This window comes from Archocentrus centrarchus, chromosome 16 (genome assembly GCF_007364275.1).
Source record: "Archocentrus centrarchus isolate MPI-CPG fArcCen1 chromosome 16, fArcCen1, whole genome shotgun sequence".
Classification (NCBI taxonomy): domain Eukaryota; kingdom Metazoa; phylum Chordata; class Actinopteri; order Cichliformes; family Cichlidae; genus Archocentrus; species Archocentrus centrarchus.
Window position 1 is genome coordinate 13,785,431 of NC_044361.1, and position 70,251 is coordinate 13,855,681.

At 42.1% G+C, this 70,251-nt stretch overlaps 5 protein-coding genes across 5 annotated transcripts; 1 reads left to right on the forward strand and 4 right to left on the reverse strand.

The window, feature by feature from the left end:
• Positions 1-6,822: 6,822 nt before the first annotated feature.
• Positions 6,823-17,317, reverse strand: LOC115794741 (sialoadhesin). The gene is made up of 9 exons (XM_030750381.1): positions 17,153-17,317; positions 13,330-14,053; positions 13,057-13,181; positions 12,724-12,806; positions 12,342-12,547; positions 10,415-10,675; positions 9,773-10,072; positions 8,329-8,428; positions 6,823-7,974 (listed from the first exon to the last, which is right to left on the reverse strand). The coding sequence occupies exons 2-9, from the start codon at positions 13,382-13,384 to the stop codon at positions 7,914-7,916; spliced, it is 1,191 nt and encodes a 396-aa protein (XP_030606241.1). The 5' UTR covers positions 13,385-14,053; positions 17,153-17,317; the 3' UTR covers positions 6,823-7,913.
• hpn (hepsin) lies at positions 13,818-36,956 on the forward strand. Its single transcript, XM_030750379.1, has 13 exons — positions 13,818-14,247; positions 16,078-16,217; positions 22,498-22,605; positions 22,785-22,826; positions 23,068-23,197; positions 23,282-23,401; positions 23,589-23,629; positions 23,924-24,089; positions 24,581-24,771; positions 27,032-27,127; positions 27,435-27,577; positions 27,735-27,899; positions 35,434-36,956. The coding sequence occupies exons 2-13, from the start codon at positions 16,181-16,183 to the stop codon at positions 35,476-35,478; spliced, it is 1,284 nt and encodes a 427-aa protein (XP_030606239.1). The 5' UTR covers positions 13,818-14,247; positions 16,078-16,180; the 3' UTR covers positions 35,479-36,956.
• On the reverse strand, positions 29,585-31,828 carry LOC115794742 (uncharacterized protein C14orf93). The gene is made up of 7 exons (XM_030750382.1): positions 31,431-31,828; positions 31,151-31,212; positions 30,939-31,036; positions 30,743-30,861; positions 30,299-30,616; positions 30,091-30,149; positions 29,585-29,995 (listed from the first exon to the last, which is right to left on the reverse strand). The coding sequence occupies exons 1-7, from the start codon at positions 31,722-31,724 to the stop codon at positions 29,887-29,889; spliced, it is 1,059 nt and encodes a 352-aa protein (XP_030606242.1). The 5' UTR covers positions 31,725-31,828; the 3' UTR covers positions 29,585-29,886.
• A 97-nt stretch (positions 36,957-37,053) lies between the features above and the next one.
• LOC115794740 (B-cell receptor CD22-like) lies at positions 37,054-44,474 on the reverse strand. Its single transcript, XM_030750380.1, has 9 exons — positions 44,287-44,474; positions 43,987-44,211; positions 42,336-42,614; positions 40,235-40,525; positions 39,992-40,070; positions 39,373-39,403; positions 38,976-39,128; positions 38,777-38,886; positions 37,054-38,348 (listed from the first exon to the last, which is right to left on the reverse strand). Exons 1-9 carry the CDS (start codon positions 44,303-44,305, stop codon positions 38,288-38,290), a joined length of 1,248 nt encoding a protein of 415 aa, XP_030606240.1. The 5' UTR covers positions 44,306-44,474; the 3' UTR covers positions 37,054-38,287.
• A 3,066-nt stretch (positions 44,475-47,540) lies between these two features.
• LOC115795008 (sialoadhesin) lies at positions 47,541-55,617 on the reverse strand. Its single transcript, XM_030750760.1, has 19 exons — positions 55,490-55,617; positions 55,319-55,384; positions 54,504-54,602; positions 54,299-54,410; positions 54,048-54,193; positions 53,858-53,978; positions 53,611-53,747; positions 52,267-52,389; positions 51,879-52,025; positions 51,312-51,417; positions 50,946-51,109; positions 50,601-50,750; positions 50,165-50,296; positions 49,202-49,283; positions 49,006-49,054; positions 48,793-48,879; positions 48,485-48,618; positions 48,189-48,311; positions 47,541-48,028 (listed from the first exon to the last, which is right to left on the reverse strand). Exons 2-18 carry the CDS (start codon positions 55,365-55,367, stop codon positions 48,209-48,211), a joined length of 1,941 nt encoding a protein of 646 aa, XP_030606620.1. The 5' UTR covers positions 55,368-55,384; positions 55,490-55,617; the 3' UTR covers positions 47,541-48,028; positions 48,189-48,208.
• Positions 55,618-70,251: the final 14,634 nt, after the last annotated feature.

A 70,251-nucleotide genomic window follows, 5' to 3' on the forward strand; every position in this document is an offset into this window, starting at 1 on the left:
GTCAGCCTTTTGCTATTTTCGCTCTGTATCTTTTATGTTTTCATTTTAATAGCACAGCTGTGAGTCTTTTGTTATGGAGAAAAAAAAGCATTAATTTATTTGAGGAGTATTATTATTTAAATATGCCAGAAGTTTATTTTTGAGCAATTTCTCATGTACATTTACAGCTGAATGTTAATAAAAGTGTCTGTGTGACATTTGGGACATGTAGCTTTGACTCAGAGGTGCCTTTTTGTTTATACGTTTGGGAAGAAAAAAATATCGATATATTTCGTATATCACCATTCAGGTAAAAAATATTGAGATATTATTTTGGTCCATATTCCCCAGCCCTAGTAGTTCTAAACATATTTTTTCTTCACTTTTTGTCTCTCCAAAGATGTTACTCCTCTCTCCTACAGCCTCGATTGCAACTACATGCAAATAACCAATTATGCAAATTAGGTGATGATGTCATATAGCGACTTTTAGGACATCCAATAGCTACTTTCCTTTCTGAGAAGTTGGTGGGAGGCCAGACAGCAGTTTCTGATGAAAACATGTCGCATTCACAAGAGAAGAGACATAAGATGGACAGCGAAAATAGAAAATTTAACGATAACTGGACCGATAAGTATGCACAATAGTAAGTGTCCCACTGGCAAATAGCCTCATGACAATTTGGCCCATAGAAAAATGTAGTTGAATACCCCTGAGCTAGATGCTGAAGTACAACCACAACTTATGAACATCTGCACTCGGGCAAACTTCAACCCCTGAGTACAGTGCTATAAATGATACATAAATTATATGGTTTTGCCTCTGTCATCATTTCATGTATGCGATAAGCCCCGGGGATGGAGGCTACTCCAGTAGGATTGGCTTTTGTGTGTTATTGTTCCTTCATTTAGGCTCAGATCGGTTTGATGTTTGAAGGCCCAGAAATAAAATCTTCCCTCAGATTAGTTAAACCTAAAGTAACAAAGCTGTTTTGAAACTGTAAGTAGAAAGTACAGGTATTTTGTGCAATAAGGGAGAGAGTAAAAGTAAAAAGTTGTCAGAAAAATAAATAGTCAAGTAAAATCTACTTAAGTACAGCAATGGATGATTTGTACTTGGTTACTTCCCACCTCTAGATAATAGTGGTTATAAACACTGTTTGTATGTGGACATATTCACCTTCATTGGTTACAATAGTATCTGCTGCCCCCTTGAGTTAATAGGCAAGTACATCTGTGCTGTGTGCTAACAAGTCACATTACAATTTTAGTCTCAGTGACAGCCTTTTCTGTGGCTGGGGTTGTTAAGGATAATACTTTATATTATTCATTGTTGTTAATTGTAACAGAAACAACATTTTAAGCTTGGATAAATGTTGGCTGCTATATAACTGTATGAAGACTTTTTTGCAAGGCATGTTGCCTTTTGATCTGCAATAAACTGTATTTCCAAGCCAGGTCAGAAGCTTGAGTTTTGTAAGTCTTGGTATCACTGCACTTTGCTGAATTCCTCTCAGAATAAATATCAGCTCACGAGTTTTCGTGAAATTATGAGTTGGTGCCAGCATTACAATGCAAGCACCACAGATTACCTGCTTTTGTTGAGAACATCAGAAAAATGTATAATTGTCACGGCCGGGGAGGAAACAGGCGAGGAATGGCTGACACGAAGGACTCCAGAAGTCAGCGTAACTTAAAAGGGATTTATTTAAGCAGGGGAAAAACAAATACAAAAATCTTGGAAGGGAGACGACGGGCAAACACAGGGAACACACGGGCACACAACATCAACGACGCGACAAGGAACACATGGAAACTGAGGGCTTAAATACACACTGGGTAATCAGGGCAAGAGGAAACAGCAGGGAACAACAGGTGAGGCAAATGAAACTAATTACACAGGGGAAGCAAAGCTGAACACAAAGCACAGGAAAACCAGACTGTCAAAATAAACAGGAAGTGACAAACCAAGGAACATACTGACTAAACACGGGGAACAGGCACAGACTCAGGACAGAGACGCAGACATATCACAACACTAGGAAACACAAGACAAACATACTGGGAGGAGAAGCTCAGGAAATAAACTAAACACAAAACGCTGGGCAAACGGCCCAGGACGTGACAGTACCCCCCCCTTAAAGGCCGGCTCCCGACGGCCAAAACCAGAAAACAAAACCAGACAAGGGCGGGAGGCGGGGGACCAGGAGGGAGGGCCCGAAACAAAAACAAAGACAGGGAGCAAAACAGAAATCACAGGGCGTGAACAAAACAAATCAAACCCGTACAGGAAGAAAACAAAAACACAGGACCAGAACAAAAGGCGACGGCACAAGGCCGGAGACAGTCCCACAGGGGGCATCAAAATGAGGCAGAGCAGAGGCAACACAGTCCAAACAAGAACAAAACACGGGGACGAGAAGCAAAAAAACAACCGGATGAAACAAAAAGCGACGGCACAAGGCCGGAGAGCTCCAATGTCCAAAACAGGGGGTCGAAACAAGGAACAGTCCAGGAGCTATGACAAAACAAAAAACAGCAGGGGAAACAAGTCCACAGTTCAGGGGAGTCCGTGGGAAATCCAAAAACAAAAAACACACAGTTCAGGAGGCCGCAGAGGCCAAGGGGCCACAAAGCAAAATCCCACCGAGGGAGGCCGACCGCGCTCCCAGCGGCGGCGGCGACGAGGACGAGAAGGAATCACTGGAGGCCGACCGCGCTCCCAGCGGCGGCGGCGACGAGGACGAGAAGGAATCACCGGAGGCCGACCGCGCTCCCAGCGGCGGCGGCGACGACGAGGGGGAGTCACTGGAGGCCGACCGCGCTCCCAGCGGCGGCGGCGACGACGAGGGGGAGTCACTGGAGGCCGACCGCGCTCCCGGCGGCGGCGACGACGACGAGGGGGAGTCACTGGAGGCCGACCGCGCTCCCAGCGGCGGCGGCGACGACGAGGAGGAGACACTGGAGGCCGACCGCGCTCCCAGCGGTGGCGGCGACGAGGAGGGGTCACTGGAGGCCGACCGCGGGGCGTGCGGCGGCGGCGAAGGGCGACCCCGGGCTCTGGTGGGGAACCCTCGGGTGATGTGGAGCGCTCGGACTGAGCAGAGACCCCCACCGGCTCGGACTGAGCGGGACCCCCTGGCTCGGAGCGCTCGGACTGAGCGGAGACCCCCATCGGCTCGGACTGAGCGGGACCCTCGTGCGCGGAGCGCTCGGACTGAGCGGAGACCCCCATCGGCTCGGACTGAGCGGGACCCTCTGGCGCGGAGCGCTCGGACTGAGCGGGACCCCCTGGCTCGGACTGAGCGGAGACCCCCATCGGCTCGGACTGAGCGGGACCCTCTGGCGCGGAGCGCTCGGACTGAGCGGAGACCCCCATCGGCTCGGACTGAGCGGGACCCTCGTGCGCGGAGCGCTCGGACTGAGCGGAGACCCCCATCGGCTCGGACTGAGCGGGACCCTCTGGCGCGGAGCGCTCGGACTGAGCGGGACCCCCTGGCTCGGACTGAGCGGAGACCCCCATCGGCTCGGACTGAGCGGGACCCCCTGGCGCGGAGCGCTCGGACTGAGCGGAGACCCCCATCGGCTCGGACTGAGCGGGACCCCCTGGCGCGGAGCGCTCGGACTGAGCGGGACCCTCTGGCGCGGAGCGCTCGGACTGAGCGGGACCCTCTGGCGCGGAGCGCTCGGACTGAGCGGAGCCCCCCATCGGCTCGGAGTGAGCTGAGCCCATGGGCTGAACGGGGCCTACATAGTGAGGCACCGGATGCGTAGGCTGGGACCGCGGAACAGGGCACACTGCTGCTTTATTGAGCAGCAGGGGCTGCTCGGGGAATAGCCGAGGTGCAGGGGACGGCGTGGAAGCAGGCCGGGAGACGACTGGCTGCGTGGAAGCAGGCCGGGAGACGACTGGCTGCGTGGAAGCAGGCCGGGAGACGACTGGCTGCGTGGAAGCAGGCCGGGAGACGACTGGCTGCGTGGAAGCAGGCCGGGAGACGACTGGCTGCGTGGAAGCAGGCCGGGAGACGACTGGCTGCGTGGAAGCAGGCCGGGAGACGACTGGCTGCGTGGAAGCAGGCCGGGAGACGACTGGCTGCGTGGAAGCAGGCCGGGAGACGACTGGCTGCGTGGAAGCAGGCCGGGAGACGACTGGCTGCGTGGAAGCAGGCCGGGAGACGACTGGCTGCGTGGAAGCAGGCCGGGAGACGACTGGCTGCGTGGAAGCAGGCCGGGAGCCAGAGAGAGCGGGCTGTGAGCTAGGGAGATCTGGCTGCGTGGAAACAGACCGCGAGCGAGAGAGAGCAGACTGCGTGGAAGCAGACCGAGAGCTAGGGAGATCTGGCTGCGTGGAAACAGACCGAGAGCTAGGGAGATCTGGCTGCGTGGAAACAGACCGAGAGCTAGGGAGATCTGGCTGCGTGGAAACAGACCGAGAGCTAGGGAGATCTGGCTGCGTGGAAACAGACCGAGAGCTAGGGAGATCTGGCTGCGTGGAAACAGACCGAGAGCTAGCTGACACTGGGGCCTGAGAGGGAGCTGACACTACTGGAGCTACAGAAGGAGCAGGAGCTGAGGGAACTGGGACCAAAACCGAAGGAACTAAGACAGGGGCTGAGGGAACTGACTGAGAGGGCACTGAAACAGCTGACACTGGGGACCGAGGAAGAGTTACTGGAGCTGACTGAAGGCGAGGGAGAGCGACTGGAGCTAGAGCTGACTGAGACCCTGCTGCTGCAGCTAACACAGAAAACCGATGCGAAGGCTTGGACCTGGCTGCCCCCACCCGCGGAACAGGTGCGAGTGCCGAGGTCAGCCCGTCCGTGGCTGCCCCCACCCGCGGAACAGGTGCGAGTGCCGAGGTCAGCCCGTCCGTGGCTGCCCCCACCCGCGGAACAGGTGCGAGTGCCGAGGTCAGCCCGTCCGCGGCTGCCCCCACCCGCCGAACAGGTACAGGTGCAGGGGAAGCTGGAGCTAAGGGAGCTGGAGCAGGGTGAACAGAGGGAGCTGGAGCTAACTGAGGGGTCTGGGACTGCGACTGAGAGGGAGCTGGAGCTAACTGAGAAGTCTGGGACTGTGACTGAGGAGGAGCTGGAGCTACAGCTGACATGGAACACTGCGACTGAGGGGGAGCTGGAGCTACAGCTGACATGGAACACTGCGACTGAGGGGGAGCTGGAGCTACAGCTGACATGGAACACTGCGACTGAGGGGGAGCTGGAGCTACAGCTGACATGGAACACTGCGACTGAGGGGGAGCTGGAGCTACAGCTGACATGGAACACTGCGACTGAGGGGGAGCTGGAGCTACAGCTGACATGGAACACTGCGACTGAGGGGGAGCTGGAGCTACAGCTGACTGGGAAGACTGCGACTGAGCAGGCGCTACAGCTGACTGAGGCGAGAGTGGCTGGGGAGGAGCACGGCGACGCCGGGAGCGCTGCTTCCTTCGCGTTCTGTTGGAGTGGGAAGCACGATTCTCAGCATCCAGGATGTCCACCAGCAGAGGTGAATCAATAATCTCCACATCATCTGGCAGCCAAGAGAGGTCTGGGGAGGCGGTGGGCTGTGGGTGAAAGGATGAAAATGACGAGGTGGGAGAGGTGAGTTGAAGGGATGACGGCGGATCCGGAAAGCGAGGCAGCGCCTGTGGTGCTGAGCTGCAGTGGTGCGGAGGAGACGACGGAGGTGAGATGACCGGCTGCAGGAGAGGTGAATTAGTGATGGCTTGGAGGAAAAAGGTTGTGTCCTTGCCCTGGACAGGGCGACCAATATTATACAGTTTAGCTTGTAAGTTTTTCCGGAGCATGATTATGGAATGGGCAAGGGAGGCAGTGTCAGGATGGGTGAGGAGCCAAGTGGAGGAAGAAAAAAGTCTGCAGCAGAAAATTGCCTGAATAATCTGACGGGGTTCATCAGTGGCATGAATGATGTTCCTGGAGAGATCTATGAGCTCCAAAATCACTTCCTCTTGCTCGGAGGGGCTCCTGGTATCCGCGGGGTCCATAGTCTGGTCGCGTCGTTCTGTCACGGCCGGGGAGGAAACAGGCGAGGAATGGCTGACCCGAAGGACTCCAGAAGTCAGCGTAACTTAAAAGGGATTTATTTAAGCAGGGGAAAAACAAATACAAAAATCTTGGAAGGGAGACGACGGTCAAACACAGGGAACACACGGGCACACAACATCAACGACGCGACAAGGAACACATGGAAACTGAGGGCTTAAATACACACTGGGTAATCAGGGCAAGAGGAAACAGCAGGGAACAACAGGTGAGGCAAATGAAACTAATTACACAGGGGAAGCAAAGCTGAACACAAAGCACAGGAAAACCAGACTGTCAAAATAAACAGGAAGTGACAAACCAAGGAACATACTGACTAAACACGGGGAACAGGCACAGACTCAGGACAGAGACGCAGACATATCACAACACTAGGAAACACAAGACAAACATACTGGGAGGAGAAGCTCAGGAAATAAACTAAACACAAAACGCTGGGCAAACGGCCCAGGACGTGACAATAATAAATGCAAGTCTAAGGTGCACATGTGCAAAACTGTCAGTGGTGCTGTCAGTGCATTTTTTAGGTTATTTAATAGAAAAAAAGTTTAATTTATTCATAAATATAATGTGTAATTATGTCTTCCAACATATTGATGCATTCCCATAAACTTAATTAATCCATTAAAACTAAAAAAATAAAACATGCTTGTCCTGTAGCAGTTACCATAGCTAGGATTACACTGAGGGGTAAGTAAACAGAACTCACCTGACTGCACTCTGCAATCTACTGACATTTAGTGGTGAAACCTTTACACACTGTACCTTTAATGAAGAACTTTATTGTTTACTTAACCAGCATTTAAAATAGAGGAGTTGTGCTTGACTTTACACGTCTGAGCTCACTTTAATATTGCAAATCAAACAAAAGCAAAATTCTAAAAATAGACCAATGACATGAAGAGTTGATATCCAAGTCCATTTTGTAGATGAATGGCATCAGAGTCACTGTCCTCTTGGTTTTTATCCTCCCCGACTTCTCCTCATGCTCTGCTCAGTATCTGTTAGAGCCTTATCGCACTGACGGGTTTACTCAAAGCCACATAAACAGGATCCAGTCGGACCTGCCAGCAGCACTTAATTGGGTCATCATGCTGTCATCATCACTAGCAGGCTTTCAGTAATAATGTATTCAGTGGTTTCTCTTTCTGGTCATTGCTTGTACCGTACTTAGTGTACTGTGTACTATGCGGTCACAATCCTGTGTCAGGAAGTATCACTATCAGCGCTCCTCTGAAGTTGTCATATGTAAGGAACCATGGAGAAAAACTTGCATCTGTTAAAGCAACACACCAACAAACTAAAGCAAATAATAAAATTAAAATAAAATAAAAAATAGTAATAAATAAAGTTGAGGTAACAGGAAGGGCAACAGTTTTTTCTATCTTCTTACTTCGTATTACTGCATTCTTGAGTGCAGTATTTGGCTTTTTGCAAAGAGGAAATGCATTTAAACTAATGGAACAGCCACAAAACAAGCGAATGAAATCCATTCTGACGGTGCTCCGTTTGTTCAGTTCTTTTTGAAAATGAAACCGTTGCTCTCGTAACAAGAACTCAGCTCAGTGCTTTGAAATCTGTCACATTCTGCTTAACTGAATGAACACTGATGTTTATCGCATGGCCTACACACTCTCACAACTGCCGGGAACTGGTGCCACCATCATCGGTCCTAGCACCTTTGATTTCAGTTATATTGTAATACTAATTTAAAAGCTTGAGTGATGTGGGTTTAATTTGGAACAAGTGGTGTAAGTAAGCATGCAGAAGTGACTGAGGATTCTGAAGAAAACATTAGCATTGTGTGTGTGAAATGTAAAAAGATCTTTTTTTTTGGAGTCCACGAGGAATGAGTCCTGATGTCACTGATTCCTTAAGGTTTAGCTGCAGTTTCAGTGAGCACGTATGACTGACGTCTGGCTGACTTCCGTCTCCTGAAAAGAACAAAAAGAAAAATAAACCCACTGTCACTGCAATGATAAATCACTTCTCTTTTTATAAAATTAATGGAATTACTTTATTTATCCTCACATGTAAGCCAAACATAGTAGAGGTTTTGGTCATATTTAAAGCTGAACTTTAAGTAACTAATTTCGTTGCTTGAATGATCCAACCAATAACCAATGAATCTGCCTCAGAGACTCTCGATGACTGAATCAATAACCACTGTCATTTAATTTAATAAATTATTTTACATATATTGTGCACCAGCCCACCTGGACTCTGAAGTGTAAATGCTGAAAGCAAATAAAGAATTATGATGAAAGAGAGATAAGCAAAAGGCCCACCTTATGAAACAGGCAGCGATGGCTATAACAGCGAGAAGGATTCCAATGATAACTCCAGCAAGCACCGCTTTGCTTTTTGCAGAGAGAGGTGGGATCACAGCTGCAGTAGACAACAAAGTAGACTTTAGCATCTCTTTATGTTTGAACAAATTGGATATAATGACATTTTGGTGGTAAGGTTTAGCTTTAGTGGACGTTTGACACTGTATACAGACAGTTAATGTGGGGGCTGGCAGAAAAAGGGCCCTACCAAGTGCTGGTGTTATGTAGTATGTCCAATATTAAAAGCTGCCCCTTCATATTCTAGGGCTGGGCGATATGGACCAAAAGTAATATCTCTATATTTTTTTAGCTTAATAGCGATATACGATATATATATCTTGATATTTTTTCTTCCCAAAAGGTATAAACAAAAAGGCACTTCTGAGTCAAAGCTATGTGTCCCAAATGTCACACAGACATTTTTATTAACATTCAGCTGTTGTTATACATGAGAAACTGATCAAAAATCAACTATTGGCATATTTAAATAATAATACTCCTCAAATAAATTAATTACTACATTAAATTTTTTTCCTCTATAAAAAGACTCACAGCTGTGCTATTAAAATGTAAATAGAAAAGATACAGAGCAATAATAGCAAAAGGCTGACTTATTCTTTAAAAAGCCAGTCTGGTGAAGTCTACTTCACTGGAAAGTGTTTCCTCCTGTGTGCACTCCTGTACTGGATGTACAGGAGTGCACACAGGAGGAAGCACTTTCCAGTGTGTGCACTCCTGTACATCGAGTACTGTGACTGACTGAATTAACAAAATTCCATCTGCAGGATTTTAGCCAGCTCAGTAAATCCATAGACATGCCCTGACGTATCACAGCAACGGGTCCACCAGCTCAATGCAGCGTCTGCAAACACACGAAAAAGATCCATTTCCGATATTATGGTCACGTGACTTACGGTACCAACCAACTTGCCTATGGTGGCGCCCTCTTACCTGCAGCCTCTTGGGGGTCCGCATCGTACAAATGGAGGCAGTATGAAGGCTGTATGTACACACAACACGGCGACAGCGAAGGATGTCAGGTTTTCAAAACTCTCAGACCTCACTGTAAAAAGTTGCTAAATTTGTGCTAGTAGCTTTTTGGGGAAAAAAAAGTCGCCAGCGGGTCTGAAAAGCCGCTAAATCTAGCAACGAACTCACTAAGTTGGTAACACTGCCATGTGGTCCCTTCCTGTATGATTAACGGGTGAAGCGGAGAGAGGCGGGGCAGTGTGAAGTGTGCAGAGACAAACTGGGAGAAGAGAAAGGTGAACTGGTGGATCTACAAGTATGCTTGTAATGCGACCTAGACTATATCGATATAAACAATATTGTCTTATATTGCATATGAAAATATATCGATATTCTTTAAAAACCAAATCGCCCAGCCCTAGCATATACTTACCTCTGGAATCCCTGAGTGTTATACTGGAAGTCTGAGATCCGTGTCTGTTGCGTGCCACACAGCAGTGCTGCCCATATTCCTCAGTGGTGATGTTGGCACTGCTGGATGTCTGACTGTTTCCTGTGGGCGTAGCTTTGGTTTGTCTTCCTTTGTCTGCTGCACTGGGACATGCTGCACCCTGGTACCAGATGTATGTCTGCACCGGTGGGTTAGCATCACTGCTGCAGGTCAGAGTCATGGGGAGCTCGTAATCTAACTGTCCAGCAGGTGAGACTGAGACAGCTGTGTTTCGAGGAGGGTCTAGAGATGAGGCATGTTAAAGTACATCACAGGTTAGTTAAACCTGGCTTCAAGTCATGCAATATTCTGTTAAAGCACTAGTTGTAGCTCCATTACAAAAGGTTAACCCAAACTTAACGCGGAAGTTTCTTTCTCCAAGAATTTCTCAAGAAAGTCTGAGTTAAAAATGCTTTGTCAGCAGCACCTATTTTAATCTTGAAGACTTTCCTTCTGCTCTTTGGAGTTATGTGTGTCAAAACAAACTGACTGAGATGAGTTAATAAAGAAACGAGTGAATGACTTTGTAGATAAATATTGATCTGATTTTGAAGACTGTGCATTTACATCAAAAGCTTGACTTACATTGCACACTGACCGGCAGCATGGTCGAGGTCTGCACTTTATCTCCAGTTTGTATCTGGCAGTAATAGCTTCCAGAGACATCTGATGTAACTTCAGTAATATTCCACACCTGTCCAGTGTGTTTTACGCTGATACTTGCGTTCTTGTACCAACTGAAACGGGCCTGTGGCTGCACAGGGCTGCAGCAGGCCAGACGTAAGGTTGTACCCTCAGTGATGTCCCTGGGTGGACTCACCAATGCTGTGACTGCACTGGAGGAGTCTAAAGAAAACAGGGAAATGGAGAAAGCACATATTAGGTTAGATTGGTACTCCACACAAATAATCAAAAATGCATAATATACGAAAAAGTTCGAATTCAACAACTGTTTATCTTTCTGCAGAGCAAAAGAATATTCTAATAGCTTACATAGAAGTACTGACATCCAATGTACTTATAATAATCTTACTATTAAAATGGCATCCAAGGAACAAGCTCTGAAAATGAAGCCAAAACTAAAGTTACAAAAACAGTTCCTCTAACAGTAACTTGAGGCTGACTAAAAAAGCAAGTCAGTCCCCATAGATGCAGACATAAAAAAGCCCAACTGTAGAGCAGAAGGAAGTGTTTAGCAATTTTTATCTTTCATAACTAGGGGATAGGCCACTGTGCTGGCATACATATGGTTAATTGTTCTAATAAACTGTGCAAAAGGTCTGTTTTAAGTGAAATTTTACTATGTCAACATAGTAGTAATTTGCAGGTATCTGCTTGTGTGACCCTTACAATCTATGTAGCATTAGTATCAACTGATAACTACCATATCCTACCCCCAACCCCACCCACCCACAAACAACCCAATGATGTAACAATGTAACAACCAAAATACCAAATCAGAGTCTAAAAAAAACAATAGATGACAAGCCAATGAATGAGCCAGTGATATGTCCATCTTTTATATACAGTTTATGCATTTTTATTTTCTATTTAAAATGAATTTGAATTTTCTACAATGGTTTGGAGTGAGCTAAAGCTATCACTTTTGCTTTTTTGGCAGGGGATCAAAGTAATTATTTCCCCCGTGTATCTTTTTTTCAGCTATATCAGTGTTCAAAATGTGTACAAGCTCTAACACGGATGTTTTCAGTAATACCCTAATAACATCTTTCTCACACCAGTCCTACTCTAGAAAGACAAAATGAGTCAACTTGACTGCTTTTCGGGAGGTTTCAGGGTCTTAAAATGGTGTAAATCTTTAATTTGTAGCTATGAGAGTAATTTAACTACAACCACAGAGGGCTATGTCAAGCTTATTTGTACACAACCAGACATCAGTTTCACTTCAGCTTCTCATAAATAGCACAAAATGTCACAAAAAGGGTTGCACAAAGGAAGCAGCTGCTAAATATTGCAATGGTGCTACAACTTTTGCTAAGCGCCCATTTAAGAGATACAGGTGAGAAAAGTCTAAACATTCCTAGCTTTAGGTTTGGTTATTGGACAGTAATGCTCATCAGTGGCTACTCTTTACTGTACTGTGTTTTTGCAACAGAGAATCACACTCAGAGCCACTTGTCAAGAAAAAACAACACATAACAGACCAAACAGAAACACAGACTTAGAAGGAAGTTGGCTTGCTTACAGAGAAGTTGACCGATATATAGCAAAAGACAGAGAAATGCTAACTTGTAAGACACTGTGACTGACTGAAACTGAAACACAGACAAAACCACAACAGAGAGGAAGGATAAGAGGGTATAGTGGTTTGCCACAGATGAATCTGTTAGGCAATAGTGATGTGACTTAGCCGCGCAATAAAATTACTATGAAAAACAGGAGAAAATTCATAAAAACTGACAGAAATTGATATCTGTTTTCTTGTTTACTTTGTAACTCTATAAAAGCTTTTGAATGATGAGAATCACGGGGAGTCTTTTAAGGCTCACACCTGCCACCAGGAGCTGCACGCCGGCCTGCTCTGGCATCTTCTCCGTGGAGTGGTTGGTGATGAGGTAAAACACGTAGGTCCCACTGTCTGACTGTGTCAGATCAGTAATCCTCAGAGAACAGTTCTTGCTTCCTGGTTGTCCCAGGTACTGCACTCTGTTCTTGTAGGATGGATCTGGGAAGATATGATCACTGTGGTACACGTATCTGACACGGACAGAGGGACAAACATACAGACTTAGACACCTGTGCTCTTTTCTTAGACCCTTGTGTGTGTTTCTGTGTGACTTAAACACATCACTATTAGATGTTAGATGTTAGATTCAACTCATTGTCATTGTGTGCACAAGGCACACAACGAAATGTTTGTTCCTTGGAGTTACCTTGGAGTAATACACCGACTGTCTTCAAGACACCACATCTCAGACAAGACCTTGTACTCTCGTCCTCTGTCACCTCCCCCATCCTAACAGATACACAGAGCTTTTTCTCAGTGAATACAATAAAGTGGCAAATTCTATATTAACTTGACCATAGATGTTCAAACCACACCCGAAACATTGTCTGTAAGCTTGAAATAATAACGAATTCTGGTTAGTGTTCATCAGCAATCAAAAACTACTGATACACATTCATTCTGACTGCACTTTTTAGCTCGCCAGAAAAAGTCTTCAGCTATAGTGCAACAACTAACAATGCCTCCTTTATTGAAATACCTGAGCAGAGAGCCGACTCTCTTCCTGCGGGTAGTCATAGGAACACGGGATAACTACGGAAGAACCAGTCACAGTACAGATGGGACCAGAGGGTAGATGAACTGACCAATCACCAGCAAGAATACCTGGACGGGAGCGAATGTGTGCGTTGTAACAAAAATTTTTTAAAAAGTCCTAAATTCTGACTTAATTTTGTAGACTTGGAATTACTGTGATGTTTCTGTCTTTGCATCAAGCTCATGGATGGTGTGGTGCTTTCGTGCATGTACTCACCTTTCAAAAAGAGTGTGAGCAAGAGCCAGCAGCTCTGAGCCGTACCTCCATCCATCTTCTGCCTTCCTTGCTGTCTGTTTTGCTGTGGTACTCTGATCCTCCCAACTTCAGTGACCTATTAACCTGCTCTGGCTTTCCTTTCACTCTGTCTAACAGGGTGTCCTCCTGTCCTGTAATCTTTGGTTAGCTCAGACTGATAGGTCAAACGCTCCAAGTTCCTCTTTATTTTCTCTGCCAAAGAGGAACTAGGATCGTGACTAGGCTTTCATGTCCGTAAAGGGAACTTAACATACGTGTGTGTCGCCACTGATGTATGTGTGAGGGTGGAGGCTGGTGGATACTGTATGCGTCTGCTGGCTCAGTGATACTGCGGGTGCTGACAGACTGTTCTTCTCAGTGTGGTCGTGCGTTATGTTTATATAGCTGACAGTGCGTTGAGCTGCAGCAGGTCTGCAGGGTCCCGAGCGAGCGCTCGTGCAAACGTGTGCTGACGTCACTGGTGCCCCTCTCTTGTGCGCAGTGACCGCTCGCAGGACGACCAGGGCGCACACCGAGCGAAGAAGCCCAAATTAAAGTTTCACGAAGTTTGTTTTAATTCGTCCAAATGTTTCTCTCTCTTCTGCTAAAAGCGGGCGCCAGTGGTTTTGGTTGACAGGAAGAGCTGACGTAGAAAACGGCTATATTTTTAATTTTTTTTTTCTTCTTCTTTGTTGGGGTCAGTAACCTGTGGAGAGAGAGAGAGGGAGAGGGAGAGGGGGAGATCAAAAAACGGGGAAAAGCTTGTAAAGCTTGTGATTTATCCGTGTTGCCGTTTACACTTAATTATCCTGTGTCTTCCACTTAGAAGTTTTGTTGGCCTTCTTTTAATTTTTGCGTCTGTTTAAAGCGAAAGGCTCCACCTGCAGCAAAGACAGACAGGTGAGTCATTTTCTGGAAGGCGACATGAATAGTGCGTTCAAACCCTGTTGTTTAAAAAGACATTATGAGCAATCAGGCTATTTTCTTTTCCCCCTTAAGGGATTAACCTTGCTTAAGTTATGTGAAATAGTCTGAAGTAAAGTTGCCCAACTGTATTATTTTAATTATTTTAAGTATTTTTATGGCGAACATTTTTAATGCCCTTTGGTTTGTTGAACCTGTTTAATCAGTGGACCCCTGCAGTCTAAATTAGCCTTAAAACAAATACATTTATAGGCTTTTCTAATATCACAGCACAGGTTTTACATTATAATGTAGATCATAGCAATTTAATGGACTAGGAAATTAAATAGCCATGTTAAATTACTTTAAATAAGATCTTAGTGATCTCATTTGACTTTATACTGTGCATATACAGCAGCAAATACTGTTTATTTATTTATTTAAATAACCACCATCCAGTTATCTGTTACTACGGACATGTAATTATACTCATCGGTAGCTTTATTAGATACATGGGTTAATTCAAATGATCTAATCAGCAAATCAAATGGAAGCAACTCAGTGCATTTAGGAATATAGACATGGTCAAGAAGACCTGCTGAAGTTCAGTTAAGAAAGGAGGGTAATTTAAGTAAGTTTGAAGGTGGCATGGTTGTTGGTTCTAGACAGGCTGGTCTGAGTATTTCAGAAGCTGCTGATCTACTGGGATTTTCCCAAACAACCATCTATAGGGTTTACAGAGAACGGACCGAAAAAAGAAAGCATCCAGTAAGTGGCAGTTCTCTGGGTGAAAATGCCTTGTTGATGTCAGAGGTCAGAGAAGAATGGCCAGACTGTTTCAAGCTGACAGGAAGGCAACAGTAACTCAAATAACCAATCGTTTACAACCAAGGTATGCAGAAGAGCATCTCTGAACACACAACTTGTCAAGCAGATGGGCTACAGCAGCAGAAGACCACACCAGGTGCCACTCCTGTAGCTAAGAACAGGAAGCTGAGGCTACAATTTACACGGGTTCACCAAAATTGCATAAAAGAATATTGGAAAAACTTTGACTGATCTGATGAGTGTTGATTTATGCTTCAACATTGGCCTGGTGTGGTCCGAATTTTGTATAGTATGGATCCATTGTGCCTTGTAACACTGGTTCATGCTGATGGTGGTGATGTAATGATGTGGGGATTAGTACCAATGGAGCAGCATTTAACCACCATTGTTGCTGACCATATCCATCCCTTTACGCCCACATTGTACCCATCTTCTGATGCCTGCTTCCAGCAGGATAACATGCAATGCCACAAATGTCAGATCATCTCAAACTGTTTTTTTTTTTTTTTAATATGACAATGAGTTCACTGTACTCAAATGGCCTCCAGAGTAACCAGAGCTCAATTAAATAGAAAGAGAGATTTGCATCATGGATATCCAGCCAGCAAATCAGCAGCAACTATGTGATGCTATCACATCAATATGGACCAGAATCTCAGAGGAATGTCTCCAGCACCTTGTTGAATCCATGCCCTGAAGAATTAAAACAGTTCTAAAGGCAAAAGAAGATCTAATCTGGTACCAGCAAGGTGTACCTAATAAAGTGGTAGGCGAGGGTATGACTCATACACAGACTCGAGCAACAACAGAATAAGAACTTGGATTACAAATATAAGCAACATCACGTGTAAAAGTGTAACGTAAGATGCATCATGCATGTGAAAAGATGCTGTCATTATTTACCTGTTCAAGATAGAGTGTAGTACAATATTATGCTATGTCCTGTATCAATGTTTTTTGGGATTTTTTTGCACAATACTCTCAATGTTATATTGATAGATAAAAGGGAGAGACGAGTGCTCAGACCACCTGCCCCGAGGAGTCAAGGAGAGAGGAAAGGAAGGAAGAAATTGCCATTGCCATTGCTTCCTATTGTGCACAAATGTATGCTGAAAAAGTTGTAACAGAAGGAAAGATGGGTGAGTGTGATTGTGAAAACACGTTTTTGCTCTCTTTCTCCCCAGCCCCTCTCTTGTAAAGTCTTTCTCTCTCTCTCTCTCTCTCTCTCTCTCTCTCTCTCTCTCTCTCTCTCTCTCTCTCACATGCACACACACACACACACACACACACACACACACACACACACACACACACACACACACACACACACACACACACACACACACACACACACACACACACACACACATATCTGAAGATTAAAATGCTGTGCTGATCATTGTGCGGCACATGCAGCCTGTTTTCTATGTTTGGGAACAGACATCAGCCCACACGACAGTTAACCATTAACTGCTTTGTTCAGAGCTGCCTGGCTGTGTCTGTGATCATCACTGGATTTATTTTTGAAGTTCTTTCAGGGTGAAAAACACATACTTGGCTTGCTGATGTTTTAAGCCCTAACCCAGAAGGAAATCTGACATGTCAAAGTCCTTTACACACACGTACAGTCAACTGTAACACATTATACTAACCACAATAACACCACACTCCCTTGGCAATCATAAACTAGCTACTCACTGTAACCGTAGGTCTCCTTGTCTTATTCCAACACAACTGCGTCAGCATCAGGGAAACCCAACATTAAAAGGAAACCCGAGAATCTGCATCTGCGCTCCTGTTGTTTGGTATTAGCTGAAATGTGATGTGGCACAGAAATTTTATGACTCCAAATGAGTTTACTGCAACTTATGGAAGGGAAGATAAGATTATTTGCGTATTATTGCTAAAAGGCACTTGTGTCAGTATGAACTGTGATACTCTTGTGATGTGTACATAAATATGTGACCTTTCACAAGCTTTCAGCATTCTAATGCAGAAAACAGCTTCAATATTTGTTGAGAGATGGTACGTCAACACTTTAGTTGTTTTTATCTCATAAATGCACTTTGCTTACCTTACATCAGGGACAGTTAAAGTGCCAGAAATAGTCTCCCAGGAAATGAAGTATCTCTTAAAATGATATCCACATCTTCTTCTTTTCTTCCTCTTGGTCAAGGCTTTGCTGCAGCTAACTGTCTTTGTCTCAGCATGGATTTGTGAGCCTCTTGAAAAGGAGTCGACTCAAATACAGGCTGCGTCGTTGCTGTGTGTAATTATACGGGAAACACACTTCAGCTTAGGAGTGGCACATGCTGTGGCTAATTTTGTTTTTGTCTGAGCTAAGATTTGGTGGTATGTCATCTGTTTTCAGAAACAATCTGTGTTTACCACAACAACATGTTTATATGCCACGCAAGTGTGACAAAGTAGAGAAAAGCAAATATGCACATGCATATATATTCACACCCTTCTCACAGGGTAACAACTCTGTATCTAATCAATCTAATATTTCCTGTGCAGAATGATTGTGTTTATTTTTAGTTTTCTGCGTGTGAGACATAGCTTGTATCTTCAGCTGTGTGTGTGTGGGTTTTTTCTTCTGCTTCTGTACTGTTATTATCCCACTCCTACCACACCTAGGTTCCCTTGATGATGGACCGTCCTCTGTGTTCATTTTGTAAACCCATGATGATACAGTAGATCTTGACAATACAGTGGGGGATGCATTGAGTCAGGAGATCTAATAAACATTAACCTAGTGTGTAAAAATTTTAGTAAGTGAAGATTTATTAATGTAAAAATAACAAGTACGATGTGCTATGGCTGAAGGATAGATTGTAAAGTGTGCCGTGGTTACATGACAGTAGTCAGACAATGGGCTGAATAAAATCAACCTGTTTCATTAATACACTGTTATTAAAAAGCATTTCTGATGGTTAATCACAGACAAAAAGATTTAATTTTTGTGATCTTCTGAGGAACCATTTGTGTTCCTAAGTTGTGGAAAGGTTTTTACACAAGCTCTTACAGTTTATCAAGAGTTCAGCTAATATTAACCTGCAATGTAAAGAAACTTAAACTTGGCTTTGGTGGGGAAAAACATAAATTTTTGATGTAAGGGTGTGTTTTTGTGTGTCTAACTTGGTTTAGGGAAGAAGTGAACAGCTTCACTTGTCATCTGGTGCACAGCTGCTGCTTATTAACCAGCAGTCATGTGCTACATGCCATGTTAAAAGTATAACTTCCAGCGTCCCACAGAATGACTAACATGTGACTCATGAATGAGGACAGACATTGCCAACTATAAAATAAGTGTGTGTGGGTGCTCAGTATGTCTCCATGGATCAGTTAAGTAGAGTATGATGATTCATTCTTACCCCAGTGACAGCCTTATTTCCCATAAAGGCAACAAAACATGGCAACAGTCTATTCAGACACACTTTGTAGCAGCCCTAAATTTGGACTGCATTGTAAAATTACACTGAAACAGTGATGCATGGTAGCACAAAGCAACTAAAATCTTTTTGTTGATCATCTGTTAAGCTTGTTGTTGACAGGAGCTCAGGGAGTGCCTCAGACTTTGTGTCTTGCATAAACTTTTGTTTTGGTTAGCTGTCAGTTAAATGAACAGGCTGTAATGGTGTGTTCTTTCAGGGTACATGTATTCCTAATATCACATTCATATGGACTACACTCAGTAATTTATACCAACTTTTACTATTTAAACCTACTAACTGACAGTAATACCACAGAGTTTTGAGAAAGCCCTGCCTCGTAATACACACATAGACACGTGTACCCACACACACAAGAGAAAAGTGGGTCTCAGGTAGACGTAGATACAATGGAGAGCTTGTTCTGTCCTGCAGTGTGATTGGGAAGATGGCATGTGGGGAGAGCATAGCAGGGGGAAAAAGAAGGAACGGCTGATATCAGGAACAATGAGGGATGAGTCTAGAAGGGTTTCACATGTGAACTGGGAAGACTGTAGAGAGAATCAGTTTGGACACATCAGAAAGTGACCTTTATTCTCACATTGCATACAATGAGATGTTTTCTGCAAGTCTGCACAATGCTTTCTCATTTCTTCAAATAACTTGGTTCATGTGTGGGTGTTTCCTGGGTGGAGTGTGCAGGTGGCAGGAAACATGATACCTAGCTGGTTCCTGTGAATTCTCTGGACAATTACGCTCAGTCTTCTCGAATGGGCACATTTGGACATCACATGGAGTTTGTGCTAAGGAGATCTCTGTTGGATGTCTATTAAAGTTTAGGCCTGCAGTGTATTAAAACCGCTTTAGCGTAGTGGTTTACACTACAGGTCCCCAGTTCAGTCCTGGGAGGAGACACAGATCCCTTTGGGCTTGTGAATAAGGGTGCAGGCAAAAAGTAGCTCTTTGATGCATTTTTGCTAGAGCTGAGGTGTGGTGGAAAGAAAATATGAAAGAACTGACATGGATCTTTAAGCTTGGTCATATAGTCACTAAACCTCTATCTGTATCTTTACCATCTTTTTCCGACCTCTGAGTCACTGTTGTTAATCACAGTTTCAAAGAACAATAACACCATTATTTTGCTGGCTGTTTGAAGGGGAAAAGCCTGAGGAAAGGTGAGATGGAAGAGAGGGCAGGTATGGAGAGTAAGGAGGAGAAGACAAAAGTCACAAAGAGAAGAGAGGAAGGAGCTAAGACAAAGGTAGGCAGTTTTAAGGTGTAGGTAGAGTTATTCAGGGAGAGGTTATGTGTGCTGAGAAAAAACTGTGCGAGGAGTTAGCCGAGCAGAAGGCTAAGGTCCCTGGATTAGCAAGTCTATAGAAATATCGTTATCATAATGACACAGAAATTCAGCAGCTGTGGAACTGAGCAGTCTCATTAGTTTTGTGTAACATATATATTTCCTTTTTAATCCTTCAGTTGTTTTCTCCAACAGATAAAGACACTGTAATGTACTTATTATATCATTTTAATTGTTTTTTATTTACATATATATATATATATTTTTGTTTTAATTCACTGAAAATGAGAAAGATAGGGGAGTGAAAGGCATCCTGTTTCTTGACAGATACAGCGACAGGAAGGAAACTGGTCATGGTTGAATATTTTCTCTGGTTTGAGAGGAGATATACTTCAAGTACCTCTAGTTGTTTCCTGGCACACTGACAGTTTTGCTGTTATGCTGTTGCTGATCTCATGCAACATGCCGAACAGAAAATCCACATAAAGCCAGTACACTTGATGCAGGAGGACTGATGAGGATTAGATCTAATAAGAAAATGTACACAAACCCTGACCTGACAGTGTTCGTCCAAGGTACATGCCTTGGCCAGCTCAGTGTCTCTGAGCCTAACGTGCACTCTGGAAGTCAGAACTGGCCCACCAAAGGGTCCTTTGTATGGATTTGCAGTTTGAAAATTGCAGAGGAGACAGGAATAATTTTCCGACTGTTCCCTGTCATTATGCATGAATCACATCATAAGAGAGATTGTCTGAAATGTTAATTTTATCCAACCCAGTGTTCTGAAGTATCATTATTTTTATCCATGATCTGGCATACTACATCAAAGTGAGGCGGTCAAGCAAAGGAGCCAGGCTGGCGTGTAAAGGCTAAATATATGTGGAAAAACATATTGTTGAAAGTGCAACCATTTTTCAGACATCCTGAGATGGTTATCATGTTTTTGAAATTGATTCTTCATTAATGATGTTCTTAATATGTTAAAATATCCCATCTTTACACAAAAAGAAGGAAAAAAACTTTTTAAGGTGTTTTTATATGTTTCAATACAATGGGGCTAATGGTCCAGTCCACTTGAGATCAGACTGGGCTGTATGCACGAATATATGTACGTATGCACTTGCATGTATCTCCATGATGTAAAGTGAGCTTAGACCAACATGAGATGGTGTAAGCCAATAGCACACAAACCTTTATATTCCTGTCTTTATTAAAAACACCCAAGCCTTCAATATAACAAAGGACCAAAAGTACCCTTAAACACTTGTTCACATAGCTGATGCCAGCCTGCGTTGTTCTGGGGAAATTCATTTGTATTGCATGCTTTCATTCAGGCGTATTTATATAGCACCAAATCACAGCAGCAGTCGCCTCAGGGTGCTTTGCACTGTAAGGTAAAGACCTTACAGTACAGTAAATGACTGTCTCCAGTTGTGAAGCAGTTGGGCACACGAGTAGCTACTTGACTAATGACAAACACCCCAATTTTATTTTTTCCACTAAGTTCCAGCATGGTCAATCTGACCTCTAATCAGTTAACTATACTTAACTAGCTGTTAAAGTGAAATATGAATTGATATGGTCAGTCTAGCACTGTGGTTGACCAGCTTATGAAGTTTGCAGGTGTTGATATAAATGATGTCAAGATTTTCAGCTATGACATTTGTTTAAAAGGGTGTGATGATGATGATGATGATGATGATGATGATGATGATGATGATGATGAAAATGGGATTGTATAAATGATTGGTAGTGGGAAGAGACAGGAGGAGGCCTGTGTTTCAGGATGAGGGATGTGTATGGCACACTGACCGTTATAACGAGTTTCTTTCTGTATGTTCAGAAGTGTGTTTTTCTGAATTTCTTGTCCTTTTGATGAGAAACAGGAAAAAAAAACATGAACATTTGCAGAAAGAAGAGTTATATCAGTGGAGTTTAACAAACTTATCAAAGCAAGAACAGGACTTATAAAACTGTTATAACAAATCGCATCCCAAGGGGATGTCGTCATGACAGCGAACCACCTTACACAATACCAGGAAGCTGAAACTGAAACTTAAATGGTTTATTAATGTTAGTTTTTCAGTGTCTGCAATGAAAAATGTGTAATTAATCAAGGGGTCAACTCAAGTTGATAAACTGTTCTCAGAGCAGAGCAGACAGGAAGGGAAACACTGAGAGCAACATCCCTGCGCAGATGCAACACAAACACACAGTACGTGCACACAGGACAGATATGGCACTATATCCTAGTTTAAGAGTTTGTCCTTGCTTTGTGGAGAAATGCTAGACTTTAGACTTATTGATCAGTCAGTGTCATTTGTACTTTCCAGCTTGTGCCAGGGACTGTGCTGTACGTCTGCTTTCACTGGGGCTGGAGTTAAACCAGCCATTTCAGTGAGTTTTTTAGGGTAGCTTGAAAGTAAAAAAACTGAACAGCAACAGTCTGACCTTTGGCCGTATATTGTTGTTAAAACACCTGCATGCATACTTAGTAGCAATGACACAGTTAACTTCAGCTCAATATTTACTCTTTTAGATTTCATGACCCAAACCTTCCCATCAGCAGTGTGTTTGTTGGTGTGTTATGTAACATTAAAAGCTTGAGTGCTTATATATATAAATTACTGTCAATAAACTTATATATGTTTGGTTGTGTGTGTATCTGCAAATGTGTGCCTGCAGGAAGCAGAGGCATCTCTCTGACCTGTGTGTTGACCCCCTGCCGGGTAATTGGAGTGTGTGTAACACTGATGACCTTGGGAGCCATTGGAGCGGCCGTCTGGGCCGTAGGTCAGTCTGCATTGCTCCCACACCTACACACATTTTGATCAAAAAATGTTGATGAACATAATCTGTCATTGTTTCAAGCTGTTTATATTGTATGTTTCTCTCTATCTGATGATGCAAAGGCTTTCAATGTTTGCTGTCGCAGATTAACCTGAGGTGTTTTTTTTTATTGCTCTCTGTAGTTACATATTGCACGATGGAAGAGGACACAGAACAGTATGATGGTGAGTCTACTGATGGCTTCAAACGTATGTGTTTCTAATATAAAATCTTATGCCACATTTTAATTATTGCTATAAAAATATGAGAAAGCTAGAATCCTAGTGTGCTATTCATATTCACAGTATATATGTTACAAGTTTTGAATAATCTCTTATGAAAAGGTTTACTGAAATTCAGCTACATTGCAGCAGTGTGTGCTATTGGGCCAGTTGTTTTAAAAGTAGCCCTTATAATTCCTCGCAGTCCAGGTAAATTCACCTGACCAGCATCTCAGAGTCTTCGACTCCACTCACAGGAGGTGGCGTCAGGTGTGTTCCTCCTCAGCTGATGAACTGCTAGCTAGCATCAGCTGTGAAGAAGTGGGATTTGTCAGGTGCGATGGTTTCACAGTTACATTGCAATGTTTCCACGTGACGCGGCGTCATACTAAGGACTAATGTGTGTGCGCTTGCTTCAGTGTGCTGAATTACTCAGTCACAGCCATGTCAGAGGCCAGTGGCGATGGCGGAGACTTCTTCTGCGTCAGACAGGAAGAGCTCAGCTATGGCAAGAAAATCAAAGACTCATTGTATCCATGGTAAGACATACACCTGAGTGGTTGTCTTACCGCAGTCTGCCCTTCTACTACACTGTCCTCTCTGTTGCGCTTCCTGTCTCTTCTTTCACTTGTCTTCTCCATTAACATAGCGGAGAGCCGAACACTCACTTCAGTTTTTGGATGTTTTCTGTGTCGGGCTCTTACTAACTGTCCATCTTTGTTTCAGTGACTGTGAAAGCAGGGAAGTTCTCAGGCTGTTGTGCCAAGGTAAGATCACAGATCTCCACCCATTCTGTCTGACACACTGGCCCACTTTATACACCGATACCCAACACTCACACTGTTTTCACACTGGTTTGTAAAGCTCCCATAAACGGCCTTTTCTTGTCTAATTTCTGCTAATTTCACATTTATTTATTAAGCTTTTGACTGCTCTCTCTACTTTATTTTATTCTTATTTATTTCTTGACCACATCAGTCTTCCATCTAGAGTTTAAAAAGGGTTTTAATTTATTTTTTCTTCCTTTCTGTCACTCTTTTACACCACGTGCTTCTCGGCAGACTGCGGCAGACGTAGTTTTGCAGCAGACCGTATAGTGGGTGGTGTGGATGCAAGGCAGGGCAGCTGGCCTTGGCAAGTCAGTTTGCAATATGATGGAGTTCATCAGTGTGGAGGATCCATCATCTCAGACCGTTGGATTGTTTCTGCAGCGCACTGCTTCCCAGAGTAAGTGACACAGATGGATTTTACACACAAACAGCAGCTAGATGGATTATTATAGCTTTCCATAAGTTCCAAGGCATACCTGAAAGTTTAATCAAAATTTGTACAGGTATTTTTGAATAAAACAGTTTATGTGTCACTCGCAAGATTGCACAACCGTTTTGTGAACCAAACTGGTCACTCAGAAAGTTCCCATGCGTGGGAGGACGTCAGCCTGTACTGTAGAACTGCTGTAGCAACTACTAAGACTGTTGCTTCTTCGATGGGCCCTTAATTGTGCGTGGGCCCCTGGGCATTTGCCAAATATGGCCACTAGAAAATCTGTCATTGGGTGTATGCTTGGAAAGTTTTGTGTGTGTGTGTGTGTGTGTGTGTGTGTGTGTGTGTGTGTGTGTGTGTGTGTGTGTGTGTGTGTGTGTGTGTGTGTGTCAAGGATGGAAAAAAATGTGTTGAGTGCATCACAGCATGTCCCATTTTTACCCTTCTCATGTTAGGCGGTATCGCTATGTTAATCGCTGGCGTGTGCTGTTGGGCTCCATCTACAATAAGCCAGTCAATGCCAATGTAGCGGAGGTGAAGACCATTGTTTACCACAGCAGCTACCTGCCCTTTGTAGATGCTAACATTGATGACAACAGCAGGGACATCGCCGTTCTGGCCCTCACTCAACCTCTCACTTTCAATGGTAGGACGCACTGGCACATCATCAAAGTCTGCATGGTTTCAGTATCCTGTTTTGTAAGTTTCTGTCAGAAGGACAAAATCTATTTTATCCAACGGAATTATGTCAAGATCAAAAACTTTGCCACTACTGATTGTCTCTGATACTTTAAACGGTCACTAAAGCTTTAATTTTTCCAGCACTATGTACAGAGTACTTGGTGAATTTTTAAAAGATAATATATACAACTTTGTAATGTAATGAAACTAGAAACACAACATACAGTCAGTTCCATTTTTTTTTGAGAAAATAACAAATTTCTAAACATAAACAGTGTTTATACTGAATGAAAATACCGGGACATGAATATAAAATATCAAGCAAAGTCACTCAGCATTCTGAAATACGAGGTAATTAATAGTAATTTTATAAAGTGATGATACTGTATAGGCACTGAAGTGATTACTTCAATGACTTTAATTGACAAAGACTGCATTTAACAAATGAAATGCACTAAACACTGTTATCGCTCTGTTATCATAGTGTAGAACCTTTTGTTTCTGCTGGTCATGTCTGACATCTAGTGTTTGACAGTTAACACTACAAAAACTGCACAGAGTTTACTGAGGGAAAATTAACTACACTATGTTGCCAAAAATATTCAGTCAGCCATCCATATCATTGAATTCAGGTGTTCCAATCACTTCCATGGCCACAGGTGTATAAACCAAGCACATAGGCATGCAGACAGCTTCTACAAACATTTGTGAAAGAATGGGTCGCTCTCAGGAGCTCAGTGAATTCCAGCGGGGTACTGTGATAGGATGCCACCTGTGCAACAAGTCCAGTTGTGAAATTTCCTCATTACTAAATATTGCACAGTCAACTGTTAGTGGTATTATAACAAAGTGGAAGTGATTGGGAATGACAGCAACTCAGCCACGAAGTGGTAGGCCACGTAAAATCACAGAGCTGGGTCAGTGGATGCTGAGGCGCATAGTGCACAGAGGTCACCAACTTTCTGCAGGGTCAGCCGCTACAGACCCCCAAACTTCATGTAGCTTCAGATTAGCTCAAGAACAGTGTGTAGAGAGCTTCATGGAATGGCCGAGCAGCTGCATTAAAGCCTTACATCACCAAGCACAAAGCAAAGTGTTGGATGCCGTGGTGTAAAGCCACTGGACTCTAGAGCAGTGGAGACGTGTTCCCTGGAGTGATGAATCACTCTTCTCTGTGTGGCAAGCTGATGAATCAGTCTGGGTTTGATGGTTGCCAGGAGAACGATACTTGTCTGGCTGCATTGTGCCAAGTGTAAAGTTTGGTGGAGGGGGGATTATGGTGTGTGGTTGTTTTTCAGGAGCTGGGCTCAGCCCCTTAGTTCCAGTGAAAAGAACTCTTAATGCTTCAGCATACTGAGACATTTTGGACAATTTCATGCTCCCAACTTTTTCTGAACAGTTTGGGGATGGCGCCTTCCTGTTCCAGCATGACTGCACACCAGTGCACAAAGCAAGGACCATAAAGACATGGATGAGCGAGTTTGGTGTGGAAGAACTTGACTGGCCTGCACAGAGTCCTGACCTCATCCTGAGAGAACACCTTTGGGATGAATTAGAGTGGAGGACTGTGAGCCAGGCCTTCTCATCCAACATCAGTGTCTGACCTCAAAAATGTGCTTCTGGAAGAATGGTCAAAAATTCCCATAAATACTCCTAAACCTTGTGGAAAGCCTTCTCAGAAGAGTTGAAGCTGTTATAGCTGCAAAGGGTGGGCCGACATCATATTAAACCCTCTGGATTAAGAATGGGATGTAATTCAAGTTCATATTCGTGTGAAGGCAGACAAGCGAATACTTTTGGCAGTATAGTGCATGGTTGAGTGTGTTGCTTTTAGGGGACCTGCAGCGTTCAGGATTTGCATTTATTTTCTCTCTAATTTGTTTTTGCTGATGTGGATGATGACATATCTCAGAAGAAAGGGTTGAAATGCATGTCTCTGAGAGAAACATTCAAACAGTTCATGTTTTATGAAGGTTACAAAAAAATCCACTGGGAACACTGTGGGTGAGGTCAGCAAGCAAGCATGAGGGAATGGGAAACAGCTGTGGGTGGGGGTTTGGGTAATCATGTGAGTGGGAAGGCAGAAAAGAGTGGGCCTTCTGCAGGGAAGGACATGCATTAATGAATTCAGACAGTCAACTGTCTGTTGTTTTCATTAAATGCATGCATTTGTGGTGATAATAAATATTTGTTTATGGTCCTGTTACATTTGTGTTTGTGTGTAGAATACATCCAGCCCGTTTGTCTGCCTGCATATGGTCAAAGGCTGATAGATGGACAGATGGGGACAGTGACAGGCTGGGGAAATGTAGGGTACTACGGTGAGTCTACATTTCATTAAAGCTGTGCTGCATTCTCCCACAGAAAAAGCTATGGCTAAAACTGATAACATTTTTATAATCTGGCTTTTTGCATTCAGTAGTTGTTTTTAGACTTAAACATCATAATGTACATCAGTGCTGGTGTGCACTAAACTACAATAAATAACAAATATACTGGGAAAAGTATCAGTTGCATGACTGAGTTGTGACAACTACAGATAACAGCTAATCATATATAGTTAATGATAATCAGGTAGACCCACAGTTGCTGATTTTTAATATGGTTTTTGATCATTCTCACTTATAGGCCATCTAGCAGATGTTCTCCAGGAAGCCAATGTCCCCATCATTAGTGATGCTGTCTGCAATGCTCCTGATTACTACGACAACCAGATCACCACTAGTATGTTCTGTGCTGGCTATGAGAAAGGAGGCACTGATGCCTGTCAGGTCAGATTGTCAGATTATGCACACGCAGCATTTCTGTCTTTGTTTAATCTGATACGTCCTTCCTGATTTGATGTTATTGCAGTCTAATGCATTTGATTTTCTGATAAACTTACCCACACTGGGTACTTAAAATGTGAGTGCATGTCTGTTGTTTCAGGGAGACAGTGGTGGTCCCTTTGTGGCAGAGGACTGCTTGTCTAAGATCATTCGATATCGTCTGCTGGGAGTGGTGAGCTGGGGAACTGGCTGTGCCATGCCCAAGAAACCTGGTGTCTACACGAGAGTGTCCCGATTTCTGCCCTGGATATCTACAGCCATGAGGGTAAGAGTCTGGATACTTTGCATTTGATCTCACACACAGCATGAAAAACTGGCTTTGCAGCCCCATCCACTCGAGCAGACCTCCTTAAATCCCAGCACTTAAATTGTTTGCAGCCTGTGACATTTGCATCTGCCATACATTCGAGTGAATCACTTGCAGAGGATGAGGTAGAAGTGTGAACATGTCTAATTAGGCTGGCTTTTAGCCAGAACAGCAGCAACTAGGCTAGCTCACTGGCACTGGAAAAAGCCACAAAGGAAAAAAAAAAGAAAAAAACGAAGTGATTTATCATCTTCACCCTGCTCCAGTCACACAGGCTTAGGCAAACACCTACCTATTCACAAGTTTATGTCAAAAATATGTTTCAGAACTTTCCTGATTTACATTGCTTCTAGCATTTTGGTTTAAAAAAAATATGTTCCAAGGCCTACGGGCTGGTGGACCAACTGCAGAGATTCTCAGGCTTGTAAAACTGCAGTTAGACTTTATCTTCATGTTTTTCTGTTGGGTATACTATAATCAGTAACATGATTATTAATTCATGGGGAAAAACTTTTTTTTTTAAAACAATATTTGCAGTAGCAATGTTGATAACCTAAGAACTTGATAAAAAGCAGAAAGTGCAAATGCACAAACAACTAACTACTGGATCAGTTGATAATAAAGTATATTTTTATAGCACCATCAAAATTAGCTTTACACACTAAAAAACAAAACAATAAAGAGCAGAGTCAGGTTTGAATAAACACGAAAATATCAAACTTAAAACAACAGTTCGTTAAAACCATGGTGGATCAGTCTGGGTTTAGTGGTAGCCAGGAAAAAGGTACTTGTCTGACTGCATTATGCCAAGTGTAACGTTTGGTGAAGGGGGGGGTTATGGTGTGGGGTTGATTTTCAGGAGTTGGGCTTGGCCCCTTAGTTCCAGTGAAAGGAAATCTTAATGCTCCAGCATACTGAGACATTTTGACAATTTCATGCTCCCAACTTTGTGGGAATAGTTTGGGGATGGCCCCTTCCTGTTCCAGCATGAGTGCACACCAGTGCACAAACCAAGGTCCATAAAAACATGGATGAGCGAGTTTGGTGTGGAAGAACTTGATTGGCCTGCACAGAGTCCTGACCTCAACCCGAGAGAACACCTTTGGGATGAATTAGAGCGGAGACTGTGAGCCAGGCCTTCTCATCCAACATCAGTGTCTGACCTCACAAATGCACTTCTGGAAGAATGATCAAAAATTCCCATAAACACTCCTAAACCTTGTGGAAAGCCTTCCCAGAAGAGTTGAAGCTGTTATAGCTGCAAAGGGTGGACCGACATCATGTTAAACCCTCTGGATTAAGAATGGGATGTCACTAAAGTTCATGTGTGTGTGAAGGCAGCCGAGCGAATGCTTTTGGCAAGATAGTGTATGTGGAATGCTTTATGGTGTCCTGAGAGGAAAAACTGGGATATTAGAATTTTCCTGATACTTTGAGTCTCTGAGCACAGGTCAGTTTGTCATACTGTGGCAAAGACAGCATTTCTCTTTAATTTCAGCTCTGCTATTTGAGTCTGGCCCACAATGATTGTTATGGTTAAGTCACTGACTAGAACTCTAAATTGGCACTCAGTGATCAACATTTTGATAACCTCTGATTTGCCTGGAAAAGGCAAGATTTTATGAGTCTATAATGGCCTAATCTCACATAGACTTTTAACTTTATTTAGTCTGAGCCCACTATAAGACACCAAGGATAAAATATGTTGTACAACATAACAAATTAAAAATAAAACCTATTAATGCCCCTATCTGGGGCGTCAGAATATCTTTTTGCTGCTTCTGAGTTTTATTTGTGGTTGCATTCTGTCTGAATGTGGTCCATTATGCAGACGTGCACTTAGTATCAGCTTCTAGCTTTGCCCGAAGCACGGTATACAGGTTGGCAAGCTCATGGCTGTGGTAGTATGGAGGTCGATTGGAGGTAACATTTGGTCAGAATATCTTTAGGTTACAGTCACACAGAAGATCTCGTTATCCACGCTGTGATGTTCCGGACTTTCAGCTAAAGCTTCATCCAGAGGAGACATATCCGCATCATTAGGCGAGCTCATGCTGTCAAAACAAAAATGTAAATGCATGAGAACACACAGGGTGGGTATTTGCTTTAAATAGAATGTGTGTGTGGCATTTTTATTTTTACAACTTACGATTCTTCAGTTTTGTAGCTACTGCAGTTTTCCTCCAAGTTCTGATGATTTATAGCTTTCTAGAAAATAAAACAGGACACACGAGACTTCTTTGATCAAAATTTTTCTAATCTAAGGTTCAGTTCTCTTCTTTTTAAAATCTACTTTCTAATATGGATTAAAAAAACAAAACAAAACAAAAAAAAAGTTAATAAAACCATGAACCAACCTGAGGGATAAGATGGGCTTTGAAATGTCTTTTTGCCGCATCTGGGTCGTATGTGTTTGGAGGATTTCTGTCTGAGTCTGGTCCAATGTGAAGACGTCTGTGATGTGTAGCTGTGTATTTTGGGTTAGCTTCCAGTCTAGCCTGGAGAGCTGCACACAGGTCAGTGAGTTCTTTGCTTCGAAAGGAAGGAGGCCGCACTATCCACCCAGCCACCCCCTCAACAGTGCCATCCTCCTCATCGGACATCATGTCAATCGTGATGCTCCTCCAGAAGTCCACTTCATCTGCACTGAGAACACCCTGTCTTGCTTCCAGCAGCTGTAAACACAATCAGTACATACGATCAGTGATGTGCAAGCACTGTACGATGATGGTTTCTCCACAAATGTAAGTGAAAAAAAAGTTTAGCAGTAATGCCAATTAAATTTAAATCAAATAACTTACTCTTTTCCTCCTCTGGCGACTGCGGGCTGCAGTCTTCATGGCTTCAGCCTGGGCTGCAAGGTCCGGCTGGCTGTAGCGGAAATTCCTGCGTATGGTCTCATAGTAGGTTTTACAGGCAGCTGGAAAACAGTGAAATGAGCGTGCTGCAAAAATCAGAAAGTGGAAACAGACAACGCAAAAGTAAAACAGTACTCACACAGAATGGCGTCTCTAGCCACGTTGTGCAAATCCGGACTTTCAGCCAGAGCTTGGACCAAATGAGACGTGACCGCCTCATTGTGAGGCGAGCTCAGTCTGTGAAATCCAGATGTTTACACATGAGAGATCATGCATTGCCTTTTATTTTATTTTTTCCAGCAGAAACCGTGCAGCAGCCTTTAAAAAAAAAAAAAAAAAATCTAATCATACCCTTCTTCAGGTTTGTAGCGCTTGCGATTTCCCTTGCTGTTATGAAAACGGCGCACCGCTTCCTACAAAATAAAAGACCATTATTGACTTCATGAACAAACTCGATGCGCTTCTGCGCCACCGACCGTAATCCAACAGATGTTTACAGCCAGTCAGATGTGACAGTTATTTATAGCTTAGCAGTTAGCAGTGGCTTGTCTCTCTGCCTCTCCTGCGCTTTCGCTCGGGGTGTTTGTGCGAGTATCCCTCTGCCTCCTTAATGCAAACGCCGCATACGTACCGCAATTTTGGGATTTTGCGCCCGTCTTTTCCTCTTCTCTACCATACAAGGGCGGGAGTTTACTACTACTTCTAACGCGGTCATCCTCTGGTCCATAGACTGCAGTTTTGTGTTTACCGCAGTTAGTTGCTCGTTCACATCAGCTGCAAACTGAGCCAGCTGGCGAGACAGCCCTCTCATAGCGGTCAGCAGCTTGTGGTCGGTGTGGTCGGTGTCGTCGCTGTCCGAAGGAGGCAGCCCCTGTCCGTGCGGAGGTGTTCCCGGGGCGCTAGAAGCGAAACGACGTCCGGGCATTGCACGGAAAATCCCAGCCGCAAACACACTGGTCCTAAATCGGGATAGCCTGACAACTTCTCACTAGACGAAGAATGGCATGCTCATGTGCTTATGTGAGATGCTCGTTGTGAGCGTTCCTCCAATCACGTGCAAGATCCTAGTCACATGAAGTTCTCCGTCCAATCATATGCGAGGTTAAGGTCACAGGCCCTCTGGGCCAGTTTGCCCCCCCCCCCCCCCCCCCCCCCCACTACCTCTTTTGCATTTATATAGCTCACAGGATTTTAATCTGCATGTGCAGGCCTCCGCTGTACCTGGACGCTGGGAAGTGAAGTGCCAGGCTTCTCTGAAATGCAAAATTGTCAAACTCAAGCTCAACATAAATTCCCAGCAGTTCCTGTGTTTATGTGCTGCCTCCAAAATCTTGCAGACAGTTCTCAGCCTGCACTTCCACTGCAAATCACAGTGCTGCTCACTGTAAATCCCCTACTTTCATGTAGTGATGTTCTTCTTTGTTTATCTTTAGTATTTTTGTTTATTGTGCTGAATTTTATTGGCTACGAATAATAACAGAAACTGAAATATAAATAAAAGTAGTCAGTTTAGTCATTAAACTCGCCAGTCATTTCATTAGGTACACCTGTTCATTTGCTCATGAATGCAAGCATCTAATCAGCCAGTCCCATCACAGCAACCCAGTAGCATTTAGATATGTAGGTCATAATGAAACTGAAATATAAATAAAAGTAGTCAGTTTAGTCATTAAACTCGCCAGTCATTTCATTAGGTACACCTGTTCATTTGCTCATGAATGCAAGCATCTAATCAGCCAGTCCCATCACAGCAACCCAGTAGCATTTAGATATGTAGGTCATAATGATATGCTGTAGATCAAACTGAGCATCAGAATGGGGAGGAAAGGTGATTTAAGCAACTTTGAATGTGGCATAGTTCTTGGTGCCAGAAAGGGGATTTTCACTGCTTGAAAAGTGGGTTTTTGGACAGTTACTGGCATGTAATATTGCCGTGCGCCTTGAGATTTAGGGCTGTCAGCAGGAGGCTTTTGTCAGAATAGGAAACTGTAGGGAACTGCCAGGAGCTGCTGTGGTCTTTCTGTGTCAGTGTTCCCCCATCACCCCCCTCTCCTCAGGTCTAGGGCAGGCTTTCATATGTAAAGGAGGTTTCTGTGAGTCATACAAATGCAAATCAAGCACTCACCAGTGGTCACCAGTACTCAGTATTTTTATTTTGAGATATATATAATCAATTTTACATTATCATCCTTTAAGCCTTTTTCCATTACAATGTGACTACATATGAATTATTATACAGCAGAACATTCAAACAAGATTAAGTTAATAAGAAATCATTCTAATTTATAAACTGGAATTATCTAGTTGGAAATATACTTTTGGAAGTTTTCAGCTTTTGTCCCTTTTTCCAATAAGGCTGTGAGCTTCTGTCTTGTGAGCCTTTGTCATGGAGTTATTTGTGAACCCTGAACTTTAGTGGACTGAGGGAAATAAACAAAAGCTATAACTTGATTTTGGTGACACCACAAGCATTATTTTCATTGAAAAGCATACTCAATTTTCAGTCTAATTCACTGTAACAAAAAGTCTGTCACACCATCATCCTCTTCTGTGCAGTGGCTTCCCAGCTAGCATTGAACATTCAGACAACATCCCATGAACGCTGCCATAAATGTTCAGTGAATGTTTGCATACAACGTTGACATGCATTAATGACATTAAAGACTACCAGGGCAGAAGTAATAAGAAAACATAAACTTTTATTTTGCCATACATGGATGTAAATAAGAGATATCAGCAAAACTTTCATGAGAAAAATGTAAAATTTTTATGCAACAGGTTTTGGAATAAGACTTTTACAATAAAACAATTCAAGGAAAATCTTTAATATTTGAAAATTATGCCAGACAAAAAGCATGAAGTCATTTACAAAGTTTGATATTTTAAAGACTTAAATGAAGACTCCCTTCATTTCTAGGGGCACTGCTCCATACTAAATCTAGATCTCAACCACTGTGCAGAGTGGCCGTACAACAGTCACCTTCTCAGTTGTCCTGCTTAGATGGACAGTGGATGTGTGTACAACACATCTTCCAGCAATGCGCTCAACAGGTAGAAATGATGCTGGGAATGAGGTGTCTGTTCCCTGCACCAAACTTCTGTATGTCTGTTATTTATTTTGGTTCAATTCCATGTGGCAGCTTCCTCGCCTGTGATTGGACAATACAGATCACGTGCGGAGTCAGGGTCACGCTGAAGGTCTCGCAAGACCACAGGATAATAAGTATCGATTTTCTCTTCCGTCTCCTCGTTTTTCAAACTGCATGACGTTCTGTGTCTATGCTGCTTCTTGGTGTGACAATGGAGGACGTCGTCTATATTTCAACACCCCAGAAGCTCCTCGTGAAAGTGGGCCTCTCTACTGGCCAGCTTCAACCAGTCCCTCTGCAGATGAGAAGACACTGCTGGCTGCAATGAGTGGGTTATCTCGTCAGCTTACTCTAGTTTCTACTGATATCGGAGCTAGCGCAACTGAAAGACAAGATGGTGTCTATTGTGGAGAGACTTGATGCTCTGGAATCCAACACAGACTCACCTACAGAAGGATTCAAGAGGAAAAGATGGCAGTACAATACAAAAACTGCAGTGAAAACTTGACTCACAGAAACCTCCTTTACATATGAAAGCCTGCCCTAGACCTGAGGAGAGGGGGTGGGGGGATGGGGGAACACTGACACAGAAAGTCCACGGCAGCTCCTGACAGTTCCCAACATTTTTCTGTTCTGATAAAAGCCTCCTGCGGACAGCCCTAAATCTCAAGGCGCCGCAATATTACATGCCAGTAACTGTCGAAAAACCCACTTTTCATGCAGTGTACGGGGTCAAAAATCTCTCTTTTCATGCAGTGTTTCTCACACAGCCATCTCTATGGTTCACAGAGAATAGTCTGTGAAAGAGAAAATATCCAGTGAGCGGGATAACTTGCTGATTTTTAGAGGTCAGAGGAGAACAGCCAGACTTCTTTGAGCTGATAGGAAGGCAACAGTAACTTAAATAACCACTCATCACAACCAAGGTATACAGAAGAACATCTCTGAATGCCCAACACACCAAACCTTGAAGCAGATGAGCTACAACATCAGAAGACCACACCGGGTAGCACTGAGAAGTGAGGCTTCACAGGCTCAGTACAACTGGAATATAAAAGATTGGAAAAACTTTGCCTGCTCTGATGAGTCTTGATTTCTGCTGAAACTCTGAATTTGACATAAACAACATGGAAGCATGGATTCATCCTGCCTTGGATTCAGGGCTGGTGGTGTTGGTTGTGTAATGATGTTGGGGATATTTTCTAGGCACAATACGGGTCCAGCCTACTGGAATATTTTTGCTGCCCGTGCCCATTCCTTTATGACCACAGTGTATCCATCTTCTGATGTGTGCTTCCATCAGGATGATTCCAATCTCATTGTACATCCTGTATAATGACAATGAAGGCATTCTATTCTATTCTATTCTATACTGTATATTCATGTGCATCCAGCAGACTTGATTTGGCAGGCAGAGATTTCCTAAAGTACCATCATCAAGCCAACAAATGGATCAAATAATGTTATATGTTTTAAGATGAATAAAAATGAAGAATTTCTTTTTTTTTTTACAACACGTAAACTTCTGTTTTTGTCTTCCCTCAGAACTATCACAATTCACCAGGTGTTCATAAAATGGCACGGACATGAGATTCCTGCATTTCTACTTTTTCCACTCTTGGATGATAGTATGGACAATCCCCACAAGTGATACTGTGACTACATAGGTGCTGCGATGGAGGGAACCAAGGCTGTGATATTCCCCTCTTGTCATGACTTCAAATTTCCCTTCTCACTGTAACATTTTACTGAGGATTTTACCAACTCTCTGAGCCTTTACAGTACCAGTCAAAGGTCAGGACACAGTAACACATTCATATTCATACCACACATATTATGTCTCCCAGTACTATAAACCTCATGTCTTTGCAGAGATAACCAGACCGAGCCGTTCAAGAGACACAAGGTTTTAAAGTTATCAAGTTAGTGAATCACTACAGTTATCGGGAATACTGCAGTGTGTAAAACTACAGTAGTACTACATTATATTTCTCAGATGATTTTTCCTGGTATTTCTATATAAAGAAGTCACCTAAAGTAAAGTTATCAATATAACATCGGTACGTTGCAGTTAGACTTAAGATAGCTCAGGTCTGTCTGGAGAATTCTTGATGTAATTTCAAGCATTATTTTAAGAAATTTCTCTTTATGTGGAGATTTTATCTGTTCAGCCCACACAAGTCACTTTCTTCAGTCTTGGTCTTTCTGCAGCCTCGTACTCAGCAGGATTAGTGATAAATACTTAAAGTACTTTGTTCCTGACAGATGAATTGAGATTATTGCAAATTAATGTGTGAAGAAATCCTGGAGTTTTTTTTTTAAACTTAAAACTCATAAGTGTCATTTTACAGTTCAACCTGTACATGTGTGATACATACCATATCTTTTTATATGACTTTTGTATAATAATTAAAAAAAAACACAATCATAAAGATTACTGTTCCAATTTTTAAATTTTTTTTTTTTGTTGTTGTTGGTGCCTTGTAAATATTAGTCAATGTCTTGTTTACGTAGATGTTTATTTGCGACATTTTACACGTGTCTAAAAGACTCGCTGATCTTAAGAGCCAAGAGTGCAATACCAACTATAATCACGTTCTTATAAAATATGTACTTTGTAGACTTTTATACTTCTACTTGTGATTTTCAAGTTTTAAATGCTAAAGGTGTCCCATCACATTAACTGGCACAAACTTGTAAACACTAATAGTTTTTTTATTTCTCCTATAGTCATATGTAACACAAGCGCGCGCGCGCGCGCATGCACACACACACACACACACACACTACTGTATGTCTTTTCAGTATCTCTTCTACAAAACACTGAATTTATACATGATCAGAAAATATTTTTTCTATATTTTACATCAAAAACATCAAAATAGATTATATGGATCTTGATGTCCATACTGTGCCTTAATAAGACTGAGTTGTAAACACTGTTAAATGCATTTAGCTCTCTGCTAAATGCATTTGTAAATGTTAAAGGAACGATACTTAGATGATGACCAAGCAGAAAGTATTGTCGTTCAAGGAAGTCTGTTCAGTCCAGTGAGACTCACTAACAAGCTATATGGCTTCTACTCAGCACCACCTTGTGGAATAAAATTGTTTTACACATAAAGCGTTTCTGATTTGCACACTATAAATATTGTAAAATGTAATTGTTGCATTGAGTGTTGTATTGAAATAAAGCATTAATTGGCCACAGGCACTTTGTAACAGTTTTCATTCATTCATTTAAATAAAGTACAGTACAAAATACTTTTGCAACAGAAATAACAAGAGTACTCTGCCACAGTGCCACTGGATCGTGTTCACCTGCGCACGATGCTTGGATAGGGTCCCTGTATCCACAGGAAGGATCTCTGGATCTCTGGATTAGTTTGTGATATAAGTCTCTGCTAGAATTGTCACGTGAATCTGTTTATAACAGTTTGATCAGTCCTGCTGACAAACAAACTCACAAACCGAAGCAATCACATTTAGGGCTGCAACGATTAGTCGACATTGTCGACAGTAAAAATAGTTGATGACGAATTTATTTGTCGATAATAATGGTTTTTATTACTGGTTATTTTTCATTTTTAACGGAGTGAGACGTCTTCTAATCAGTCTATCTCTAGCGACCTTCACACATGCGCAATAGCATTCAGCGGCATGTTTAGTCAAGGCGGCTTCTGGTGAAAGAACACGGCGATCCAAGGTTTGGGACAATTTCACACTCCGTTTTTTTTTTTAAACTGAGTGAGACGTCTTCCTGTCCGTCTATCTCTGGCGACCTTCACACATGCGCGCATTCAGCGGCATGTTCAATCATGGGGGGCTACTGGTGAAACTGTGCCAACTTTGTTTTACAGGGCCAAAAGAATGCTATATATTTTTTATCATGGTTGGAAAAATGGACCGTTAAAGTTATATCAGTAGCAAACCTGATCTTCCGTGTGTTTACTACCACATTTTAAATAACCTTATGCTAAATGTAAAAGCTGATAGCTAAATAAGTGCCATTTCATTATTATGTTATTCATAATCCGTTTAGTCGACTAATCGTTTCAATAGTCGATGACTAATCAACTATCAAAATAGTCACATTACCTTCTAGCTGATGCATTACAGAAATGTGCAGCATCAGGCTTTTTAAAGTATCCTATTCAGTATTAATTGTATCAGCTGTGCTTTTACAACATAAACCAGTGCAACAACACAGTTGTTATAAATAATTATCAGCATTTAAATAGAAAACATTTAGATTCTGAACATTTCAACCTTTCTGAAAGCAAGTTTGCATCAAGATCTTTGCACATGTGCTGTGATCTCAGGTTAACCTTCCTGAATCACTGAGCATTGAACTTAAATTATCTTAAGAAGAAGCCGTCAGATGACAAAATGCAGAAACTCAGCTGGATTTAACCACAGTGGCGTAGATCACAGAGTCCTCGCTCCAGCTTGCTTTGGGCCTGAGGAGAAAACAATGGCATTAACAGTGTGAGTGGGAATCAAACTGAAGCTGTCAGTGTCAGGTGTCACTTCTGTGATGACTGACTGATACCATCATCGAGGCTGTTTGAGCTCAGTTTTGTCATCATGGAGCGATTTCATGTCTCCTGTCGGATCATTTTTAGAAATGTGCAGGTTTTAAAGGAGAAGATTACACAGATCACTCAGGGGCTTTTAAAGCTGATGTACACATTAAATTAATAACAAATTTGAGACATGGTGTTACCTTTTCCATCCTTTTTCCAACATCCTGCATACAACCATTGTTATAAATGGGATTTTGAAGTTTTAAGTTTATTCAGCTGTATTATAGTTTGAGACTCATTAACTTGAAGAAACCCTACAATGCTGTGACATGACCAGGTCAGACTTTGGGTTGTAAACATACCAGGAGTTGTGTGGCCCTCTGCTAGAGTTCAGGTGATGTGGAAGACTGGGGTCTCTGGGTCTGATGGTCACTGTGGAATAGGTAACCTCATCTTCATAAGAAGTGGCATCCTAAGAGAAACAAGAGAAGTCGATCTATTTACAATCGGTCTCGTTGAGTGGTGATGCTGAACTGTCATATCTGTGCATCATTTTTTTACATCATGGCGTGAGCTCCTCTGTGAAGTTGTAGCAATGGCCTGAGGAGGCACAGAAGATGGAGATGTGTGGATGTTGGCATAAATGGTGTCAGGTGGATCCTCAGTGGATGACGATCTCAATGCTGTTCTGAAGAGCCTGGGATCAAATGCAGTCTGCCAGAGAGGATAAATCCAAATCACCATGCTTACTTTTCAAGTTCAAGCCAGAAAGAAAAACTCATGATAATGAAAAACAACCCAGAAAAACTTAATGTACGATATTTACACTTCTTTAAATCCAAAATCATTGCTGTGACTTTCTTGTGTGTGTACTGACTGCGATCTCCCCAAAATCTGTGTGTAGTTGACAGATTAGAGGTTATTCAGTTATTTAAAGAGATTTGTTGCATGTACTCACTTTCTTGGTTGCACTGGTCTTTGCTTTCTTCCTATCATGACCACAAAGTTAAAAACAAAAATTGAACAGTTAAATATGGAAAAACTTTAACACACCTCAACTCAGAACAGAACGTTCTTCGCTGCGCAAGCACGTTGCCATATGTTTTAGGGAAGTTGTTATGTAATGATGGCAAACACAGCTAGGTAAGTGGAATATAAAAAAACCCTGCCTCGCAAGAATTTTTTAATATAACTAACAATCAGACATCTCTTTGCAAACGCAATCTCTAACGAATCCATGAAAGTCTTTTTATGTGCATTATTAGCCTTCTAAACTGATATTAACACTTAATGCTTCCCTCCCTACAAAACACCAAGTAAAGGTTTACGCACTGTCAGTGTAATAATAAACTGTAATGACTGATGCGTTAAAACTGGCAGCAGAAGGGAAATTCAGATGACACACAGGGTGCATGTTAACACTCATTACAACATACAACACATTTGAAAAAGTTATGAAACCTGTGAAAAAGGATGTGATAACTTTACGATTACGCATTTTTAAGTCAGTGGTTAAGTGCAAAAAATGACATGAGTCATTAACTCTCACTAAATCTTTCCATCGCTTATTGACTCACCAGAATAAAAGAAGTGCGACCGCCAGCATGACAAAAAGAGAGACTCCAATTCCAGCTAAGACCAGGACGGGCTGTCCTCCTGAAACACACAGTCAACTTGGAAATTAAAGAATAGAGGAAACTTGATATTAACCTTTCACAGCAAATTAAGAGGTTGCGGTATTTTTGCACAGATTTTCTTTTGAAGATACAACAATCAGCCTGCATCTATAAATAAGAGTATAACACAGGAGTGGTTCCTACCTTGCTGCTTTTCCTTCATGGACAGCAGCACCTCGGTTGAGTTGCTTTCCCCCAAACTGTTCCTGACCTGGCAGAGGTACAGTCCAGTGTGGGAGTCTTCCACAGAGGGAAGTGAGAGCACTTGCCCTGAGCTCACCTGGATCATGGAGCTGGAACTGTCAGTGTCTACCATTTTGTACCAGGTGTAGTTGTCTGCTGCAGGGTTAGCAACACTGCTGCAGGTCAGATTGATGCTGCTGCCCTCAGCAAAATATTGTGGATCCACTGAAACGGAAATGTTCATTGGACGGTCTGAAAAAGTCCAAAGATTATCTTTGTTAACAGATTTTTTCTGAAAAAAATAAAAAAATAAAAATGTGTTCAACGATGAGATGTTCACAGCCTCGTCTCCTTTGTGGGCTAAATCTGAAGGGCGTAGGAATGAGTTTACTATTGGGGAGGACACATATGGGAAACCTGACAGATCCATAAATACACATAAAAAATGTGCAATTAGGGCAAAGTGGAGAAACCAGGAGGGAAAGGCGGAAGATGGAGCGGAATCTCCTCCTGCCGTCAAAATGTCTGATTGGTCAAATTATCCCGGTGGACTTGATTTCTAAAAATCTTTAAGAAATTTTGAGCAGTCTGTGGGATATAGCCGGTCTTTAAGTCTGACATCATTTCCGGGTCCCAATGCCCCTACACAACACCTGTTGTGCCAAAAAGTGATCGTCTGCCAAAAAGTGATTTCCGGTAATTGCCAGAAAATGATTGCCTGCATTTAAACTGGAGCTTCAGGCTGACGATGATAAATGTGCGACTGCTGCTGACAGCCAGTTAAACATTGCACCTGTGGAGCAGGGCAAGAAACGTTTGGAAAATCCAGCTGAGGCATCTCAGGAACTAAAGCAAATTGAGGCGTTTCTGAGGAAAAAGGTGACTGGGCTTGAATCTCAGTTAAGACAACATGAAGCAGAGAATGAAGATTTGTTGGCAGAGATTCTCACTCTTGAGGAAAAAGAGAAAAACTTAACTTAAAAAAAACAAACAGTCTCACTGATGAACTCGACCATCTCCAACGCCTTACTCAGAAAAAACATAACTCGATTAAACATTTGAAAGAAAAATTAAATGAACTTGAGTGGCAGGTGGATGAGGCTGTATGTGACAAAGAGGCCCAAATGAAATTTCTGAGCACAAAAATGGAGGAAGAGATTAAATCAGTTCAGATGAAACTGCATGATCTTCAGGAAAAAGATTTTCTGCTTGATCAAAACAGCCACGTTGTTGCTGAGCTGATCGAGGTGGAGAGGAACAGAGACAAACTAAAGGAAGAGAATTTATTGTAACGCTTTCTTTTAAGGCCCGCCCTTAGGCCGTAACTATCCTGTAAGTAAGTTTTAGTTATGTGGAATTACGCTGTAATTATTTTTAATTACAGCGTAATTATTTTTACTACGGCTGAATTATTTTTAATTCTGCCGTAATTATTTTTAATTCAGCCGTAGTAAAAATAATTACGGCAGAATTAAAAATAATTACAGAGGAATTAAAAATAATGCAGCCGTAGTAAAAATAATTACGGCGTAATTAAAACGGCGGGGGGATGGGATCCCCCCTGGTTCCTACGCCTATGATTACAGCTAAAATTATTTTAAACAATAATGTCAGACAAAATTGGACACTTGAGGCCTACACCCCTTTAACTGAGGCTTGCATGAGCTGAAAAGTTTTAGGGAACTATTCATTAGACTCACCATGCTTCTTTTAGGATAAGACTGGAGACTTTCTGATACGTTTTGTGAATAATTGGGTGTTAAGTCATTTCCCTTTTGAGTTGATCATGATGAATTAGATGAATGTGTGTGTGTTCTACTGTACAAAGCTGAAAAAATATTAATCAGCACGCACATTTTATCAGCCCTTCCCTCAGCCCTGAACTTTGTGCATCGTGTCCTGACTGAAAATTTTGAGACATTGTGACAGCAAACAGACGGGAAGCTGAAATATCTGTCAGATCAGAATGTTCTCTTTTGACCTGACTGACACTGTACTTCCCTCATGATCATGTGTAATTACCCTGCGAGACAGTAACAAAGATATTTCTCAACATACTCACACTGAACATCAAGGTGAACCTCGGTCGAGTTAATCAAATCGATGCCCTTCCAGCTGATATTATTCCAGGCCTGACAGTAGTACCGTCCTCTGTGGCTGGGCAGGATGTCAGAGATCATGTATTTCTGCCCTGAACTGATAAGCCTTCCTTCTTTATACAGTCTGTATTTGCTGTGTGCCACAGGAGGGTTGGCGTCGCTGCCGCAGGTGAAAGTCACTGTGCCTCCACTGATGATGTCGCCTGATGGACTCATTGACAGCGTTACATCTCTGGGAGCATCTGTTTAAGAGGAGATCACGAAGGGTAACAAATGAATGATTAACATTGACTTTTCTGTTTTTGAGACTAATTTTAAAAATCCATATAAAGCCTCCTCTCTCATCCTGAAGCTGCACAAGCCACATTTAATTAGATGTTAGAGTCAACTCATTGTCATTGTGCACACAAGGCACACGACGAAATGATCGTTCCAGATCACTCATCCAGAGACGAGCATCTGCGATCATGCAGCCAGAGACCGGCGCTACCGTTAGGCAATGTGCCACAAACGAATGCCTCTGTGTGTGTGTGTGTGTGTGTGTGTGTGTGTATCTTGATTTTCTTGCAGATATTGTCCAAGTGGAAATTCTATTGCAAAAGAGAAATGGATTTTCTAAAGGTCTTAATAAAATTTTTACCAAGCAGACATCTTAACAGGACAATAAGCCTGTGATTTACACAGAACTGTGAATGCCGAAAAGAAAAACTAACTAGTTGGTGAAGTCAACAGTGATGATAGCAGCAAGAACAACAAAGCGATGGAATACAGGCTTCACTATTTGGGTTGTAATATAAAGTAATAGCTATAGGGTAAAAGGTGCAGTAGGTCTGAGCTAAGACATTAAAGGGGTTGCAAAACAAAACTGCTATCTTATTGGTTCTGTATAGAGTCTTTTAAAGGCTGTGCCTTTGTCCAGTAATAGTGTTCATGCTGGATAAAGAGGATCCTCATCTGACAGAAATGTAGTTCAGAATGCAAATGTCTGAATCACTCAGCTCAGACTTTAAACAGCCTTTAATTAACCTGTTATAATCATGATATAATGTGTCCAAATGAAAATTGAGCAGTAAAGTCACAGTGAGCCAATAGGAGTAACACACGATGCCTCCTTAACACCACCTCCAGGCAGCTACCTCGCCAAAGCCAAACGGAGGACTTCCAGCAGTGAGAACATGTCTGATGAGGACCGTCTCCTGCTGCGTGCTGCATGTGAAAAGGGACAACTTGGGACAATTTCTAGACCTGCTTCTCCAAAACTGATTCTAATCAGTCATATAATCACGATCAGTGGAGTGATCAAATGAATGCAGGTGTTAACTGTGGTGAGATTTCAGCAAATACATAATCTTTATTTACAAAGCGGAGATTCAAACAGTTTTGGGACACACTGGGAAGCTGTATCCCTGTGACAACTGGCTTTCTTCACAGGGGACACATAGAAAAACCACAGCCCTAAATAATAAGTTAATTATGTGAGAATTAAATTTATGCTGCTCCAGCTGCAACTTTGGGGTATTGTGCATGCCAGCTCACTTCCATGGCATGTGGACAGAACAGAGCCATGTGTGCAGTGCAGAGCTTTGTGGTATGATTTTTTAACTGTCTACTCACATTGAACATTCAGAGCCACAGGTGCAGATCTGACCATCTCCTGTCCCTGGACTGCACAGTAATATCTCCCAGCATCCTCTCTCCTGGCTTGGAAGGCCGGACTCGTGACAGGCTGTCCGTCTCTGAACCAGAAAATGTTTGTAGGTTCAGGACAGCCTGACATGCAGGTCAGCCTCACATGATCTCCCTCTGTCACAGTGCTTGGCTGGACAATGGTGGTCAGCTCTGATGAAGAAATATGAACACATGAATGTTTGCTAAAATTATAAAATGATAAATTTTCTTTTAATTAGTCATTACCTCTCACTGACAAATGCATAGATTTCCTACTCCTCCATCTGCTCAGTGTTGTCGTAAAACTAAAATAGTAATCTCCTTCATCGTCATGTTGCACATCATTGACCTTCAGTTTGCAGTCACCGTGGTAGTTTCCCACATAATTAAAGTGGTCTGGAGGTGAAGGAAGTCCTTCAAGGGGAAAAAGTGTCCACCTGCCAGATACATGCAAGAGTTTTGACCAAGCGACTGATGTCACAAAGTGACCAAAAGGGTAGTCGTAATCACAGTTTATAACTACTGATGCTCCTTTCAAAGTGCAGTGATTTTTAGAGGTCACACGCCAGTCTCCACTCCAGACACCTTTGAACAAAAATGAAGAAGAAAAATGTACTCACATTTTATTTTTTTCTCTTTCCAAACTGTGTGAAAGGTATTAACTGTCAAAAAGTCTGAGGAGAACTTGTATTGCAGTTCAGTTTTAGTTATCACATTTCCTGCTTATTTGATTAATAAACAAACAGATCTCCTTACCTGGCATTATTCCCACAATGATCAGGATCAAGCTTTCCATTATTTGAAGTTTACCTAAAACAGCATGACACAGGTCACAATACAAAAAGTGTCCAAAAATTAAAGATCAAATAAGGATCAGTGCGTGGAAGTCAAAAGTACTCACTAGCTGAAGCTAAGTGACCCATTGCTTTACACATTCTTCATTTTTTGTGGTTTAAAAAGCAGAAGAGGAAGGACATACTTTCATTGCTTCCGTCACACATTCACCACGCTGATTATGTAACTTTAGAAAGACTCACACTTTGAAAAATAGATATCAACACATATGAAAATTTGCAGCATTTGCGATGTGATGAAAACCAGGAAAGTACATCATGTGTACACATCCATACCTGCACACATACATGCAGTATGGTCATATGGTGTATGTCAGTAACTTTCAGCACACAGGCTGATAACTTACTCTGAATTTATCCCTCCTTGCACTATCTTCCAGGGTCACTATGGGAGATATTTAAGTCCTAAACTCTTTCTGATTTGCACATGAAATATATCAACAGTCCAATGAAACACTCAGTGTTATGGATAAAGGAGATCCACGGGAAGCTTGAGCTCAGGTGAGAAGGTGAGAAAAAGTGAGGAACCTGATGCTGAAGGATCCAATTGATTCGTCATCTGATTACAAATATCAAAAGACAAGAGGCCCCTTGCATGAAAGTTGGCCTTCCTTTGGACCCACTCAGTCCTTTGGAACAGAATATGCGGAATGTGTTGCTTTTATGAAGATATTCGAATATGTTTTAACAGCATGGTGTACACCCTTCTTATTTTATAAGACTTTAAAGGTTATTATATTCTTTTAAAACAGAGCATTCTCTTTGTTTTAGTTAAAAAAGAAATACAAAAACCTTTTGTTTACAATCTGTAGCATTTCACCAACTTTTTAATATAGTTTGCAGCTTCTTTTTGGCAGCATGTAATGAACATTTGGGTCTGTTCACATTTCTGTCCTCCTACCTGTGACCCAGAAATCAGTGTCAGTGGTGTAAACTGCTGGGTTATACAAACTGTGATGAAGACTCTACAGAAAACTATTCATTTGCATCCATAAGATGCTTTAATTATTTAAGATGATAAACTTTGAATTTCATTAACATCACTTTAAAGCGTGTGCTCTGATGTGAGGATTTCTCATTTGTTCAATGCTTGCTGCCTCATACCCTCTCTCCTCAATTCACCAAGGAAAGGAATCAAGGATGCAGGATCTGAGGAATGAGGACAGGGGCTGGTAGTCAAATGCAGACCTGAAATATCTTTGCCCACTGGGTGGGGCTATTGGTCTGTATAAGTAAAACTGGAGAAAATGCAATAAGAGAGATTTTTAAACCAGTGATGTCTTCATAAACAGTTTTGCTCCAAGTGGAGCACTTTGATGACCTTTGAAATATTTTCTTCTGATACTTCTGTGTGTAGCTGCCGCTTTAATACTGTAGTATTAATTGTTTTGTGTTTTAAATCTCACAGCCTTTTAACATTTTATGAGCAAGTGTTCATGACTCAGTCAGATTTGCAGCACTTGTATTTAACTTAAGTGAATTATGTTGTATATTATGGTTCTCAAATAAATCATGACCATATGATTTCCCCTCCTCTCTGCTGTGTTCATCTCCAGTACCTTCAAATTCTAATGAAGTTTTAAGGTAGTATTTTACCACGTGTCCAGCTGGGTGAACTTCATGACTTGTGTGGTTTCTTAATGTTGTTTTTATTGGGCACATTGCCCCACTGAACATTTCAACTGCAGCAAAAGAAAGGAACTATCCCAAGCAGGTTATTGGCACATTTACTGTTTAAACAAATGGTTTCTAATCTTTTATAGACTGAAGCTCCAGGAAGTGATTGTCATGTTATGTATGATAAGAAAAAAACATCAAAATTCAGCAAAAATGTGTCGACTCATTCACAAACAGTGAGCAGGCTTATGAAGAAATGTGTGAAAACTGTGCGAATAAATCTGGGATTCATCAATACCTTCTGGAATTTGTTTGGACTTTATGAACAAATTCAGAAGAGCTTCAGCAGAGCCGGCTGTCTTAGGAACTTTATTCACACAGCTTTAAACTACCACTACCACTACTAGTATTTCTTTTTGTTCATCATTTTCAGGTTAGATTAATTTGAATTAAACATATAACAATAAGGTATTATATTGCATGCAAATAACACATAAAAGTGAAGACTTTGACCTTTTTGTTAACATATTCTAATAGGCATTGTTGTACTGAATCTGATCTCATCTTAAAGTATTCAGAAAATCACATATAGTTCTACAGATAGTTCTTGACACCATCTCACCTATGCTCAAGAAAATTGATGTTTTTGAATTTCTGATGTTGGGCTGATATATCTTTGTCCTCCATCTGTTTTCATCTTTTTATTATGGTCTGTTTCTCTTGTTCTCTTTTTTTTTCATATCAAAAAATGGGTAAAAAACATGCACTTCAGAGTTTGATGTTTGTGATCGTGAGCAATAAAGCAGTTGATAAATCAACAAACAGGCCTTGATAGATACCTTATTTACATTCTTGTGAGAGTTACTTGTTGGAATATTAATTATTTTATTACAAATTATTTTATTTATTTATTTCACAGAGAAAAACGCAGACATGCACAATTGCTTGATTTTATTTTTCTTCTATTTAACAAACTGCAGTGGGTCATTTGCATTATTGCTGCTCTAAGCAAAAAAGCAAAGACTGATTTGATATAAGTCAAGCTCTATCAACTGAATAAACATCCGAATTTACTGGAGACAATCATTTGTTGTGGGAACCCATCAGTCTTAAATGCTGCATTTCCTTTATACATGTCAAAAATGATTGTCATTCAAATCATCACTGTGAATGATAAAGTAGTAATGGCTCATATTTTGTCATCTGCATATTCTTGGTTGAAAATTCCCTTGTTAAGTATCAATGAAAAAGCAACACCAGAAATATTGCAACTTGCATCATGGATAGTAGTGCAAGCAGAAAGCTGTTCAGTGTTGTTGCTGTTAAGATGCACAGGAAGAAACAGAAAAGTTAGGAGCTGGACTCCTGAACACATGCAGCTCTTATGTTGAATCCGTAATCCAGGAGAGTTTCTGACCCAGAATGGTGCACAGTGTGATCAGGATGAGCTTCCTGTCGCTCAGGTGGATAGACGCAAAGTGATTTGTTCAAATCAGGCCACCTGAAGCATCATTCAGCTAAGGAAGAAAATGGGAGAATAGAAAAAATTGAAATGCAACTATTAATCTGCATGTTCACTCCATGTGATATAAGTAGAGAGCATTTCAGGTTGAGAAAAAGCAACAACAAGCCTCAGCTGTGCTGCTGGGTTTTTTCATACTAAGAGCTGTGACTTACCCGAGGCTTCATCCTTCTGATCAGTGGTGATGCTGGGGCAGTAAAGTGTAAACAACTTTGGAAGAATCCTTCGGTTTTTTATCACCACCCACTGGCAGGTTGTGCACCTGCACCTGATCTGTACTACACGGACAGCAAACAGGAACCACATCAGTACAAAGGTCTACAGGGTAAAATATAAAGCAATCGTAGACCGAGGCTGTGGGTCTGAATGTTGCAGAAAAAAAGGAGGAAGAAGAAAGATGGACTGTGAAAAGGACAGAGAATATGGGAAGAGATTTGCAGGTATGCTGTACCTGGACAACCTGGAGTAGTGCACAGTGATGTAGTTGGAGGCAAGGCTGCAACTTTGAACTTCTGTGATTGGTGGTGCATCATTCAGAGGAACAATGGACGGATGGGAGCTGTCACTCAAGTCCTCTGGTTCCTCCTGCGTGCGCGCACACACACACACACACACACACACACACACACACACACACACACACACACACACACACACACACACACACACACACACACACACACACAGAGTAATGCATCTCGAACTCAAAAACTGCATTTCTCTTCCACAGTCATGCATGCGTCATACAGATTTTCTCACCAGTATGTCGCACATCTTGCCCTTCCTCACTGGGAAGGTGTGTTCAGCTGACTCATAGAACACCGTGTCAGCTGCCCCTGGTGGACTCTGCGGGTGACGAAGATACAAAAACACACACCGAGGACAAAACAGAGAATTATACTTACAGCAAAAAAGGAAGAGACTGAATAATTCTGCGCCTGATCAAAACCGATTATACAAAGATTACCCTACCTTGTTTGTCACTTCTAGTGACTCTGTGTCTACTCTGTGCATGTTCTTACTGGGAAGGTAAATATAAAAGGATGGTTATCAAGTGACAACACCTACCTCAAAACAAATGTAAATAAGCCATAGGGAAAAATTGCTATATGTAAGAGCACAAAAATCAGTAATAGTGATGTATAAATAGCAGTGTACTTCCTGTCACCTGATCATAACAGCCACCGTGAGAGTGATGAGTCCAGCAGACACGCCCACTGCTGAAGCCAAGGCAATGACCTTTAAACGACCTGCCAGTGGAAGGATTACAAGGGTTATCAGAGTGACTGGAGGGAGAGGAAGAAGAGAGATATAACGATAGATAGATCTGATTAAAAACAGAAGTGCACCAAGCAAAAAAAAAAAAAAAAAAAAGAACATTAGAAATAAAAATAGAAACTGTATGTGACTAAAGAAGGAAAGAGCAATGCATCAGCCGTCTAGACTTTAGTCTTGTGTTTCCAGTTCTGATTTCCAAACCTAACTCCACTTCTTCGGCTGTCTAGACTCAAAGAGTCGTTTTCCACAGCACCTCATCACCTCCTCCTCCCCCCTTATAGTGAGAGGTCTTTATGTGACTCACCATGACTCATAGAAAAACAGTCAGAAATCATGAGACCATATACAATGAAGACCAGAGCCTGTGATACTGACAGGAAGGTTTCATCACCATTCAGACAAAGGAGAAATCTATCCAAACATGTCTTGTGGTAAAATTGCTGATATTTACTCAAAGCCCTGTTGAGTCTGAGCCTGATTGTGTGTTAAAAGTGAAGCGATCCCCCAAATTGCTAGAGTTCATCCAGAGGAATTGTATACTTTGTACACCATTTCTTGACTTTACAATGTTTGTTTTTTTTTTTTTCAGGGCTCTCATTTTGATGATCTCTTGGTACATCCAGAGAGCAAGGTCCTGGGCTGAAAAATAACATTGGAGCTAGTGGATCACTAAAGTGTTTGCATCCTCTTAAGAACACTAATGTCTGTACAAAATTTCATAAGCAGTCTCCAACAGTCACAACATTTCCTTCTGAGCACTGTTTCCCCACACCTATCCTTGTCAGCATCCAGTAGACAGCCATGCAACAAATGTGAAAGACGCCAAGGTGGCTATGCACGAATGCATTTGTACCTCTGACTCTTACGGTCAGGACTGGAGAACTGTGGGCTCCGATTCGATTCCTGGCCTCACAGTAGTACTGACCGCTCGCACTGGGGCCAACTTCCGAGATGGTAAAGACAGGACCAGATTTAGTGACCCAAGCTGCATGATAGAGCACAGAAAAGGAGATTCTTCTTATGTATGCTGCAAGAAAAATTCATATAACAAACTGCCTGAGGAAGCTCCAACAGGTGGAAATGCTGCTTTTGTATAAATGATTTAAAACTGCATTATTATATTGGAGCCAAATGATGTGCAAACTTTTCTTTCTTCTTATTTTCTTGGACAACAAATAGATATAAAACACAGGACAAGAGCAAAATAAGACTTTGCTAACAACGAACAGGTACTGCTGGTTATTTTGTAACGTTAATCCTGAGTAGAACCACATTTTTGCAATACCAACATTGCAAAGAGCCTCCATCCAGAGCTAAACGGTGCCATGTGAAGTTATCCACTGCTGGGTTAGCCTGAGTGCTGCAGGTCAAAGTCAAAGGTCGGCCGGCATCCACAACACTGGAGGGACGAGCCAGAACTGATGTGTTCTTAGGGGGGTCTTGACAGTGAATGAGAGAGAATTAAGAATGCAGTCAGTTTTTGTTTCATACAGAAAACGTAGCAGGAGAACAAGCAGAGAAGCTTAAAGGTTGGCATGCATATCAGATGGGAGTACTGATAATACAGCTTACAACACATTGTTCACAAACTCTCAAAGAGAAGAAAACTCCTAAACAACACTTTCATTACTTACACAGCACAGTGAGAGTAGCGACAGGTGAGGTTTGGTATCCTAATGCGTTTGAAGCTCTGCAGTAGTACTGACCAGCATGGTGAGCACGCACAGATGGGAACGTCAGGATCTGGAAGTTACCTTTAGATATCACCTGGTCACCTATGATACGATACCAAGCATACCTGTAGGAGAGAGGCGATGACGATGAAAATCATTCATGGGACCGGGCAAAAATAAAGCAGTATTAAATTTAATGACTGAGAGCACTTGTTTCTGTTTAGGTGAAGAAATATTTACATCATTTCAATGTGATGACGAGTCATTAGAAATTGAGCAGAAAAATATGCAACAGAATTATACTTCAGTGCTGCTGCACCCTCGTACCTGTTGGCAGGAGGGTTTGCAAGACTGATACAGCTCAGGTTTACAAATGAGGCTTCTCTGATGTCCCCTCGAGGACTCACCAGCACATGGGTGTTCTTTGGAGAGTCTGAAGAAGCAGACAGACCAGTCAAAAAAAAAAAAATGGTGCTATTATTTATAAAGATTACACAAATCCATTAAACTATCAAATCAAACACGCAGAACAATCGAAATCTTTTCTTTTTAAAAATGTGATTATCAAGCTTAATCAAAATAGGACCATTATTAAAAAAAAAAAGCCAGTCTAAACTGGGGTCATATCAGTTCCTGTTCCTGTATCCATGTGACGTCCACTTAAATTCCTTTTTATTTCACTTAAAATAGAATTATTGCTTAATCAGTTTAACCCAGACTGCCTCTGACAGATTTACACAACATGAACTAGAATAAGACCGAGACTAGAATGACGATTGACAGAAAACGACATAAAAATGAAATCTATTACTAAACATATGGTTTTGATTCTGAGCTGTTTAACGTGGGGCAGACACTCCCTGTGATACCAATAAAAACAAGCAACAAACTCACACGTGACATTGAGTAGAAGCGCTCTGGAGCGATCCGTTCCCAGTGAGTTACGCGCTACACAGAAATACTCTCCTCTGTCTGTGTACTTGAGGTTGGACAGGTGGAGCTGAGGTCTGAAACTATCTGGGATGCTTCCACTCTCCATGTCTGGAAAACAGACAAAGAAAGAACTTTCAAACTTTAAGTTTACATGTTTTATTGTACACCTCAGCTAGTTTGGAGTGTTCTACAAACTATAAAAGGGCCTTCTCTTGTCCAACTACAACATTTTATGTAGCCATCATCAACCAATAAGTTCATCCATCTCACCCAGCTCGTGAATGTGGACACTGAATATTCAACACAATCATTCATTGCTACAAACGCAGGCAGACAGACCGTCCCGCACCTTTGAACCAAGCGAAGCTCTCGACAGGCGGAGCTGCGTCGCTGCTGCAGGTCAGAGTGACAGAGCCGCCCTCTGACGCCTCACCTATGGGAAAGACTGTGATGGAGGTGTAACGAGGGCCATCTGGTGAGCATGAGAGAGAGAGAGAGAGAGCAAAGAGCCAACTCCATTTCCAAAAAAAATGTGAGAAGTTGTGTTAAATGTAAGTCTAGCAGAATGAAAACCCTGTATTTAACTGAAAACAGTACAAAGACAACAAATCAAATGTTGGAACGGTCACATTTTATTGAATATGCTCTCAATATAAGAATTTGACCCCAACAGGATGTGTGCATCATATTATATGTTTAGGACCCGAGGAGTTGCTGTATTTTATTTTTCTTTTTAAACAAAAAGACCCCCCCCCCTTGATATAGGGTTTCAGGGGCTCAACAGTTCATGGCCTCCTCTGTTGTATTTTTTGTTCCATGAAGCTCAAAATGTTTTATGGGACTGCAGGTAAACCAGCTTAAAACCCGAGCTCTCTTTTTCTACAAAACCATACAGGACATGTAGAGTGTAGTTTGGCATTGTTTTACTGTAATAAGAAAGAAAATTAAAAATAATTTGGTTGGTCAAACCTTAGGAAAGATTTTGGAAAAGTTCTTTAGTCATGAAATCATTTCCACCAATGCAATACCACCTTGGGGGCAATCAGGGTTGGTTTTCAGCTTTGTCCCTTAAGATATTTTCTCTGGATTCTTGCATTGGAAAACAATATTGTGAAATTATTGAACTATTTGCCCGCACTATATTTTATTCTGGAAGACTCAGCCTGTTTGGAATGATTTTTTTCTACCCATTATTGGTTAGCCTCATTAGCTGTGTTGCCTATTTCCAGTCTTTTGTTACCCCAGCCATGCTTTTTGAAAAAATTAATTTTAACATGGATATGTAGTCTTTCTATGTTGTTGAATTAAATGTGGTGTTTAGGTGAGTTACATTGCAAACAGCATCCCAGTGAGTTTGTACACAACTGAACATTTATCAGGACCAATAGCAGGCATATATGCGCTAGCAGAAAGTTTAAAGTTCAACAACATCTAAAAAATATACCTGCTGATATGCTGTGACACAAGCTCTACTTTTATCCGCTGTATACTTTTTTGTGCACTTTTCAAAAAGCATATGTGCTGAGATCCTCTGCCATGACTCAGTGGCTTATTGTTTTATTTTCAAACTATAACTAACTTTGAATAAACATCTGTGTCCAGTTATTCCACCCTCCCACATGCCTGTGAAATGCTAAAACATTAACTGGAAGGTGTGAAAAGCTTTCAGGTTTGGTTGGCTGAGGTTGCTTACGTCCCAGAGCCAGTGAGAGGGACGGAGACTGTACATTCTGGGGTGGGATCGGTCGACAGGTGTATGCTCCAGCATGCTGCTGGTCAAAGCGGTTAATGATCATCCATTTCTCATAAGAGCCGAGGTTTAGCCCATTCCTGTGTGCACAACAACATATAAGAGCTATACTTGAGAAAGTTCTAACTTTACTCTAATAACAGTTGAGAGACGTGTATTGTGGGCACTGTGTACACGCACACTCACATACCTATATAGTGCAAGGCTCCTTCCTGGGGCAGCACACCCTCTGGCCTGGCAGCCCACAAACACTGTCTCTCCAAAGCCGAACATATTGCCAGGCCTGGCTGGATGCACTTGGACCTGGAGGTCTGAAATGCAGCTGTCAGGACCTTATTATATAAACAGCATCACAGCAGCCTTAATTTGTGTGGACCTACCTGTTACAGCCAGAGTGATGGTGTCAGGGGAGGTCCATCTCCCCAGTGGCTGATCCGTCTCAAACCTGAAGTGATACTGGCCCGCATCGCTCAGCTTCACACCGCGAATCTGGACTGAACAGCTGGAATAGCTACCCCCAAAATAGCTGGAACATAGAATTAAATTAAAACACGTGATTTCTCTAAAGTTATGAAAACTTTCACAACCATAATTTCACTTTAATGCATCTGTGGCGTGCAGGTCCCCCCACCGTGTGCGTCCACGGTACGACATGCTGATCTGGTTTGGGTCAGTGTGGTGGGTGAACTCCCTGCGACCCTCATCAGACACACGGAACCACATAACACGCGTCACAGTGTGACCTGTGATCACAAAAAATCAGAACAAAACTGTGCAAATTAAGTGGCAAATTATGAGGGTTCTGTTGCTGGAATAAAATAAAGTCTCTTCCATACCTGATGGGTAGTCATAACGACAGGGCAGAGTGACAGTGGTTCCTGCCCACACACAGATCTGCTTCCTGGAAAATGACACACTCCACCTGCTCTGAGAACCTGTAGGAGATCCAAACAGGTGTAAGATGGACAATTTTAAGAACACACTATGAGTCAAATGAAAGCCTACAAAAACAATGTTTATGATTCACCATCTTATCTATTTTTTTTCCCCCTCCAATCAGAGGCTGATTCAGAATCCTAGCTGAATGAGCATCTACTTGCTATTACAGGCAAATATTTCAGGCCATTTAACACAGGCTCCTCTAGGAATGAATACATGTTTGGGAACTAAAAGAAGTGTAAATCTCAACAACCCACAAGTTAGAGTGACTCCTCGGAGAGAAGGTTGTCAAACCACAGTTCTCGGTTCTTCATTCAGAGTGACACATAAAAGTGAAGCAGTGTAAATGGGGCTTGATGTGCAGTCATTGTGACATCCTGTGCTGCTAACTGCCTGCCTGGCTGTCTACGTTGCACAAAAGGCAATCAATACTTATAAATAACCTGAGCGTAAAGGCAAGGACACCTGGCTGCAGGAGCTTCTGTGCAAAATAGATCTTAGAAGTCAGTCATTTCAGTTATTTTTTTTGAATGCTGTCACTTGATGTGCATGTGATACACTTTTAAACAACAACAAAAAAATCTCTTTAATCTTTAATAAAATAATGTATTTAATAATTCATCTTAAAGAATGCAAAACTATTTTGTTTACTGCCTGGTTCATGTACAAAATGAAAGAAAAAAAAATTCTTGTATTGTTTGGTTTCTCTTACCTGGTAAAACTGTAAGGATGGTGCCTAGAACTAACGCACCTGCCAACATCTCCGCTGACACGAGCGCTGTAATGTCACCGGAGAAGAAGGAACAACACAGGGGGGACAGAGAGATAAATACGTACCACAGTTATCAAAATAAAAACATTCTAGCCGATGTGAAGTACTCACCTCTCAGAGGGTTTGCTTTCACCTCGGCCAGTCAAACAGAGAGTTGTGGGATGTTTGCGAGCCTAATAATGATGGCGGTGATTTTTATAGTGATGAGAGTTGCACGCTGATCTGAATTGGCTGGTGTGAGATGGCAGGAGGAGTGGAAGGGGCAAAAGGAGGAGGAGGAGGACAGGGAAGAAGAGGAAGTATAAGTGTTTTTAAAAAGTAGCCTCAACTTTCTTCTGAGCCTTCAGCTTTTGATCAGTTTCTATTTTCACTTTTTCCTGCCGTTGCTTTTTTTAAGGTCACTCCACTGGTGACTTAAAGTTCCTGTTTTGTGTTGCTGTGGAAATGTGACATCCTTGTGATCTCGTCACTTGGTTGTCTCTTTTAACTGAATGTGGCAATTATTTTTATTGCAGGTCAAACATCTTTAGCAAATATGTGATCAAACGTTTCAAAATACATGAGAAGAACTGCCAACATCTTTGAGTAAAAGTGTCTTAAAGATGTATAAATTTGGGGCATACTGACACTTGACCATCAACTTTAGCACTTCTGGCTCATGCCTGACTGAAGACTATTGCTGCGTAGGGAATACTATTTCTCCCCTCATTTTCTGAAGTATTTTTTAATTCAGTTCATGTACAATACTGCACAAGTCTCAAGGTATCCCTCATTTCTTTATATTTCTTTGTATTTTGCTGGGAAAATGGGAAATAGGTGTAGTGATTTATTGAAACTAATGCAAATACACATGGAAATAATGTATACGAGCCAAAAACAGAATTTGTACAATTTTTACAAGCTTGAAAGTCAATATTTGGTATGCCCTCGTTTATTCTTCAACACAGCCTGAACTCTCTTATAATTTCTTTAAGTCTTCAGGAATAGTTCTCCCGGCTTCTCAAAGGACATTCAAAGCTCCTCTTTGGATGTTGGCTGCTTTTTGTTCTGTTCTCTATCAAGATGATCCCACGCTGCTTCAATAATGTTGAGGTCCAGGCTCTGGGGAGGCCAATCCATGATTGACAGTGTTCCAATGTGTGTTTTTCTATCCTGGTATGATTTTACTGCATTGGCAGTGCGTTTGGGATCATTGTCATGCTGACAAATGAAGTCACTGCCAATCAAACAATTTCAAATTTGGATTCATCCCTCTATCAGACCTGCTGCCACTGATTTTCAGTCCAGTTATTGTGCAGTGTGGCATACCTCAGTCTTTTCTGCCTGTTCCCTTTCCTTAAGAATGGCTTCTTGACAGCCACCCTTCCACTGAGACCATCTCTGATGAGACTTCAGTGAACAGTAGATGGATCAACTGAAGGGCCAGATGCATCTCTCAGGTCATGTGTCAGGTCTTTGCTGTTTTTTCCCCCATTTCTTTCCATTTCTAAAGATACAATTTGGTTTGTCTGTTATGTGACACAACACTGGTTCATCCCTTGAGTTAGGTACCTTTTTTTCTACTTTAATGATTCATAGGTCAGTGTTAAGTGGCTTCACAAACAAACACAAAAGTGTTCTTCTGAAATTTGGTCAGGTACAAGGACTGGACTGAAAATAAGTAAAAAAGCAGCCAATGTCCAAAGAAAAACTTTGACAGATCTTCAGAAAGCCTGGAGAACTATTGCTCACGACCACTTTATAACTGAAAAGAAAGTTTGGGAAGCAAAATATGATTCTTTACTTTGCTTCGAAGGAGCCAGGCTCATGACTTTTGCATAGTACTGTAATTGCAGTATAAAATGGGTCAAAATAATTCTAATCATCATAATATCAGCACTATCATTGTTATAGTGGGGCAAACACCTTTGCTTATGTTCTTTGTTCTTGGGAGTTAGATGAGTTTGACTGCTCTGATGTGTGTTCATTGAACACAAAGCTGGGGTGTTAATGGTTTTGGAACACACCAGTCTTTATGCCACTATTATACTTTCTTCATCAACTAGAACGCAACTCTGTCTGGTTCCAAGAATGGACTCCAGTTGGGTCCAAGTGACATAAATCTTATGTGTGCGGACGTCCACGTACCATCCAATTTGTTGCAACCACTGCACAGCAAGGGCCAACTGCACATGCTTCCTTCGAACAGACTAGAAAGCAGCATAGTAAGAGCAGCTACTCATCTGCGGTATCTGCAGCTGTCTATGTGCGTCAGCAAGGAAGTGGAACCTCAGTCTTCACCTCAGTTCCTGCTGTTTCTGCTGGCAAGTGTACTTCAAAGCAATGCTCTGAAACAAACAGGTCATTAATAAAACAATAAGTCACAGTAGAAGCTAATTCCAGTTTTTGTTTTGGTGTCTACCAATCTACATCAGGTTATTTATATGCTGATCATTCTACTAGCGCTATGCTAAGTTTTGTCTGTTTTCTGTTTCATGCTGAGCGGGTAATGCACCGTCAGTTTATCAGATTTCTACTGAAAAAAAAGAAGCGCTGATAAGAACAGAGACACTGACTCTCTGTGAGCTGTCTGTACGAGATACATATTTAACCCACTGCTGAAATAAGATTAATGCAGCATGTTGATCTTGCACACATAATATCCAGTGATCTGATTTATTGCAGGGCAAACGAGAAAGTCGTCACTCTGACGCTGCCACAGACTGGTGCAAACGCTGCCCGTCCTGACTGATGGATGCACATGCATGGCTCATTTATGAAACAAGACCAGGCCTTTTGGCGTACATCAATATACATTAGTCAAGTAGACATTGACTCAGCAGCCCAGATGTCCTCTCATCCACTGCTCTAATTGAGAATTGTTGGCACTGAAAACTACCCACAACCAGACGTGGGGAGGTACGAGACCTCTCAGTCAACTGTGTCCACTTAGCCTGATGAGTCTAAATGACTTTAACATCCTACCCTGCCACAGCTTGGCCAATAGATGTCAGTTTAGCGTCACGGCTCGGCCAATTGGCTACTTACCCCAGCTTTGACCGAGGAATAATGATGATGTACAGTTTAACATTTAAGTCAGTCTTCATTCACAGGGATCCAGTGGAGGAGAGGAGGGGGAGCTAAGTTCAAGGTTTCAGAGATGATATTGATCACATCTGGAAATGAAGCCCGATATTTTGCGTATTAGCCAGCTGATCATGAAAATGATGGGAGGTGGGCAACAGAAGGAATGCTGTACGATTATATGCGATTTATATGCTGCAAAATTTCAGCATCTGCAGGTCTAGTTTTGGTTGGGCTTCACATAAAAAATAAAAATAGTTGCGTTTTATTAATAAGAATACATTAGTGTAGTGTTAGGTTAATAGATAACATGCAGTATGTTCCAGTTTGGGTTCCTAAAAGTATTATTTTGTTCAAGAGGTCTGCATTAGCTGTGGTGGGAAAGCTCAACTTTTAAAAGCACCCTTAATAAGGAACAGAATTCTCTGGTTGGGAAAGTTACCTTCAGAATATAATCAAAATCTTCAGGATATGAGGTTAAATGCACAGATTGCTTGGTCGGATTATGAGTTGGGACCCAAAATGGGTCGCAGACCCCACTCTAGTGAGTCTCCACATGACAAGAAGTCTTGCATGATTTAATGATCCTGGATCCCAGTGTAAAAAAGTCATTTTAGTCGCTGGCTGAAAAGTTTTAAAAACCTATACAGACCCCCCCCCCTTCCTCCAAATACTGTCCGTATTATGTTGAGTAAGAAGATTGGTGGGCTTTGAGCTTAACCTGTAACCACAGAATGACTTCAAAAGGATCACGACACACTAATAGGTCAAAGCCTGATGTAATCTTAATCGAAAACAGAGGGGACTAAATGAATGAAGAGAAACAGATGGATGGAGCTAGATTAAGTGTGACTGACCACAAACAGAGAGAGAAAGAGGGTGAGAGAGGGAGGAATGAGAAAATTTGAAGGGAAAGGTAGGAGAGGAAGGGAGAAAAAGACAAAGACATAATGAAAGAAAGAAGGAAATAAAGAAAGGAGAGATGGGATATGGAGCAAGAGAGGCAGAGAAAGCTGAACAGAAGACACTGGAGAAAAAAGGTTTAAAAGTAGATAAGTGTTACGTTTGTCAGAGAAATGGAAAAAAGTGTGAGCGGGAGCAATAGACAAATGTATGACAGCCTGTCCTGCCCTGACGGTGGGGAAGATATCCATCCACTGACCGCAGCCTCCAGGCCAGATGAAGTGTGACCGTCTGGTGGTCAGACTGGACCTGAAGATTTTCCGCTGTTGCAAAACACTTCCTGCCTGCTGTGTCCATGTAATGTGACCGCTCACAGTTTGCTCCCCTGCCATACTTTAAGTTGTACAATATGTTATTTCTATGTTTTTCCTTATGCCCACAGATTAGACTCTTGGCTCTCCAGGCCCTCCAGTCTTGGACGAACTCCACATAAGCAAATAATGATTCGACTGTCCAACATGTGTTAGTCTTCATATTGAGTGGTGCTCTCCGCAGGGGAAGTCAGGGCAAGATGATCAGAGCTACAATCATATCTGACAAGGTGATATGTTGTTCCTGCGTTGTCTTCTAGGAGCGCTACATGATGACTTGATGAGCAGGATTTCTGCCAAGAGAATCACTGAATCAACTGGGAATTAAATAAAAGAACAAGAGAAACTGTGAAGCAGAAAAGCGTTTCTTCTTAGCCTAACTCATTCATGTTATCAATAAAACACACAGTATTTAATCACTCACACACTTGACTTTTCCAAATAAGCCAAACCAAACACTTGGTGATTTCTTAAAACTCCTAAATCTTTGAAACTTATTGAAGCCCTATTAAATTTACCCTGGTTTCGCTCATTCCTGTCCCATTCACAAACTCTGCTGTGGGGTCGGATTTCTGCTCCATGTCTGCCAGAGACCTGTCTGTGGCTGCTGTGGTATTCCACGCTGAATGAGTCATGTCTGGTGGTTATTATGGGCAGGCATTTGGGCCCCCCCCCCCCCCCCCCCCCCCCGCCCCTCCAGACTCTCGCCCCGTCTAGCGGCAGCAGACAAAATTACATCTTTTTTTGAGCCTTGTCCAACCAAGCTGACTAAGATCAGGTTTTCATTTGACCAGACTAGATGAGTTAAGTGCACATTTTTGGTTAGTGGAATAAGAATACATTGTTGCTTTAACTTCATGTTAAGGTGATTATGTGCACAAATCAAAGCTGACTGAGGACAGTAAAGTAAATATGAAGCTGAATATAAGGGGTGATCAGTATCACAGCGAATGCTGTTGGGGCCCAAACAAAGGGGAGCAGTTACTTAACCCCATTACTGAAAACAAAAAGCAGGCACAACATCTGTAACAGCTTCACAAATACTGCTTACATGTCAAGAAAGTCAGAGGCTAATGAGACATCACCCTGTCTCTATTGTGATCACACACACACACACACACACACACACACACACACACACACACACACACACACACACACACACACACACACACACACACACACACACACACACACACACACACCTCTGAAATAAATCAGATTTTCAAGAGGCACCATCAGTGAACTAGCTGCTGGTTGTGGCTTCTCTTTTACCATACAGATGTAAGAGTATTAGAAATCTTTTCATCTAATGCTCAGCAAGAAAGCATGTAATTACATTGAGCTGGACCCCTTTTGCCTTCAGAACTGCCTTAATTCTTTGTGGCATAGATTCAGCAAGGTGCTGGAAACATTCCTCAGAGATTTTGATCCATATTGACATGACAGCATCACACAGTTGCTGCAGATTTGTTGTCTGCAGATGCCAAGAAAATATCCCCCACACCATTACAGTACACCCCCACGACCAGCGTGAACCATTGATACAAGGCAGGATGATGCTTTTGTGTTGTCAGTGCCAAATTCCGACCCTACCACCTGAATTCCACAGCAGAAATCATGACTCATCAAGCCAGGCAATGTTTTTCCAATCTGCTATTGACTAATTTTGGTGAGCCTGTGTGAGCTGTATCCTCAGTTTCCTGTTTTTAGCTGACAGGAGTGAAAATTGGGGTGCTCTGCTATTGCTGGGGCCATGCGCTTCAAGGATCAACATGTTGCACATTCAGAGATGCTCTTCTGCATACGTTGGTTGTAATGAGTGGTTACAGTTGCCTTCCTATCAGCCTGAAGTAGTCTTGCTATTCTCCTCTGACCTCTGACATCAACCCAGAGAACTGCTGCTCACTTCATATTTTACCTTTTTCAGATCATTCTCTGTAAACCGTAGAGATGGTTGCTTCTCATGTGTTTGGTCAATGTGTTGGTCAATTCATTTGCAAACCAGGTGTTTTAATAGAAACACTTTATGCAGCTCCACATATAAATTCAAATGTTTCTGAAAATCCAGGGTTCACTATGTGAGGAAGAGAAAGGCACAGCTTGTTCACCTCTACCATCCAGATATTCCCAGCTGGGAATCTTGATCTCAGACAGCAGTGGCACAAATTGTCTGCTGAGAGCCAAATGTCTCTCTGCACTTTTTTTTTTTTTTTGGGGGGGGGGGGGGGGGGGTCAGAATAAAAGCCATTTCCTGGTTGAAACTGAGCGAAATGCGTGCGTCCGCTGTGTGTGTTTTTAGAGAAAGGCAGTGTGTGAGAGTTAGTGCACATATGTGCGTGTGTTTTGTGTGCCTTTGATAGTTTTACCATGTGCAGAGTCCCTGTATGAGGCTGAATGAAGTCGGATGTGAAGGAACCTGTCAGATCTCGGCTACCGTCGGAAACGCTCTTTCTACTATTACCTCCTCCTCTTCCTCTTCCTCCTCGTTGATCTTCTTAAGACTGTACAGGACAACTAGGCTAGATGGGCTGCCATATTTGCATGCTGCATATGACTTGGCAAAGGCTAATAACTGTTGTTAGAACACTGTAGCTTTTGTCTTGCTGTTTCAGGTCACTGTTAAATATTTTGATACCTGTTAGACCTGACAGACTCCACAGTTTGGGGTTGTCTGGAGGGGGAGTCATCAGATTTGTCCAGTGCTCAGTCCCACCCTGGCAGTCCTTTGGTTACACCCCTGTTTTCACATCTTCCACATGGAACAATCTCAGTCCAGGACTTTCCTTCAATCCCAACCCCAATCCTAACTTTAACCTAAACCCTATAATTAGCTTTTTGGAGGGAAAACTGTCCGCACAAGTCATTTTCTGGTAATTGACTGCAAGTAGAGTTTAAATGGTCACAGGCACACACGCATGCAGCTTGTGCACACAGTCACTCCTATAAACAGTGGTCGTGTGCAGCTGCGGCATTTGTGATAATGAGACAATCCTTGGAGGGACTCATCTGGACCAAGTTATATCATCGCCCTGGAAACCATCCACAGCTCTAAAATAGGAGTGTTTGCTCCCAGTCAGCTGCAGCATGATGTCATCCAATATAATTCAAACAATCAAGGAAAAAAAAAGGGATATCTGATGACATGTGAATGTGCAAAGAACGGTGGTTTCCTTAAATAAGAAGATTTTTGTGGCGCAGACTAATTTGGAGCTCTGTCTGCAGTTAATGTTTGTCTAAACAGAGACGTGCCATAAACAGAAAAACATGTTGCCTCAGTCTGTGCACCTGTCCCTTATTATTTGAAGGGGGATGAGCAGCAAATATGCAAAACACTCAAAGTGTCAATACATTTGATATATATAGAAAACTAAATGAGTACTAAATACTTTATACACTGCATATGAATAAAGTACTTCAGTCTGCTATTTCACAGGTCCTTCCAGGTGTTCCACTTTTTTAATGAGTTTCACTGAACTACTGACTTCATAGCAATCACTAGGTGTCCCCCTGCTGTGGCTTGTATTACTAACCCCACATCTGGATGGGGGAGGTTTACAGTACATTCACAGTTTTACAGTAGAACCATATGCAGGCAAAATACTTATAATTGCAGACATCAGTTAAAAAAAAACTTTGACAGTAGACCATCATTTTGAGTTATGTCTCCTTTTTTTTTTTCTTCTTCTGGTCAGAAGAATGAGGGTGTCCTGTACTGACCCATCAACTGCTTTTTGGCAAGAGACTGTGAATCTATATGAATGTGAGCATGACCGTGTCACTCTCGCCTTAAAAGAGCCTCGAACTGGTGGAGTCTGGTCTGTTTCCCAAGCAATAGCTTTATTAAAGGCCGTGTGTGTGTGTGTGTGTGTGTGTGTGTGTGTGTGTGTGTGTGTGTGTGTGTGTGTGTGTGTGTGTGTGGTTTACTAGAGGGCTGTGGTGGTTCTCAGGGGACAGCCCACTCCAGCTGCTGCTTTACAAGACTGTAACATCAAACACGCACGTACACACACACACACACGTTTAACACAAGGACTTGACTTCACACATCTTTCCCTTCCACCATCAGCCTCCTTTAACAGGTTCATCAAATGAACTCTTCTCATTTCTTCCGGTCCTGACATATTACTAACTTTCCCTCTCACACCTCCTGTACCCTGAAATATAATTAAATATTTTCCTTTGTTTGTTGGCATGGTAAGCACGTGTTTAAACAAGAGTGTCAACAAGCTGCCAACGTGCTCTTAAGCAAGACAAAAATATCTTTCAATATGAGCTCAAGATGTGTAGCACTGTAACATAGGTGACCGTGACCTCTGCCCCGCGTGAAGCAAAAAGCTCCTCTCCAACTGCGGCAACTCAATAATTCGAGTGTCACTTTTAAAGAGGGATTATTTTTCACTCCCTAAGGTCTGACTGGTGAAAGCTGCTTGACTGCTACGCCACAGTAGAACTGTCATAAAAATGCAGTATGAAGTATGAAATGTTTGTACTTGACCCACCATAAAGCTCCCTTTGCACTCTACATTTATTTGTATCACACCTCTACATTAACTTTTCAAAAGTAAATCTTTGGAGGAGATTTGCAAAGCAGTCTTGAGAACATTTACTTAGTCAGAAAAATCACACAACTGCATGTCTACAAGACAAGATTATATTCCCATATTTTCCAGAGTGTATAGATTCGCGGGGTGGGGCTGGAGTATATCCCCGCTGACAGCGTGAGAGGCAGGATGCACTCTGGAAGGGCTCCCAGTGTGTCACAGGACTGATACAAAGATATAGAAAACTTTAAAGCTTTCCATCACAGTGCGGTAGTGAAAAATACTTGTAAATAATGTGGGGTTTTTTTCAACTCATTTTATTCATTTCATTTTAGTTTTATTATTCTCTTTGGAGCACTTTACACTGTAAAAACTATACCTTAGATAGAGAGAAACTCAACAGTGAGGAGTGAGGAGAAAAAGTGAGGGGAAAGTGACAGAACAAGAGCACAGGGAGAAAACAAACAATATAACAACACCTGTGAGGCCAGTAGGGCCAGTAACATGCAGCTCCAGAAGTAGAGACACCTGAGAGAAGGCAATGGGAAAAAAGAGGAGAGACAGGGCAAAGCATAACTAAGGGGTGGTTCTCGGCCACCTGATCCACCACAACTATAAACTTTCTCAAAAAGGAAAAGTTTGAAGCCTAATCTTAAAAGGGGTCTGTCTCCTGGGCCCAAACTGGGAGCTGGTTCCACAAGAGAGAGGCCTGAAAGCTGAAGGCTCTGCCTCCCATTCTACTTTTAGAAACTCCAGAAACCACAAGTAAGCCTGCAGTCTCTCAATGCTCTGTTAGGACGTTACGGTACTACGAGGTCTTTAAAATATAATGGGACCTGATTGTTCAAGAGTTTGCATGTGAGGGAGCCGATGAAGAGAAGCTATTCTGGGAGAGTGGATTTTCACTGAGCTTTTGGGACAACTAGCAGCCTAAAAGTAATAAATGCATGAACTACATCTGAGCATCACTCTGAGGCAGGAGTCTCCAGGACTTCTTTTATGTGTGTTATCGAGTCATTTACTGACTTAGATGAGTGTGATTCTTTTTTGATGTTGTGCTGTGATTCAATCACCACCATCTCCATCTCTAAAACGAGACTTCTGCTAAAAAGAAATGATTACTTTCTTAAGCTTTACTTCATAACTTTTTGGTGAACTCTAATGACGAAAGTGTTGCCAATTAAAATATGCTCTGTAAAAAGGGTGAGTGTAATAAGATAAAGCTTCAGCCTACACCTTTTTGATCACTGGTTTGTGTACTTTCCATTTAATTCAAGCACTTGCTCTCAATTATTTATTTTTATTATTGTTGTTCTTGTTTCCGCAGAACTGTAAAAACTGCCAAAAAGAAATGAATCTTATCATCATAAAAAGTCATTAACAAGTAATAAAACCTCAAATAAGCAGATCTTGTTTCTCATGCTACATGATGTAAAGAAATTGTTTTGTGTTTTATGTCTGTTTCTCTCTTAGAGTCTCTCAAAGCTCATTGTAGAAACAACTCACAGATTTCACACTCAGTAGCAAGTTTCTGCCAGTAGGCTCTTAACTAGTCCATACCCCTTCCTCTCTCTATTGCACTCCGAGCTCCCCTATTTTTGTTCCCCCTTTCTCTCTCTCTTAGTGATGTGAGCTCCCTGGCATTTGAGGCAGCCAGTCATTACACCATGGAACGTACTGGGGCCAACCGGAGCTCTAAGAGTTTGGAAAACCAGTGTGTAATGTTTTATTTATTATTACCTTTTAGTTACTACCCATTTATCACAAAGAATCCTGTTAGCATAAATTATTTGCTCCATAAAGAGACTTGATTAAAGGTTTAGAGAGTTTTTTTAGTTTATACCAATGAAGCTGTCCAACTGTTGCATTCAAGTGTGGCACTGAAAAATGATTGAAGTGAACCAGCGGAGCCGACTAAGCTCATATAACCAGTGAGGGAAACACACACAGCCCAGGAAAAAAGAAAAGAGGGGTAAGGCAGGGATGGTGGCACATGGGAGGGGAAGAAAAAGTGGGTGAGAACGCGACTGAGAGACATTTAGAGAAAGTTAAAAATACAGAGAGAGCGAGCTGAGGTGGTGAGTGAGTCAGGTGGTCAAATCGTTCCTGCCACCTCATTAGTGGCGATGACATCACAGCTGATTTCTCTTTTGGTCCGCTACTACTGCTCTGCCACTCCTCTGTTAACAGCGCTGCTACCGGCCAGAGTCTTTAACGGCAGAGTCTGGGGAGCCGCTTTTATGTCGTCAATAACTCAGAGCAAGTAAAAAAAAGGAGGCTGGATGGAGTGTGATCGGTGAAGCCGTTTTTGAGCTGAGGTTTGATTTTTTTTTAATGTTAGATTTATTCCCCTTCATGAATGGACTGCAGAGCAGCTGCAGCTGTCTGTGTGCAACTGATTTAGTTGAAGCAGAGTCTTTAGCGGTTTCTCTTGAGGATATGGCTCACATTAATGCCTATAGAGAGAGTTTAAAGATGTTTATGTAGCAACACAGCAAATATCTCACAGGTGAGCAGTAGTTGCTTCCAAACTGGATCTCAGTCCAGACAATCCCTTTACCTTTTCTTTTTTTTTTTTTAAAAAAAAAAAAATGATTGTATTCACTTTCTGTGTCCAGCATTATCTCAACAAGAAATAAAGGCCTGATAATCAGAAGGCATTCTGCTCAGGGACTGAGTGCAGAAAACTAAATGGTTTCTTAGCGATTTTATATTCCTGACATGAAGCAGGCTTTTGACTTACACTGGAACAAAATGCTGAGTGTGGAGCAAAGTTTGTGTATAATCAGCTGGGTCATTTAGTGTAATTTAAAGTAAGATGCACAGAATTGCTGCACAAAAACCAAAGAATAAGCTTAAAATGTTAAGGATTTGTTTGTCCTGCAGATGAAAAGGGAGTGGCTCTGCAGCCAAATTTGGTTTCACCCACCTGGAACTGACCTGTTGGTGACACTGACATAAATACCTGTGGCACAGGCCTAATTTTGTGCTTCCTCCTCGTCCTCGTCCTTCTCCTCATGTGCTGACCGCTGTGTGGCCTTTCTTTTGAAGATAAGAAACGATATGTTGTGTATGTTGTTTGCGTGACACTGAATTCCGCTGAGGTCACATGCTCTATACAGCCAAGGCTGCTTTGCCAGTTTAATTTAATTTCCACTTTCATTGTGTGTGCTTTTGTCACACTGCTGCTGGATTTTTAAAATAAAGGTTAGCCTTAAATGGCTGTTTTATGTTCCGCTGTTTTCATCATTTAATTAGGGACAGTTAGTTAAGTGTTGAGTAGATTTTAAACTGTATCAGAGATGGCCAGCACTTATTGAAAGAGCAATTTGCGCACTATAACAAGTGGCTGTGACTTGTGTTTTGCATGCATGTGCTTTTCATTTCCACTGATTGCAGTTTTTAAAGGCAGAAAGTCATTTCAAAGTGCCATTTGGCTGTCTTTTAGGGGAACCTTTGTTGTGTGTAGGAGAACCAGAAGATTGGGTGCAAGTCCCAAGGTGGCAATGTCAGGAAACAAAAATCTTAACCTTGTGCCAACCTGGTTACAGTATCCACAAAAATATAACCATGTCTCTGGGCTCGTGGAGGCTGCACAAGTTTTGATTATCTTCATGGCAGCGCTGCACCACTTTCAGTGGAGCCGCTTTCTGTGATGAGTCCTTGGAAGTCCTGTCTGACCACTTCCCTCATGTGTCTGTGATCCACTCATCCCCATTCGTCAAATTTTGGGGAAAAGGACGGAGTCAAATCTAGTAAGCTGATGCGGCTAAAAACATTCTGGCACGATGGCACGCATCACAGTCATGGTTGTTTCTGCCACATGCTGTCCCTGAGACTCACCAGGATGTTGCAGTTAGAACTCTGCCTGACCCGTTTGACCTTTGGGGATGAATTCACAGTCCACAACCTTATAAATTTAAAAAACAAAACAAACAAACAAACAAACAAAAAACTCACAAACAAGCACCCAGTTGCACTCCTGACATGCTTGGGCTTGGGCACTGAAGTTTTAGGTGAAAATGCTGAGGAACAAGTGCAAGAGGTAAGAATGGGACTCCCAGGAAGTGATATAAAAAATAAGTAAATACATTTAAAAAGTAGTGACAGATTCAAAGGTAAGGTTTCAGGTAAATTTTAGTTTTTAATCCACCAGAGCAGTGATTCCCAAAGTGTGGGCTGGGGTTAGTATGAACAGTTAAATATTTATATGAATGTATTTATTTATATAAAAAGTAAATTGAAAGTGACAATAGGAGGTGGTTAGTGATATTAATCATTACTCTGACCTAAATTTACTGCTCTTCTATTAAAGTGTTCCAGTGGTAGGTGGGTCACACATTGGCCTTAACAGTTCACATATGATTGAGTAGTGCTAGCAAGTCATAGCCAGCTTGTGTTCTTTGTGTTTTTTGAATAAAAATTTCAATGAAATCATCACTTTCTCTTGTATTTTGATAAAAGTGAAGATTGGTGAGATTTTCTGATTTTTTTTTTAACTGCACTCTTGACTCTTGGAATGGTTGTTGTCACATATGTGTCCTCATATGTGAACATTATATTGTGGCTTTTCTGCACCTCATCCTGCATTCTGCTCAATAAAGCCTTTCATACTTTGGTAAACAATGGTGACATTTTTGCATTATGCTCATATGAGGACATACTTGCATAAAAAAGACTTCCTATACAAAGATGATGTTTGGTTTTCAGACTTATCGCATCCAACTAATCCCAAATACGTAGCCAGGAGAAATTCTCAGGAGGGTCTCAGGAGGTTATGGGTGCACGTGTGGAACCTTTTAATTGCACGCCTTAATAATCATTTACCATCATCACAAAAGGAGTGGCAATGCATACTTGACATATAGGTCTCCCAACACACCAAAACAAAATTGGAAACCAGACTGTTGATCAAGCACATAAAGGGGGTGTCTGCTTATTTAAATCCCCCAGACAGAAACCCTTTCCAGACTCTCAGTATGCAGTGGAGGTGGACTTTACCCTCAGTTTTCTCAGTGGAGCAGATCAGTTACCAGAAGCTGTCTATGGAGAAACACAGTGCATGTGTCAATTAATGTAATTGTGTTATTTTAAAGTACAGACCATTTGATTTTTTTTAAAAAACAAAACACTTCAAAGTGGAACTCAAACAAAATGCAGTAGAAAAGAAGCAATTTCAAAACGACCACTAGATAATGGATTAGAAGCAGATTTCCATCTCTCAAAGTATCTTTTATTGGCCCGCTGTGTTCACAAACTAAAAGGAGACATGCTCATACAAGCGGGGCTCAGATGTATGACGACAGCCCTCAGACGCACTCAGACAAACGAGATAAAAGTCACACAGACTTTAATTTCCCAGCATTTCTTTCATTGTTTTACAGCGTTCTGAGGGATGTCAAATCAAACAATAGCTTTTTACTATGCGCTTGAACCCAGTGCACCGCAAGCGTGTTTGTGAGAAACTCTATCATAAAAAGGGATATGAACGGAAAAAACTAAGAGAGCGAGTTTCAACTGATGTCTTCCAGTTGTGTGACCTCTCTTTCCTTCCCCGTCTTTTTTCTGTCTCTCTCTGCCTCTCTCAGTTTAATAAGGCCAGCTGTAGAGTCTGGCTCTCTTGGGAAACACAGCAGAGTGTGGCTGGCGCTGAGGCTGAATGAGGCTGAAATTGGGGCTAGTGGTGGTGGGGGCTGCAAGTTGGGGGGGCGAGCACTTCCGACCATTTTCCCCATACAATACACTTTGCAGTCTGGAGCACTGGCAGGCCGCCACCGGCTCTCTCCTCTTCATCTTCTTTGACACCCTCCTTCATTTCCCTCCTTTCCATCCTACTTTTCTTCCTTGTCCTGCTTTCCACCATCCCACCCCCTTTTCTTTCTATTCCTACTCTTCTTCCCGTTGCCATTATCTGTGGGCTCCCTGCTGAGGAGACAAGACAATTACTTTTGGTAATGACCCAGTGCAGACGTCTGTTTGGTGGCATCATAAC

What these genes read in the sequence shown, in the direction of transcription:
- LOC115794742 (XM_030750382.1), bottom strand. Translation starts at nt 31,724, where the DNA reads ATGCCCGGACGTCGTTTCGCTTCTAGCGCCCCGGGAACACCTCCGCAC. An exon ending in GGCTAGAGACGCCATTCTGT is followed by an intron (nt 30,862 to 30,938) that starts GTGAGTACTGTT and finishes ACTGTTTTCCAG; the next exon opens with CTGCCTGTAAAACCTACTAT. An exon ending in AGCTACAAAACTGAAGAATC is followed by an intron (nt 29,996 to 30,090) that starts GTAAGTTGTAAA and finishes TTGTTTTGACAG; the next exon opens with CATGAGCTCGCCTAATGATG.
- LOC115795008 (XM_030750760.1), bottom strand. Translation starts at nt 55,367, where the DNA reads ATGTTGGCAGGTGCGTTAGTTCTAGGCACCATCCTTACAGTTTTACCA. An exon ending in TCGTTATGACTACCCATCAG is followed by an intron (nt 54,411 to 54,503) that starts GTATGGAAGAGA and finishes TTGTGATCACAG; the next exon opens with GTCACACTGTGACGCGTGTT. An exon ending in CATCACTCTGGCTGTAACAG is followed by an intron (nt 53,979 to 54,047) that starts GTAGGTCCACAC and finishes GCTGCATTTCAG; the next exon opens with ACCTCCAGGTCCAAGTGCAT.
- LOC115794740 (XM_030750380.1), bottom strand. An exon ending in TGTGGCTCTGAATGTTCAAT is followed by an intron (nt 42,615 to 43,986) that starts GTGAGTAGACAG and finishes CCTCTTAAACAG; the next exon opens with ATGCTCCCAGAGATGTAACG. An exon ending in GTCGCACTTCTTTTATTCTG is followed by an intron (nt 39,404 to 39,991) that starts GTGAGTCAATAA and finishes TGGTCATGATAG; the next exon opens with GAAGAAAGCAAAGACCAGTG.
- LOC115794741 (XM_030750381.1), bottom strand. Translation starts at nt 13,384, where the DNA reads ATGGATGGAGGTACGGCTCAGAGCTGCTGGCTCTTGCTCACACTCTTT. An exon ending in AGTCGGTGTATTACTCCAAG is followed by an intron (nt 12,548 to 12,723) that starts GTAACTCCAAGG and finishes TGTCCGTGTCAG; the next exon opens with ATACGTGTACCACAGTGATC. An exon ending in GCTGCCGGTCAGTGTGCAAT is followed by an intron (nt 10,073 to 10,414) that starts GTAAGTCAAGCT and finishes CCTCATCTCTAG; the next exon opens with ACCCTCCTCGAAACACAGCT.
- hpn (XM_030750379.1), top strand. Translation starts at nt 16,181, where the DNA reads ATGTATGCTGAAAAAGTTGTAACAGAAGGAAAGATGG. An exon ending in TCAACCTCTCACTTTCAATG is followed by an intron (nt 24,772 to 27,031) that starts GTAGGACGCACT and finishes GTTTGTGTGTAG; the next exon opens with AATACATCCAGCCCGTTTGT. An exon ending in GGGAAATGTAGGGTACTACG is followed by an intron (nt 27,128 to 27,434) that starts GTGAGTCTACAT and finishes TCTCACTTATAG; the next exon opens with GCCATCTAGCAGATGTTCTC.